The 72,089-nt window shown below is 34.8% G+C and overlaps 1 protein-coding gene across 1 annotated transcript; it reads left to right on the top strand.

Annotated features, from left to right (window-relative positions):
• Positions 1-22,594: 22,594 nt before the first annotated feature.
• On the top strand, positions 22,595-70,966 carry Hr4 (nuclear hormone receptor 4). Its single transcript, XM_077443347.1, has 8 exons — positions 22,595-22,610; positions 31,026-31,130; positions 44,767-45,533; positions 46,841-47,306; positions 48,528-49,165; positions 54,154-54,346; positions 69,792-69,907; positions 70,886-70,966. Exons 1-8 carry the CDS (start codon positions 22,595-22,597, stop codon positions 70,964-70,966), a joined length of 2,382 nt encoding a protein of 793 aa, XP_077299473.1.
• The last annotated feature ends 1,123 nt before the right edge of the window (positions 70,967-72,089 follow it).

The raw sequence follows: 72,089 nt of genomic DNA, 5'->3' as shown, positions 1-72,089 counted from the left end.
CGGGTAAATGCACCGGGAATTTAGATAGGGTACATCGAAGGGGGTGAAGGGAAGAGATATGGGGTCGTTTAGGTACCATTGTCGTGTGTCGTCGCACAAGGTAGTTGATCTTGGAGCAGGCGCCTCTGAGCCGGGGCCCACGTGTGCCCAGATGGGTCGGTTTGGCGGTCATTAACACCAAGCATGAAACTAGGTCGGTGGTGCACCCCCCGATCGATAGGGGAGCGGGACTGCGCCCCCCGCACCCCTTTTCCCACCCCCTCGTCCTCCCCCCCTTCCCGCTCAATCCCCTCAACATCAGCTCCAGGGGCCGGGGCAACGCCTGACGATGACCCGACCTCGATTCAGAACCCCGTATGTACCTACCGCCAACCCGAACCCGGTACATAACAATCCTCCCTCTCTCCAGTACCTCCCCTCACTTCCTGTCTTTCATCCCGCCCCTCAGGATCCCATAATGGACCGGGGAGGAGAGCTGCCGTCCGAAGGTCAGGGGCCTCGGTCCTGACGGTCCGCACCGACCCTTATTACTCCAGGTTCCGGGAACACAACGCATAAATTATTACCTACCCTTGTAAATAGAAGTAAGTGAGTAAACATAATTAAAGTGACGGAATCAGTTTTTTGACTTGCAGCTGTTTAAGTTATGTAAATGGGTTAACCGCGTACGCGTTCGATCTTGATCTTTGATCGAAGGTTTTTCCGAACGGTGGAAAATTCGATGATAATTACGCACCGCGTAAACGGTGATTTTGTGACTTGACTGTTGTTTCGTACTATAATGTGGGACGTTTCGATAATTCGTAATACATAGATTAAATATAGATCATCGTGGTGTTTGATCGCTAGCGACAGGTAAACAATACGAATGTGGGACAATGACCTGCCCGTGTTTGATTTTGACAAAATTTATGTGTTTGTAATTTTTTTTTTGCGCGCTCTGTTGCATTTTTTCCGCTCAAAGGAGTGTCGTATGTTTCAACACTCCTTTAAGCGGAAAACTCCAACTTTAATATATAATAATGTGATCATTTCAAATGAACATGTTCAAAATATATCAGAATTGCACCAGTATTGTAGGGCATACGATAATTGGATTTAATAAACACACATTCCTCATTTGCATTTTATTTTATTCGTCATTGTCATTTTATTCCGACTATGCAATTCAATGAATTGTATTTAATGAATGTGACCCCTCATTTGCTGTATTTAAACAAAATTTTTCACGAAAGTTTGCCTTTTTAGATACGTTTGTTATAATAAATTATATAAATATGATTTATTTTTAAATAAGATTTCATTTGTTTTCATTTAGTTGATTTTTTCATCGGTGAAAATATTTTGTCACTATTATTTCCGGTGCTGATTTCTTCAACAAGGCAATAAGGTAATTTTCATTTATTATATTTTGGTTTGTTTTATTTCATATCCTGTTTTTCGTTCATTTTATATATGAAAATTCAATTTTGCTACAATGAAAAATAATCGCTACATATAAAATATTTACGTATATGGATACTACATATGTATAACATATGTACATATTATGTATGTACGAATTAAACAAATGGAAAACACAAATCAAGATGATTTTATTTTTATTTTAAATCTTTTCCTTTAATTGTCTTCATTTCGAAATCATTCTTCAAGTACATACATGTTTAGTGTATATATTTAATACAAAATATTCAATTGTTTTTTTTTTTATTTAAACTTTTTTTGATAAATTATAATGATACTCAACTGCATATAGCTTTATGCAATGCATCTAAACCACCCGACATTCATAAGGTGGGTTGGTCCCCTCTGGCAAATACTTAGTTATATATTAAATACTAATATTAAATTAATCGAGTGTTATTTTTAGCTTGGCTATAAACATTCGTAATATTTACCCATACAAAATTGAACATGCTTGTATTGTATTGCAAATAAGAATGTGATTTGTATGCAATCCTTTATAGATTCATTTTTAAAGTCAATTCAAGTTGGCAATAACTTGGAATAGCCAAGAATATTTTGTCGACACTTTGTTACAAACTTCTAAATATGCGGTGCATACTAATCAGCACAGCCTATGTAGTTGGGCAATATAGCAATATAATATACATAGCTTATTTTTGATTACTCCGAAGTGTATAATACGATTATTAATCACACTATACAAAATTATATATCAAATTTGAAAGTCCCCCTCCCCTCCTCTGATTTTGGTATTTATCTTCATGTTTTACTACATATATGTATATGAAATAGTTCTTATGAATTATTTCCGAATTCCTATATCTGTTCAATTTTATCTAAACGGGACCGTTTCAAAGAAGAGAATTGCGATTTTATTTTCTAACTATAGTTATAATAGGGGTCGGATGATCATTTAGCCAGAAGAATAGCTCGTTGGTTGCGTTCATGCTAACCACCAAGAAGTTTCAGGGTTCAAGCCTAAGGTTGACCTCGATTGGAAAAAAAAATCAAAAGTATTTCTGCAGTGCTACTAATCAGACTAAGATATTTATGACTTCAAGTTGATCGTTTTCTATCCGAGTTTGCCAATTATTTAATTTCATTGTTGAAAAAGTTTCTTATCAAATTGGCAAAACCATCTTTCCTACTATTAGTCACCAATATATGAATATGATTTAAAATGTATAATCTATAAATGTCTAAACCCGTAGTGGCATCACAGGAAAATATAAATAAGAAATAGGTAGGAACAAATAAATCTTAAATAACATTACACATTCTAATAGTGTTTTTGAAATTATATTCAAATAATGGTGACAAATGAGGATAAGTCGCCAATTTGTTTGGAACCGTTTCAACAATGAAATCAAATAAATTGGTAAATAAAAACTCTGATTGGGAACGATCGACATTGAGTCACATATATCCAAGTCTGGTCAGCAACACCGGGCCAGGGATTGAACATATGACCTCTCAGTCGATAGCATTATTCGACATGACAAATATTGGACTATGTACATATATACATAGGTATGTACATAAATACATAGGCAAAAGCCGGAATTCTCGACAGGGCGGACCCTCTAGGCTCGGAAGCGAGGCTCGGTCAACCCGCTCCTTTCTGTGATTGGCCACTCTTTGCGATGCCAATAGTATTGCCGTGCCCTGAATTAACTCGACTTTTACCTGATGAAATACTCCGACATATACTGCTTGGTTCGAATATAATTTTGGACGGTTGGGCAGCGCACGGAAATATTCCACATATTGCGAATGGAATATACACGCATTCGTTTGTGGTTCAATACAAAATTCATCTAAATATGAATCAAAACGGGCACGCGTTGTGCCAAATTGACGCTCCATCTTTCTTTTCACACGCATCCACAAATATTTTCCACATTTTGCGTACGTATTTCACTATGATTTGGATCCACGAAATTATCCTGGTGAACCACTTTTACCGGAATTCGGAATTCGGAACCACTTTTACCGGAATACTATTGGCATCGCAAAGAGTAGCCAATCACAGGAAGGAGCGGGTCGACCGAGCCTAGAGGGTCCGCCCTGTCGAGAACTCCAACTTTTACCAATACATATGTTGTTGTTGACATCAAGGGAGCAATAATTTTTTTTTTATGAATATAATAGCCATGTCGTACAAAGTTTCATTTCAAGATTGGAACCCCCCCCCCCCGCTAATGTTTAGATCCAAGTTTTTTCGATGTGTACGTATGTATGCATATTCCAGCATCTGTAGCACGACTAGACCACGATGCACTTATCGTGCGCGCATTCCGAAAGCGCAAGTGGTTTTCTCCGAGAGCGGTGGTTCTCAACCGGTGAAAAGTTGCGTCGCGAACGCGGAAACCCGGAGTGCACGCGCTCTTCCTTGTTGCGCGCTCACGCAGGAGGGGGCGGGGGCGAAGGGGGAGATCCACTGCACGCGAACGGGCGGATCGGGGGAGGGGCGCAGGCCGAGGTGGGGCGCGAGGAGGGGGCCCAGCGGGGGGGGCACCGACCGGAGGCCTAGCGGCGGGGAGGGGGCGCCTGTGTTCCAGTTTCCAACACACAATCGCGACGCCAGCCGGCGATCATTCAGTAACCCAATTTCCATGAGCGAGCAGCGAGCGCATCGCGCACACTGCACTCGGCCGCGGTATGTTGACGCTGCACCCGTCGCGGTGACAAACCCAAGCGCGTCCGACCGACCTTGAATGGACGTCTCTAATGTACTGGGCATGGTCTTCGACGTGCACGTGGACAGTTCTCTCGAGTTCTTGACACACTGAGCACGTGAATTTTAAAAGCTCGTGGTGTATTCGTTCGTTCGTTTTCAACCTTCGCGTTCGTCGGCGAGTGCGTTGACATCTCCGCGCGCCCGCCCCGGAAAATTCGTGGGAAAACTCCGTGCGAAAAGCGCGCCAATTATTTTTTTATTTTCACGTTTTGAACTTCGCCTCCCGTTGCCTGGTGTTGTGTTTTGTGTTGACGCGATTTCAATGTAATTGTTTGGTTCGGGGATGCGATACAAATTCGACCGGTGGGGAAAATGCTAGTTTTTCCGGACGAAAAGTTCTATAGTTGATTTTTTTTCTAATGATCCTACATCTTTAATTGTTGGTAAGGGTAGACGGATATTTTATATTTTACATATTTTGTTTTTTATCGGGAAAATGCACTTTTTCTATACGAAATGTTCACTGCATCGAGGATGAAAAATAATAATAACCATTTATTATCTTGTAAATAGACGACTTAATTTGCTTTTATACAATATTATAAAAAATTAAGAATTGATTGAAATGTCGTGTTGGTTACTAGTAATTAATTTAATTTTGTATTGATTGAAATGGTATTTTTTTTTCGTGTGCAACGTGTTTTTTATATTTGTATGTGTTCATTTTGTATTTCTTAAGCTTGAGTGCGTTGTCAAATAATATTTTACAATTAGATTTCTAACTTTGTATGTACATAGAAATTCGTAATATCTTTTGATTATGGCATTCAATCCTGTACATATGATGCGATTTATTTACTATTCATAAAAATTTTAATGCCTAAATCTAAATACACGTCACAAATTTTGATATTTTTACGTATATTTTAGAGTTGAATTCCAACGGGCAAAATGTCAATAATATTATAAAATCATCAATGTTCTCTTCACCTTGATTGATTAGTATATATATATGTATACCGGAAATAAAAAAAAATCCGAAATTCAAAATGCCAGCGACAATGTTTTCAAATATGGTCTTATTCCATAAAATCATTTTTTAAGGGTGTATATCAAAACGATTATTGCTTGTATGTACATATATACAATTGTTGTACACTGTATTGAAAAAAGCCGATGTATCTCAAAATCGTGAAAAATAGCATTTAAGCCATTTTTTATTTCCGGCATTCATATGCTTAATCAATTTTGAATCACGTATTCAATCGATATATGATTTCTTGTACGCGCATGTATCGAGATATGGTAAATAAAATTAAAGTATGAGATCTGTCCACACTGTAGAATTGAATATGTAAAAATTGGCGGGAATTGTCAATACATTGGTCGGTCGGTCGGTCGCATTTGCGTGCTCTTTTGGTTTTGAAGTCAAAAGTTTGTCATGTACATGGATATTAATTGATTGCGTGCAAATTTCAGCGACATTTTAATGGTGTTTTGTGCGTTCGATTGATCATCGATCTGTCGACGATGGCGGCCGGTCGCCACTGAAAGTGTTTTTTTTTTGTTCGAATAATTGAAAACAAGAAGCAAAAGTGGAGGAACCAAAGCACCGCGTGCCGGAAGCGCGCGAAACCAACGGCGCTCCCTACTGCGTCAGATCACAACAGGGATTCTGCGCGCAAAAAGGTTCGTTACCCCACACCAAAATCAAACTAACAAATCAAGTCGCAACGATGTACGTAAGACTTGATAATTTTAACAAATTCACTCTTTTTATACACTTACAAAATAAAACAACAGAAGCTCCTTATGATGAACGGTGTTCTTGTTAATTAATAACAACCTAATTCTATGTATATTTCGTGAAAAAGTTTAATTTTCATCCAAAGCTTTTTTACATAGAAAGTCGCTATTATAAAATGCTTCAAAGTTATATAAAAACAACAAACTTCTAAGCGACAGCCAACTTCGAAAAGGTAACAATTTAAATGGTCAGTTTTTTTTTAAGTAAATGGAAGATTTTACAAAAATGTGTTGATATTAGTGTACTTTGTATATAAACAATAAACAATAAACTGTACGATAAACAATAAACGGTAATGAAATTGTATATTGTTTTAAGTATTTTTTGACAACCGGTCAATGTCAATGTCTTATAGTATAACTCATTGATTTACTATTTACTGACCAATTCAGACGAAATTACTGACCAATTCAATATAGAATCTTGGAAAAGGGAGTGGAACTTCCTACTTAATTTCCTTTATCATTTATCCTTAGCTAGTCACTCACACGTAGTATTTTACCATGATTTGCACTAGTTAAAGTGTACTAAATATATAAAATATATATTATTATTTAATAATTTAAGAATTTGTTTCTTACACATTTTAATCTTTCCAATTAATGCCTCCGCAAGTTTAAAATATTGTACAATATGAATGTATTTTGCACTTTTTTTATTTTGAAACTGATTTTCTTTGATTTCTTGCTTCTTAGTGGCCTTATCTATTTGTAGGTTTTATAAAATCCATAAAATATATAAAAAAATATAAAATATTTTGAGATACTTATTTTCTTGCTCTTGGAAAGATTTAAGTACTGACGCTTTAAATATCCTTTTTTTTATTTTGATGTTTTCAAGATGATGTTTATATTTAAGTTTTTTGATGTGTATATTTAAGAATGTCTATTGACATAATTGAATGATTCGTTCAATATGCTAGAGTTTATTTTAAATGGAGCTGAATGCTAAAATATTGCTAACGCAATGAGAAAACAATCTGTTGATTTTGGATGTTCGCAAACTTCCCCTTCTACATAGAATTGAAGGAGCAGTAGCGGCAGCAAGAAACGTAAATAAATCGATCCGTTTGTTTGTAAACAACGTAGTATTTTAACTTTACGCACAATCCTTGAATACAGGCTGCTTTTGTTTACGCGTGTTCGTGAAAATTACATTATAATGAAAAATTAGAAAATTTAAATTTGTCAAAAATTGTATAATATCTTCCATCTATGTATGTACATACATGCTTATATTTATGTGTATATTTATATTTTACATTTGTATAGGTATATACATATGTACAGCGCATACTAGCTGTGTAGTTACGTGATTACGTAATTACGTGACGAGGACATTATTTTTTACGTGTAATTTCGTTTACGTTGCGTGATATTTTTATTGTCATCGTTAACGTGTACTACTAATTTTACGTAACGTACATACATACATATGCGCACGTGCATTCACTGATTTTTTTCGTTGTAGTATTCTACTACGGTTTTAATGAGTTTGTATGAGTAGTGCAATGACTGTTATATATTAAACTATTCGCTTACTCATTTTCGTAAGGTTCATTGTATGTATATGTATATGTATATGTATGTATGTATGTAAGTTGGACTCTGTTAAACTTTCACTGTCGAAAGTAAAAGGCGTACGGAATTATGCGAAGTTGTGACCTTAGATACGTACATACTTTTTTTTGACTATGATTTTCTAGTGACATCGTTCGCTTGCTTGTACATGAACTTTGGTAAATTTATTGTGAAGTTTTTTTTGCGTCGATAAAAAATGGCGTTCGAGATGTGTTCGTCGTCGCTCCGGGCGTTGCAGGTCTCAAAGAGCAGTTGTTTGTAATTTCAATATTGTAGCTGGATGATGTTGAGAATGTTAATTGACTGTCGTTCATTTGCGTAATTTGATTTTATGATGTGTGTTTCGCGACTGATTTCGAATCTTTCTAACGACAAGCCGTGGAACTTATTTGCGGTTATTATTATTTATTTATTTTTGTTGGATTTCTTTTTTGCCGTTGCGTTAGAGCGTTTACGGTTTGCTCTTGGCTAGTCTAGTTTTCATTGTTCGGCTGTTTACGCAACTTGTCATTGGCGCTTGCGACCTTTGGTCGCCGCTACGCCAGCATCCGATCCGCTGTACGGTTTTAGCGATCGCTAAGTAACTAAGCCAAAGCACTTTCTCTTCCAGTGGCGTTTCCGTATTTTGTCTGACTTCCGCTTCTCATGCCACGAGGAACGTTTTCCTCTTTCTCTCTCTCTGTGAACACAATCGTGCGACTCGATGTCGATTCGCGCTTCCTCGATTCGTTGATTTTTTTTTCTTCCTATTATGAATTTATGGTCAGGGGCGTTCAACCTTCGCCTCCTTATCGTTCGATTACCCGTCGACATAGTAAGTACATACATATACTATTGGACTTTTTCATCGGTGACGACACACAATGCCGAGTCAATGATCACTCATTACAATATTCGCTAGTGATATACATAGCTTACTTTTATGTGGAAACTTACTCGTTTGTGGCAATTTGAAATTTTCTTACTTGGGACTACAGTTCATTTGTGGAAGTGAAGGTTCGAATCTCTAAATTCATATACCTACTCATTCTAAGAGAAAAAGTTCAAACTACTTAAAAAGTAAAAACAAGTGATTAAAACGTACTTAGTTTGTAGAAAGGAAGATTTTTTTAATGAACAGATCAATGCAAAATCATTAGAATAGTACTATACATGGTTAACTGAGTAAATCCTAGCTAATTTCGGGGCGTACCTTATCGTTGGGAAAATTTTAATGATTTAATGGCTAAAATTACAGTTTTTTTAAATTATGTTTCAAGACGCAGAATGAGGATAAATTTCGCATGACATTCCCGGCTTCCTGTTGGCCCAGATTAAATTTTCCTTTCCAATACATTTACTTTTAAGAATTTCCGTCATTTACGTCTAATGCTATTATACAATAATACATACGAGTATTAGTTTATGTCGCGTATTTATTATTTTGCACATTTTTATCCCCTTTTCAGAAGAGTTCTTTGTTGGTAGAAAACTAAGTTGTCATCTGTTCGTTTTTTTGCCGTCGTCGCGTTCAAAAGAAATATTATTTTGTAACTTATACATACTCGTATATGTGACGCTTCTATGTAATATAAGTAGATTACACAAACTTGATAATGTATCGTAAAGGAATATATAATATAGCCTATGATTCATACAAAAATCGAATGCATTAAGTTCATTCATCTCGTGAGGTTAAATTTTGAATTAGGTGTATCGGAAACGTTCGTTCCCTCGAAGCGCTTTTATAATAGAACGTGTCTAAAATAGTAAGTTTAGATTCAGCGTTGTTTGAAATCCACATTTCCATGGAAATTTCAACATAGGAAGTATCACGAATCAGGAAGTACGGTTTTGATAATAATGTTAACTTATATTTCCTTTGAATTTATGGCAGGAAATTTTGATCTAAAAATGTGTATGAACATACATCGAGTTTAATTTGAAAAGTTATTTCATTTTTTTTTTTTTTAAATAGAAGATGTCCCTTGTATGGTGAAATTTAATATGTTTTTGAAACGATTTCCTCGAGAAAATATCCCAAGTCGTACATATATGTATACATAAGTACTCTATCAAGTCCGACACGTTTTTCATACAAACTCCCCTCTCGCTTGACTTTCCGACGCGTCTGCGTATAAATAGTTGTTTACCGAACTGTCAAGGGCCAATGTCCCGTTTTTGGGACGCAAATTTAAGGGACAGTCCGTCGTTGCACAACTCGGCTCGAGTGTGTCAGATGCGTTCCCAAATTAACGCGTTGATGATCGCTTCCTAAATTAACACGTTAGCCGCTCGAGCTCTCGCGACACCGTGCACTCCATTTCTTCCGCGCGAAGAGATGACGATTGACTCTTCGCACGTATACACTTATAGCTATTCGCATACATGCATATAAGGTCGTTCAGAAAGTAAAAGTAACGACCGAGAAATTCTCGGAAAATCATTTGTGTCAACTTGCATCATAGAGCGCGCTTAGAATTTTAAATCGTGCGTCTGTCTGTCTCCACATCGAACGCAAACACATAAATATGCGTATCGTATTTATCACTTGGTTTTTGTTTATTTTTTAATCTATTTTTGACAGTGAAAATAGTATCGGTATTGCTCGAATCACGAACCTAATTTGATATGTATATATGTATGTGGCTTTCTCTATTACATTGTTGCATAATGATATAAATTTATAACGGTGAATTTTGTATGTAGTGCCAAGTTGAAAAAATAGATAACTCGTTTCCGGTTTGTCCGTAGATTTTTATCTGTTTTTTTTTGTCTAAATCGCTCGGCGGTGTTACGTAAATTTAAAATATAATACGTAGTATGTATATAAAAATATAATTGATGAATATGATTTTGTATTTTAAATTAAATGGAAAATGTTATTGTGATTAAAAAAATAAAATGCTTATTAACTCATTAACTTGTGGAAAGCGTCGATTTTTCCGAACGAAACGTGTGAGTATACGGGTTTTTTAGGTTGCTTATTTAAGGCATTGATTCTTAGATGAAAAATGATGCATAAAACTTTCCATGTTTTATATCGTTATGAAGAAAAATTCACCTTCACCTCTGCGAAGCGTGGAAGTTAGCTAAGCGAGCGTTGACTGTACCAAACATAGTCAATATGTTGACATTGATCATCAGTATTCAAAACTATTGACCAATACCGATCGTGTTCGTTTCGCCTTGGATTACATTAATATTGGACATGTGGAATTTATAGATCAATATAATTACATCAAATATAGCAAACGTCGATATGAGATATTTTCCTTTTCTATGCGTCTAATATGTGGGCCCAAAAGCTATGAGTTTTAATCTTTGTAGTATCATATTTATATTACACTAGTGTTTTACCCGGCTTCGCTCGGTATTTGTAATATAAACCGCTTAAACATGGCCAAGCAATAGTAAACATTTTATTAAATTTATTTGCATAGTTTTATTTCATTTAAATTTATTTGAATATTCATTTTTTCGATGACGTCATGGATTTACGAACCAACAATAGTTACATACAAACTCTCTTTCGAAATTATATAGGTATATTAAATTATATTAGTTCATGTAAATATGTACATATGTATAAACTAATATTTTGCAAAACATGAAATATAATGTTATACGTTTAACAATATTTAAAAATACTGTTGGCCTTTAATACGTTTATTCTGCTTTTCCGAGATTCTGAACATATCGAATCAAAAGAAGAGATAGCAATTTGTGAATTAAGTCAAAAGCAAATAGTGTTTTTGGAACTAAAAATTGGACTTTCAAATGTAACGGCTTGATGGAAGGTTTGATTCGGCCATAATTGTAGAATTTAAATGTGTATGTAGGTTTGAAGTTTTATGATCATCATAAAAGCCCGATTCAACACATGTACAAATCTTTTCTATCTACCAATTTGTCATAACAACACATCATTTAATAGTGCAATCGCACGTATATGTATGTATATACCGTCTTTACGATGTTATCCACTTTTAGGGCTAAGGTTAAGAAGCAAATCTGTGGTTGATTTGCTTCTTCACCTTCACTGTCATTCATTATTTATTCATTTTAATATGTTTTTGTAATTTTGTAATTGGAATATAATATTTTAATTTATATTTGTATCTTTTTTGTCTCACTCTACTGCTCTCTTTTATATTTTGTTCTGTATGTGTGCCAATTTAAATAAATAAATAAAAAAGGCGTGACAGTGTACATAGTTATCGCTCGATTTCCAGACAACGACATTTAGTGGAAAACTTGAGTTTTTCTATGTAAGGAGTTGAAGTTTTAGACGTTTTAGGCATTGAATTACAAAAATAGATTTGAAATAAGTAGAGAAGTAATATATTTCTTGGAAACTTGATATATTTCTTATCTTATCGTGTGGGAAAATCTGCGTGTTTTGTTGTCTTTTCTTATTCGATGAGGGAAATTCGATCGAAATGGCATTATATTAAGCCCCATTGTCCAGGTGTCACTTGACACATCCGTCAGAGCGGTCCTTGACCGAGGGTTCCCCAGCGGTCCGGTATCCTTCGGTTGAGCGCACCTGCAGTGAAAGCCGACTGTTACGTAAGTCGAAGCCGGTGACCGCGCGCGGCTCTCTTGCCACTGGCATTGCCACTGCTTTGCCATAACTTAATTGCAACATCGGCAACCGCGCCCGCCAAATCTCACCCGCCCACCCACCCGCCCATCCAACTCCTAAACAAAACGTCCTGAAATGTCCACGTCTCTCACGCTAATATATCGCATTGTTTCGTCGACGGCGACGCTGAAAGATCCGTCGTCGACTTTGCGTCATATGACGCGTTGTTGTTTGGCACCGACCGGTCCGATGGGTGTCGCGGAAAGAGAAAGTTGGAGAGCCGCTGTTTCCGCATGCTGGGTATGTGCTCTCGGTCTTGCAGACCCACTGACACCCACTCGCCGACCCTGCTAAGCGAGGGTCACTCTCATACTTGCGACATCTCAAAACTTGCAGACGTACAGTAATAATATGTTGTGTTTAAAGTCGTAATGCGAATGTTAGAGTAGCACATTACAAGCAGCTTTTTTTTTCACATATTTATTTATTTACATGCATACAAAGCCGCCGAGAGGATTCTCGGGCCCGTAGAAAAAATGGCTCCGGGCCCTATGGCAAACTGAAAGTAAATCTTATAGATATATTTCTAGTGTGCGAAAAATCCATTAGAACTATTAGAAAAACACCTGTATGTTGGTTGTTATTTTTTAAACTAATAGAATAAGAAAGTATAATAAAACAGTTACGATTTTATATAAACACAAATAATATGTGGATCAAAAAATAATAAATATTTGGCATTAAAAAAATACAAGTATTTTTATGTAGAATAATATAAAATATCAATATTGGTCAGTTGTCCCGATATGTCCCGATTCGGGGTCCCTGGAACTTTACCCCGGTTGCCCCCCCCCCCCTCTCGACGGCCCTGCATACATATGTATATATAAACATATATGTATGTATGTATGAATATACGAGGAAGGCCTAACAAGTAAGCCCCAATGCGCCTAATTGGCCAATTAAAAACATCGATAAACTATTTATGGAGTCATTTTACGGAGTATACATATGTATTTTGATAAATTTGCATTTTTTTACAAATCGACGAATTTTAGACGCTGAAAAACTCGAAATTTGCGAGACAGTGATGAAAAAATTTGCAGGATTTTATAGCTAGTACGAGATGCTGCAAACTCGAATTTTGCGCCAAATAGTACGGGGTTGTTGGAACCGTTTCAATGAAATCAGATTATTTAGCAATCTCTGATAGGAAACGATCGACATTTGAGTCACATATCCAAGGTCTGGCCAGCAGCACAGCTAGGTATTGAACCCGTGACCACACAATTGAACGCACTACACGCTAACCATTTATCTATGCTGGTGGTTATGCATATGTATTGTTATTTAAACATATGCATGTGCTTCGATTGACCTGCGAATTATTTGTTGCACTCGATGAGGGGTTGGTTATATTTAAACTTGCTCGTGATGTGGTTGAATGTACATATGTACATATGTATGTATGTATGTACTTATCTCGGCAAGGGAACTGGTTGTGCCGGAAATTGAGGTTGTATTGTATGGATTTTTTTTTTTTTATTCAATTTGAAAACAGAATGTGATGCTTTTATTTATCTTTTTACAAACCTCCTTTTCGTTTTTCCTTATACGTGCTCGAATAGATCAAAATCAATACATTCAGTACCTGGATTTTTATAGCATATAAATATTACTTATCTTCATATGTTTATGAATATGCTATATTTTATATATGAAGGTAGTATAGCAATGCAATGCATAAATTTACTTCACACTGATGTGCCATCAATGTTATATTAGTTAGCTCACTCCTAACACAGCATGCTAATAATTTAATTAAACTTAAAGTATAATAGCAATGCTTTGATTTTATCTGATCGATCGTTGACTTTAGAATTCCAATGTAAAAGAGTTGCAAAAATTGCTGTCATTGAAATAAGATGGAAAGGTTTGCAAAAGTGAAAGCGCTCTTGACAGTCGGACAAAGTGAGGCATTAGTCTCAGGAAAACAATAGTGTTAAGATCGAGAGGAAGATCATACCGGCTTTTGTGTGCAGAATTGTACTCGCATTGTATATTCAAACGGTCACATTTGTACTAACGTCAATATCATTGCGTCATCGCACCAAGAGAGCTTTCTAAACCGTTCAATCGGAACACACGAGAGGTTCTTCTGGCGATTTGCAACGGTGAATCGGTTTCGTTGTTACAATCGCCCGCTTCAATCCTCCTTTCAGCCTCTCTCGAGAGGAGAAGACGAGACTAATCGCCGTCGCGGAAATCAAACGCGGTACGGCGATTCGCCATTTTGCCATTTGTTGTCGAGTTCAATGCCTCCGTTGCCAATCCCGTTAGGAAAGCGCATTATTGCGCAATATCCCATTGCGCAAGTCGACCATAAAAATTACATCTCAATCTCGAGATGCGAGCGCGGCGCAAGATCGCCGGCGAATTAACACTAGTCAGACCGGTGCTTTCGCGCGCAAATTTAAATGCGCTATTTTTTCCCCCTCGTTCGATTCGAAATCGTCGAATTTGACCGATTGCCTCCGACGCAGTTAGATATTGCGCAATGCATTGGCGCAATCTCGTAGTTTTTTTTTTACGCTCGTGTTTAGTAGATCGCCGTTATGTAACGACCACGGGAGCCGTTAAAAACGAGTGCATTTCCTCGTTTATCTATTTTGACCGTGTTTTTTCTACGTTATTATAATTTTGATCGATTAAAAAAACCTGTTTTCGTATTGTCCAATGTTTTTTTTTGTTGCTCTCGATTGACTTTGTAACCCTCAATTCATTAGACGCTGTGATTATTTATTTTGTTGTTAATCCAGCGAGAATTATTGTGCAGTCTTTGATATGTGTCTCCTCTGTGAATTTAAATTGCTGTTTGTTATGTTGATTTGATTGGTTTATCATATTGTATTAATTCGTGTTGTTCAATCGACGTCACAAATAGTGTCAAGTTATTTTGTGTATAGTTTTGGCCTTTAAATTTAACATACAATATGCATATATTTATGTATGTATGTACATATGTACATGTGTACAGCCGTGGACAAATGTATTAGGCCACTTTTAAAAAATAATTTTAACCGAAAATATTTAATGGTATTTGAAAAAGCCAATACCTTCATCGCATTTTACTAGCAATTCCTCTATTGCTTAATCCTTCTCTTTATTTCTAGCTTATTATTCAAAGTTCGGTGTTTAGAGAGGAATGGATTCGTCGCGTCGTTTTTAACGTTTCCGTTTCTGTTATTTATTATTTTTTAAATTAAGTGCATCTTCTTTAATTAAATAATGTTAAAAAACACTGAAAAGGGCTCAGATCATTGTAATACATTTTCAAGGGTCGAGATAGATAAAAGAAATTAAAAGCATATAATGAGATTAGTTCTATAAAAAATCGATCAAAAAAGGGAAGAATATGGAAGAGAGCACTGTTTCAATTTTAACCACCATGTCTTCATAATCCCAAAAAACAGATCTTCTGAGTTAATTTTAAAAGTGAAAAGGGAATGAAATATAAAATTTTCTTCAAGAATCGTAAGAAATTTTTAAATATAAAAATTTATTTTAAATCCTATTATTATAATATATGTAATACCAACTGTTGGACAAGTCGCAAAAATAAATATATACATATAATAATAATTAACCAACGAGCTTTAATGCTTTATCGCCGAAAATAAATCAACGCACTGCCTTCTACTTTTCGACCTCGCATCTCTTTGTCTTCTAAATGTTAATATGCAATTATTTTAACTTGCATCATCTATTGCATACATTCTTTATTGTTTATTTGAGTGATTAATGTTATATGAAATTTTAGAATGCAAATCTGACTTCTTCGTGTTTAAACGCAACATTAGATTGAATGGGTCATAAGATAGACACTTACTTAGTATGATTGCCAATGTAAATATTCATTCGGGTGCAGGAAATTCAGGAGATAAAATCCACTGACCGAGTTTTGAGTGAACGTCGTTCGACTGTTTGATCTAGGCATGTTTCCGCCATGACACTCGTCCAGTTAATTTCAATTGACGATTCTAAAAATACAGTGCGTTTCGCTCGCGTCAGTCGGTGACTGGGTCAAGAAACCATGGCGTATTATTATTATTATTGCATCCGATGTGATTTTTCAATAATGATCGAAGAGAGTGAAAGAGGGTTCAATGGCTTCGCTCGTTCATAATCGACGGTCGTGACGACGACGACGATGATGATGATGATGATGATTACCAGGAAATTTGCCGAACGAGAAGAGCGAGCGCATCTTTTGCAGCAGAGAGTAGTCTATGTGGCCACGTTGCGCAACTATTGCGCAACCGTGATATTCAACTATCGTCCGACTATAATAATGGCGCGCATATAATAACCGGGTTCCCGTAACCGCTCGCCTAGCTCACTTTCTCTTGCATTAGAGCAGTCAACATCAACAACAACAACAACGGCAGTAAAAATCATGCGGTAGTCAGTAGTCATCGTCGGGGTCGCCAACCTGCGGTCTCCGATGTTGCACGATTGACGACTGCATCGCTTTGCGCAATCTCGACTGCAATCTCGCTGATAGGTCACGGGCCCTCTCACCCACTTCCTCGTTGGCGGTGCTCGACTAATTAGGTTGGCCTTAAGTTGACGCTGATTTTATCTTAGATACATAGGTAGCTAGTTGCATACTATGTATGTACATAGATTTAGTCTTCAAACTAAAGCGCTACCTATGCAAGCGGAATTCCGAATGGTGTAATTGTTGTGTCGGCGACCGGATCTGACAAGGACGGTCGTATTCCATTTTAATGCTGACGTTTTAGCAAATCTGAAATACACATAAATAATGTGTATGTTTATTGCTATGATCGCTGTCGTTGACTTCGGGGTAAAATAGTGAATGTAATAAAAACGCGTTTGAAAATATTTTGTTCAAATCCCAATACGGGTGAACTGAGAAGATGAAAGTTTGGTTGGGTCATCGTCAGTGGAAGCTGTGATTATTCTTCACTTTTTTGTTTATATGTATGTAATTTAACATAACATGTACATATTTAAGAACAATGTATTGATGGAAAAATTGATTTTTCCATACTCTGGTTAACATTAAATTTTCCTTACATCGCCAGCTTCTTCTACATTATTTTCGTAACTTTTTGAATATATCTACTGTGCATATTCTATTTCAATATCTTCAATCACCTAACAATGTTAGCTAGTCACTCCATCAACTAGAATTTGCACGCATTTCCAATTGGAATGAATCTAATGCTGTTTTTGGCATTTAGAATTTTGCAAACTGATTCTGGTTTAAAATGTATATACATTTGCAACAAATTTAATATATAAATAGTTTTGGGATAACGCTGCTTCTCTTCTTTCTCGTTTGCTCAATGCTGAGCATCGTGGTCATTTCTATCATCAGGAATCCTGTGGTGATCCGCCTCCACTTCTATCGGTTCTGTTGTGCCAAGTTAAGGGACGATCCCGTCAGTTCTTTGATTTGGTCACAGTCTCTTAAAGCGTTGGACTTTATTAGTCTCAAATCTGTCAACGAATAGGATGTTTGTTATTCTTTAAACCCGGGTGTCTACTCTCTTTCTCAATTCTATGACGTATTTCAATCATTGCTGGTAATTAACGTCGTTTCATCTGCGAATCTTATATTGGGAACCTTTCTGCTATTCCACTTTTCCATCCGATTAGTAAGCTTCTCATTATGTATTCTTCTAATATGTTAAAAATATCAGGAGAGAGTATATGTACATCCCTGTGGGACGCCTTTTTGTACTTGAAATTGAAAACGTTGCTTACTACACAGTTAATCCCACGTGCTATTTGATGTTCGTCTAATCTAATGCATTAATTCTCGTGGGTAGTATTTAAGTTGCGTTATGATTTGAAGTTTGTATAATATTTTCTAGCTAATATCTGCAGCGTTTGGTTCTGCGCAGTAGATTTGATATTTATGACAGTGTGTGCATTTATAATACTAAAAAGTGTCCATAAATGGGACAAACCCCGCCGGCCTGCTGTCGATTATACATATTATATTATGCAACTCCGGCCGAGGCTGTTGATCTTGCGGTCGACTTAGCCAGTGTTGCCAGGCTCTCTCGCAGACGCATTTGCAAATATTGTGCAACGGCTGTAGTATGGCGTGCCGACTGCATCAGGAAGTGCCGACAAGTGCTAGGAATCCGCAAAAATGCCATTGTCTATGGCAGAAAGCGGCTCTGGGTGTAAATGAACTTTACTTATCTAATTACATACTGTATGCTGAATGAATATCTGAGCTGTTTGGAAAAAAATTCAGATGCAGATCCGTCGTAGGCATTTCACCTAAGCTTAGGCGTGACTCTGCTATTATTGGTCGTTTTGGGTACCAGGTGTTGTGGGATTGGTCGGTGTAGGACTCGAGTTTGCTCTCATTGGTTCTAAATGCGGCAGTTTTTATTGAGCGGTGCATATTTTGAACTTTGACCCTGTTTGGAATTTCTCCGTGGATTATCTGTCACGTGTTTATGTACATATGTATGTAGTTGGTTGACCTTTTGACGATTTGAATGCTTGCTAGTGTAATTTCTGGATTTAAAGTTATTTGAATTTGAGAAAAGAGTCAAATCATTTAAATTTGTCTAACAATATGTATGTAGGTTTATTGTTACACACCTTATGATAATATCATACTATCTGTATCAAATAGCCCACTAAAATATTCATTAGTGAAAGTCACTTATAGCTTGAAATATTTAAACAGCTGTAGTGTACTCCTGCAAGTCAGATTAGTTCATCGGGAAGGTGGAAATTTTCTAGTTAATAAATAGTGTTTGGAAAGTGCTGATACGTATGCCATTTTTTTAATTATATTTTCCCATTATGTCATTACGGGTTGTCCCTGAGTGACACCTATTGTATTAAACTTGCTCATATATAAATTTATATTATAGATTATAAATTTGAAGACATATTCAAATAAGTAGTAGGTACCTATATAGGATGGTTTTTGCCAATTTGAAGGGCAACTGTTTCAACAATGAAATCAGGTAAAATGGAAAATTATGATAGGAAACGATATACTTGGAGTCACAAATATCCAAATTTGACCAGCTGCATTACAGAAATACTCCAAATAAATTCTCTTCAATCGAGTTGAACCCAGGACTTGAACCCGGAAACCTCTCGGTGGTTAGCATTAACGCAACCACCGAGCTATATTGCTTATTATTTACATTACTCTTAAAATATGATGGAATTTTGTTACTTTTATTTGACATTTAATGCGAAATTTCCTTCTTCTTGGTGGCCCAATCTGTCCGAAGTAGTGCTTTATAACTCTCAATATGTATTGTATTTCTTATTCTTTGAATCTGGTTGGGCAACAACCTTCCGCCACAGTAGATCCTGTCAGATGCTGAATATGATCTCGTTGCGGATTTGATTCTTCTTCTTGTACTATTCACGCTACAGATTATGAATAATCTGAAAATTTGAAACTAATGAGAATTGTTGCTATCGTATGCGCACTTATGCAATTTGCGTAAACATCTATACTTTCCTTGGGTTTCTTACATGCAACCAAAAACAAGTCAATACCATATGCATACGTATGTATGTATGTATGTACATGTAATAATGGGAGAAAGGATAACTGTTGAATTCTGATGCGGTTTTTTTTTTTTTTATTCGACATTCCCTTGATGAACAGTTCATGTTTGAGTCGTCCTTTGATGAACAGTCCACTTTTTACACATACCAATTGTATTAATCGTTTTATGTTTAAGAGAAAATAAATCCACATCATATTGAAATGATGAAATTAAATCCACATCATATTGAAAATTCTTCTACGTAAAGACAGATACGGAAAAACTTTCCACAAAACAAATATTGGTTATGGATAGTATGGTTCAATCTTCCAAACGTAAGCTTTATTATTTTTAATTAATATGTATTCAGTCTGATTTTTGATTCTGCTGATATTCATATGTATGTATCTAAACGCCTCATTTTCAATTTACCCACGAGTCATAGAACTTACATACATACATTGAACCGTATTTTTATACATTCACTCGACGTAAATTGTACAATACATACATATATGCTTGTACGCCGCTTTATCTTGCGTTAGATAACAACACATTGCAACACATGCAACATTACCGTAATATTTTCACCTGTACAAAAAAAAAACAACGCACCTCTATTAACCCCCACAAGACCTACTGCGAAAACTTTCAATAGAAAAAAAATCAACATCACGTTTATCTATGTATGTATGTACATACATATGTATATATGTAAAAATGCACTTTTTTATACAATCGCATTCAAACGAAAGTGAAGTGCACGCCATCATCACTTGCATTGCCGTTATGCACCGGTGCACACTTATTGCCCAGCAGTGGGTTAGCGGTGGCTGGTAACGGTAAACCCGCTTCTGGACCTATATCGAGTGACGTCACGGCTCGTGCATACGCGCTGGGAAGGTCAGCCGAATATTTATTTATCTCGGCGGTCGGTCATGACAGAGAAAAAGTGAAAACGCGGCCCAGGTGTTGTCGCATAGGTAGGTCTATGTGTACGGTGGTGGGTGGTTGTGTATGTACATGCATACGTGATCAGGGGTCGTCAACTGTTACTGCGAGCTGGTCCGTTCCAGTTCGCTTATTGTCAGTACACTTTACCTTAACCTCGAATTTTCGAATGTTGGAGCTCGTTGCGAATAACCCAAATTTTAATCGAGCGTTTTTGACCCTTGGGAGGGGTTATCGTGTCGTTCTTGTTGTGGTCGTTCTATAGTGTACGTATGTTTTGATTTAAATTTAGGTGTGTGTGATCTAATTCTAAGGTTCGCTCGTTTTGTGAATGGACGGTTGGATTGATGTTACTAACTTTACTAAGTCTGGCACATATATTATTTCCCTTATAGAAGATACATATGTATATATACGTATGGATGTACATAAATATCTGCGGAAATCTCCCTGTTTTCATCGCACAGTACAATGGGGCTATGTGACGTCATACCGAATCCCCTTGAATCCTGCTCGCGCACACATAAGTAAGGCTGTGCGACAAAAACGATAGATTTCCATGGCATGGTGTGCCTGATAACGTACATATACATATACTTATCTTCTGTAGTTGCATATTGTCCGTAGATCGAAAAGTCTCAAAATCTTTCCTCAGTGATTCAAATAGTCTATTTAATGCATCGTCGGCATATTTTGATGATTAATGTCTTCTATGCACATTTATAAGTATTCAAATATATTTTTAAATGTATCCAAAGAGTTTTTTTAAATTCCTTTTAAATGGGTTCCGTAAAGCGAGGAATATATATGTATATGCATGTAAACCGTAAATAACATTATTAACTGTATATATTTTATTTTGATCTCAGTTTTATAGTGTTATCGATTTATTTACATTTCTACATTAAATTTTGATTCCCAAAATCGTATGCATACATACATATGTATGTATGAACCAGTGGCATGCCGTGAAATTCTCCCTGTTTTTGTCGCAAAGCCTTACATACCGAGACCTCTTGTGTCCTGCTAACGCACAAGTAAGTAAGGCTTTGCGAAAAAACAAGGAGGATTTCACGGTACGCCACTGGTATGAACATATGTATATCAAATTTGTACTACTATTTCTTTGAGATAAATCACATTTGTTTGACGTAATTAATTGATTAATTTTATCACAATAATTATAGAATACGTGTTGAGATCATAGCATTGACTTTTCCGAAGAATACGGTATCATATTTGTTATAAAAGATTAATCATCAAAAGAACTTTTTTTAATAGGGTTTAAATTACAATATATTTAAAAATATTGTTTTAAAACATTATTCATATATTTTTAAAAGTAGAGCTTGAACTTTGAACGTTATAGAATGGAAAATTTAATCACAAGAGATATACCAATAAATCTCAAAACGTGTAGGTATGTTTTAATAAGACTGCATTTTATATGTACTATATACATGTAGAAATGTATGTATGATCTGAACATTTTATTATTTTTTTTAAAGATACACTAATACATTGTTGCTTCCCAAACTGCACAATTCTTCTTCAGTTTGGCGTACATACATACATATTATAAATTCGACATTGAAATATGATGTACACACATATTATTATGTATAATGTATATGTGTTACAGCGAGGTAATGCGAAAATGTCGAGAGACTTTAACGAGCGTCAAGAGCGAAACCCCTCGCCGCTCGTCGAGAATCGAAAGCCAACGCTACGGTACAGTAATGGCAGGTCGTTGGCCTGCGAACCGCCGAAATTTCGACAGTGAAAGTTGGACGAACTGTTCTTGCCGACTCTCCGGCTGGTGCAGACGTCACCGCGGTCGTCGTCGTCGTCGTCTTCGTCGTCGTCGTTCTCAAAGTCATCGAGAGGAGGGCGGCGCCTCCACATCCAAGGGGGCGCGCCGCCACACCCCCTCGGGGCACTCAGCCCTCGCCCCACCGTCCGGGAAGCAGCATGACGTCAGCAGTGGGTAAAAGAATTCGACCTGGACAAGGGTCGTCATCGTCCTCGTCGTCGTCGACGTATTCCTCAATGTCGCCCTCTTCGTACGAAAAAGTGTTAACTCGTTCGCCAACATGTACCACCGCTGTCGGTAAAGTGTTAAGTTTATGTAGTTCTGCGCGTGAAAATGTTAAGTCCTCGTTTACATTACATACGTTTTTTTTTTTTTTTTACCTTTTTTGTGATTTTAAGATGAAAGTGTACATATGTTCAAGTTAGACGGTTTTGTACCTACTGTTGAAAACGATTTTTGACTATTTTTAAATTCGTAATGACGTATATCAAATGTGACATTTTTCATTACCTAAATAGTTTTTTTTTATTTTTTATATACTACTTTGTAGTGACTTAAATGTATTTTATTTTCCAATCACATTTTATTCTCAATTTGTAAATTAAAGTTTATTTATTTATATATAATTTTAGCTATTAGCTAATTTAAAAAATACATCTTTATAACTTAACTCTAAAATTTTATATTTAACTTATATTTATTTTATTTTATTTTTTATTTAATTTACACCAAGAAGGCCTAACAGGTAAACCCAATGCGCCTTCCTGGCCAAAGACAATTATATATGTACTGTCCCTCAGAGAGGTGTCTCCTCGCACCTCGCAAGAATGCATCCATGGTCTTAGAAGACCTGATGCACTCAGGGAGGGCATTATACATGAGCACACCCCTGTGAAAAACACCCCCAGCTGTATTTTTTTTCTTACTCAACTTACAACTAATTTCTCCTTATTTCTAGTATATTATCTAGTAGTTATCAAAGAAACAAAGTGAAATAGCATAAAATTTTATTATTGTATTCGTAAAATTATGAAAGTTCTATAAAATCGATAAATCTCAACTTTTTTTTCTCATAAATATAAAAACAATATCACAGTATTTCTTTATATGTTAATAAAAAGCAGGGAAATACAGTCTGAAATTGTAAAAATAATTAACATCGTTTTTGATCATTTTAAATCTCTAGGTCAGTAAGATTTTTTAAACCTGTACCAACTATATTTTATTTAGAAAAAAGATCTTTCTTACATATAACAGAATCTCAACTTTTAATTTTATTTACATTTTCTAGTGAATATCTGATATCTTTTGAATCTAACTTGTGCGCGTTTAGCCATGATTAAATAAAAACTAGTAAAAAAGCAAGCATGCGCTTCTCTTTGTATATTTACATATATGTATGTATAATAGATATAGCAATTTCGCACAGTATGAAATGTCCCACTGTCGATTTCTAATTGGCAAATACGTATGTACGTACACTAGCGGTAAAAATTTCGCAATATTCTAGTTTTCATTTGTTGTCTACCTTGACCTTAAGACGCGAAAGTGCTTAAAATGCAATTTTTGACATACTAAATTTCAATCGCAATTGTTAAAACGATCGAACAAAGTTCTAGCTGTAGTAAATTATTGAATTATATGTATGTATGTATATAGTGTGTGTGTGTGTGTGTATGTATATGTGTGACGCACGTTTTAAAATACACGATGCCTATATTTGGGAAACGCTTCTTTGTGCAAGTTCAAGATACAATTGCACGCAAACGGGTTAACTTTCTCTCTCGCGTCGAATTATCGCATACGATTTTTTCCGCTCAAGTATCGTAAAAATGAATTAAATAAAGTGAAAAAAATTACAATTCGGCTGTTACGTCTATAATAACTTCGTTTCGCACGATTTTCGTTCGTCGTGCGAAATCAATTAAATCGAATTAAATTGTAACTCGTTTGCGTAACGAAAATTACTCGGATATTGTCACGTTTTAAATATGGAATAGGTATTTTAATACGGTCATTAAAATTTTCGTTAAATATTCATAAATCAAATTTATAAGCTGAACGCGCATGTTTTGTATTTGTTATATTTGTCGAGTGGTCTTTTCGTAATATTATTATATAATATAATACCCGTGCGTGATTGGTTATTTTTTTTAATTTTGATTTGAAATTGATTGTACTTTTTTTGGTGATTTTTGTAGAATTTGATACGTTGCATAATTTTTACTATTGTACAGTTTTTTGGGCATTCCACAAAAATTTGACAAATTTTCTTCTTTTATCAAAGCTAAACTCAAATGAACAATAGTATAGAATAAGATGGAAGCTGCATGCTTTATATGATTGACAATCCTTTTATTGTATGAAAATATATGTCAAATTAGTATTGAATGCCAAAATGATTGTTTATATGGTCATGTTGATCAAATTTGAGAGTAAAAAGTCGTATAATATATTATATTTTCGATTATCTATATTCGGACATACGTACTTATGTAAATATTAATTTTAGAACAACCCAAATATTGTCAGCGTTTCCTATACGAAATTATCGCAAAAGCGATAACGTCGTGTTAAAGTCGCACTTTCCGTTAACTGTTTAACGCCCGATAGTTGATAAATCATATACGAAACTTTTCTATTTGACCCATATTATTTTTGTTCTAAAGATCGTTGAATATTTATCGATCATACAATTTGCAGTTCTATTGCAATAATTTATTTACGTATTACTTGCTGGTGCGTTCTATGTCATATACATATAAAGCGACCCCTCGATTGGATGCACCTGTTTAAAGCATGTGGGAAATGTCCCGTCGCGCCCATTATGCATTTGGTAAAAGCGACTAACGGATGTGTGTAATCATTTTGACACAGTTAACACATTGCCGTACGGTTCGGAAAAGCGCACTTTGACGCCCTTATCGAAACCGGCTAATTGCTCATAACCGTTATTTTGACGAACCTTCGTGTTTACCTACTTTTTTCGTGTACAGATAACCCGGTGTGTTCTTTCCTTTTGTGTTTGCGTGTGTGGGCACGCTTACGATATATAATATATGTACCCATGTAGGTAAAATCAGGAAATGAATGAACGTAATTTATACAGTGACATTTGTCCTTTTTGACAGGGTCAAGTTGAAGATTTAGCTCTAAAATTTCAACGCTCATGAAATATTCATTAAGAATTAGCCTTTTTTATATTTGACACGTGTTCGAAACCGCTAGTCGAGTTTTATTTTTTTATTCCACTGTTTTTTTTTATATACACAATGTTTTAGGTGTGATTTTCTTGCTAGTTTTTGTAATTCCTATTGGTTGAGAGCAAGCTTTGAAGTAAAATATAATATACTATAAAAAGTGTATTAAATATAATACACTTTTTTGAAAGATAGTTACAATACACAAGAAATCGAATCTTTCATTTTGATTAAATTTTAATTTGGAAGTGAATCATTAATAGAAATGGCGAAAAAATATGTGAATTTGCAATGAAAAACAGAATCCTTAGGACTCGTACGTAATAGTGAATTATTATATATGTACATACATACATAGGTACAGTTTTTATTTGTTTCACTGAAACTTCTAACACTCGTTTTACTTCTCAATATAAAAATTGTATACACTGTCGTCTAGTTGGCTATATGCAAAAGCACGTTGCGGGAGTCATCAAAAATTTATTTGTATACATTTCTACAATTCAAAAGAATACTTTGTCATAGAAATTATGATTTTGTATTTTTATTTTATTTCAATCAATCATGCACACTCGTCTTAAAAGATTTCTCCAAAGCGAGGATTGTGGTATACATATGAAAAATTATTAATTACATATTTACATTGAACATGATCTATGGTCAAACATTGTAAAGAAGTATTGAACTAGTATAAAAGGCAAATACAAACATCGATTTAACATTAAAAATCGATCCACGGAAATCTATGGACAAATTTGCAGCAATTATACAAATACAAATCAGTGAAATTCAGGTGCTGAAAAACTCAATTTTGCTAGAAAATAGGTAAAGGTTGCCAATTCGTTGGAACCGTTTCAATTCAAATCAGATAAATTGGCAAATTCGGATAGGAAACGATCGACCTGGAGTCACATATCCAAGGTCTGGCCAGCAGCAACCGGTGGGATTGAACCCGTGACCATATTTTCAAAAGCATTGTATGCTAACCAACCACTAGTCTATACTATTAATAAAATACGGCACTCGGTATGTACCTATAGCTACATAGATGCGTAAAAAAGGGGTTAGCGCCTTGGGTGCTGGTCTTGATAACCGTTTCGGAATCCCTCGATTCTTGCATAATTGTAATAATTCTAAGAATATTATTATTCAACGATTTTCTTTGTGCGTCTAATATCAAATTGTGTTGACGAAATTTAGCACAGTGGCGTTATTATTTATTTTGTATGGGAAATCTGTTGAGGTCATCGGCGGGCGACATTGAAAGTTTAAAAATCCGTCATCGACCAACCACATAACGCAACATTCACATCGACGACAGCAAATTCATCTGTATATATAAATGTAATGCATGTATCAGAGTATTGGTTTTTATCAATAGAGCATTATCTATGTAGGTCGTGGTGAAGTGTTCCACGTACATACATATGTTAGTGTTATAAAAGTCGGTTCAACAAACTCGCTCTCTATTCGATAATATTTCGAACGCGAATAAAGTTCAAGAGTATGTATGTATTTATATGTACATATGTATGTATATATCGAATAATGCATTCGACTATTCACCGAATCGTAGAAAAATTTGACCTCACTTTAAACTACATATAAGTAGTCGATAAACGGCCGATACGACCTTAACATTTCGAGAGGCAGATGTTTCCCGTCAAGGAGGTCTTCTTTTCTAGAGTAGATTTTCGAAATAGTTAAATTTTCTATTAAATGTGTTTAGTACGGTATCGTTAGGTGGTATATGTCGTTTCATAAAGAGGCAATTAGCGTAGCTTTCTAATACGTGTAGTGTTTGCTGATAATGCATGCAAATTATTTATTATTGTTATGAGCGTTGCTAAAATGTATGCGCATACCGTTTTGTATTGTGTCTACAAAATTAGAAATGAAAAATAAAAAATAAAAATGTCGTGCAAGAGTAAAATCGCACTTTCTTTAACCCTTTCTGTTTCGATGTCATATTCAATGTCAAGGATTTTACTTACGAATGTGATTTTTTTTATTTGTTTTCGGTTTAATCTAAAATACAATTTAAACCCTGCTCTATGATATTTCGGGGTCTGCATTACGGCGCAAACCCACTTTACCGAGTTGATGAAGACTCGAAAAATGAAGTCGTACCAAAGCATTAAGATTAGGGGTGGGGGTGCACGGTTTACGGGACAAGTACACGTGTTTGAGCCGACGAAACCGTCTACCCCCATTACTAATCTTAATTCTTTGGTACGAGTTCATTTTTCGAGTCTTCATCAACTCGGAGTTTATGCCGTAAGGGCCACCGGATATTTCTTATTGTTGATGAATTTGTATCAAAATCGATAAACTGATATTAGAAATCTTACACTTAGCGTCATATTATTCATATGATGATTCATATTTATTTCCTGGGAATTAGCTTCATATACGCTCAATCAGTAGAATCAATTTTTACTACTACGAATAATTACTACGTCACCTTTTTATGTTACTACATATAAAAATACTGGAAATTTTGTTTAATTATTTAGTTCCATGTATGTAAATGTTAAATTTAAAAATAAATTAGTACATATCTATACAGTATATAATATATATGTAATATCGAAAGAGACTTCGTATGTATGTATGTAACTATCGTTGGTTCGTAGAATCCGAAGAATTTAAATAAAATAAAACGATTCAAATAAATTTAATAAAATGTTTACTACATACTAGAATGGCCATGTTTAAGCCGGGTAAAACCACTAGTATTATATATGTAGGTTCTATGTAAAAGATTTTTAGTCTAGTTGGGATAATTTTTTAATGATTTTTTTATATTTTTTTAATATTACTACAAAAGTGATCTCAATGCATATATGTACATATGTATGTATAATACATAGGTATATGAAGCTATTTGTATAATTAAAGATATGTTCTTCCTTTTTATTAATTAAAGTTATCGTTGCAAATGTATAACTGTTTAACAATCATTATTAACACGCTATCGTCCTATGAACCCAAGGGGCGCTAGTTACACCATCAATATTGACCCAGTTAATTCGTAACACACACACACACACGGAAAAGCAAAAGTTCTGGGAAATACAGTCGAGTAATATATTCAACAGCATACTATTTAATTATTACAAGAAATTACTAGAAATAAAATTCTACAGTTCTACATAGACCTATGATATTGTGTACTGTAAGATAACTGGCATTCTCATTGCCACGAGGATGCTGGCGAAGATAGAAGTCGCCCGTGGCTCGGTCACGACATCCACCATCCACATCCGAACCGGTTCTCAACATTAGCATTGTTTCCTTCTCTACCGACTACAGCTTCACTTTCACCTTCTTTGTTTGAACCGAAACGCAACAATACCTCCGTAACGGTCCTGAGGTATCTGCATACATAGTTGGCCTCTGGCGAATGTGCATCTCGTGTCGGTGAGTGCTATCCGAACCTCTTCAATCGCACTCATAGTTCAAGGGTCGTCGATTTCGCCGACGCTCGTAAAAATGGCTCTCTCAATAGGGATTTTGATTAATGGATGTTCAATTTTTTCGGTGCTGTTGGGTAACAACGAGTTGCGCAAACGAACAATCGAACGTGTGCTTATCGTGTATGAACTTTGCGTTCTGGAAAATCGGAAATGGCATGTGTGCGGGTTGTCGACCCCTGTCGCAGGTTATCCACCGCTGTAATTGAAAATCGATAATGAAACTATACTAGAATACACCGATAGGCCTATTAACGGCTTGTCTTATTTACCGACCGGTACCGATTTGTTATTTATAGTTTGTGCTTTTTTTAGATACTCATACATACGTATATGTATGTAGTATCTAAAAATAAGCAAATGTACGTGCATATATTAAAAGTTTTCTATGATAATATATATTAATAAATAATTAAAAAAAATTTATACTGTTAATATTTACATTCATAAATCTAAATAAGTATGTACATACATTTGTATAAATGTACATATATTGTCATTTTTTCTTATTTCTTCGGTCATTTCTACGGTGGCATTGCTTCATTCTATCTACATATGTACTTTCATTCTTTTGTGTACCATTTGAAAATCTTCTTAGTTTATCTTCCATCAAATCTTATTACAACTTATTCAGTATATCCACCATGCTCTTCATATTCTGGTTAAGCCAAACTGCTCTTTCACTCTTATACTCGTCTACTCTTCATACAAAGTTTGAGTGAACCGTATCTTATGCAGCATTCTACATAGAATTTTTTTTTGTAGAATTCATTTGATGTATAAATACAATATCTTATTTATTCTCGTCTTCTTTAGTTACATTTTATTTGATCTTATTGATAAAGTCCAATTTGAATAAATTCTGCACTATATATTTGAAAATATCATAATTATGCCTTTCTTGTCGTATATTTTTAGTAAATGAAACGTCTAAAGCAACTGCAATAAAGTTAATCATACTTAATACCTGAATTAAAGATTTCATTACCTGAAATAAAAATATTTTGAAGACGCAATTTTATAATGGGTGCAATAAAAAGGCTTATTTTGGTTTTATCGTTAAATTTAAAAATGGACGTAAAAACATATCCTAAATAAACCTCTTTAATCTCAGATATCAGTATTTTAATTATGATTTTTTAGTATTTGGATAGATGATTTTTGTGATTCGAAATTTTCCCGTGTTTTTTCAACACCTGTATGTACATCTGTATGTATAATAGTTCTAGAATTGTATTATATTAAAATATATACATATAGAAAGACGGAAATTAGTTTGAGCTTTTATATAGTATGCCGGTATATATGTACATAGTTGAAGGTAAATGCGCACTATTGCAAAAACAAAAACAAACGTGATCGCAGATCGCATCCCATATTAGAAACATGTGCCATATTGAACCCACGTTAAGCAAGAAACGTGAGGGAACTTGTGTAAGCTCATGGTAGGGAAGCTTTAAAATGTGAAATAAATTTCTTATTATCGAATTATATAAAGATTTTTTACATCGTCATATTTTACCCACTGCGTATGTGCGTAGTTATCGAATCGTCGAAATGTGTGCTAACCTTGATATCGTGCACATTATTTCCTATTGAGTGTTTCAATCGAATAATAGCCATGTGTGTGTGTGTGTTCGACAAAAATTAATAAACATAACGTGAAAGTGGACCAAATAAATATTTGCTCAATTGTTCCTACACACCGGTGAAATATCAATTGTGTAGATGTAAAATAGAAATGATACTTTTCGGAACATCTCTCGACGCGCGGAATGAGTAGTTACTAGTATTAAATAAAAAAAGAGGCACATGTGTAAATATTGAGCTACTACTGTACGTGTCTTTGAACCGCAATTGTGTTTGTTTTTTTTTATATCTATTTGTATTAATTTTTATTCGTTTTGTTGCAGGAATTATGACACTAACCCGCGGCCCTTGTGACCTGGACAACATGAGCTTGTTCCAAGACCTCAAGCTAAAAAGAAGAAAGGTTGATTCCAGGTGCAGTAGCGACGGTGAGTTTAATTATGCGTAGTTGTTTTTATTTTTTCAGGATTTAAATTATGCAATTAAGAATTCGCGGTGACCATGAGTGACGTTTCGCATTGTTTACTTGCACGTTTTTATTTTTTTCTCGGTCCGTTTGTAAAAATGTCGGTTTCACCTACGCAATCTCGTGTGTTTACCGTTCGTTCTATCGGGATTGTGCTATCAGTGGCTTTAGAGCTGTTGCGTAATCATTGATGATGAATTTGTTGTTGTTTCTGGGAGTGTTTCCTTTCGTTTTTAATTAATCTGTATGTTGTGGTAGTGGTAGTTGTGTCTTAAGTTGGGATGAATCGTTGCATAGTTTTATAGTAAAAAAATGAATTCGTTGCATTAAATCACAATCATCTTATCTTATTCTTATCAGTAAATCTTTTTTTTTCTGTTGTACAAAGTGAGATAATTGCTTTGATTAACTGAAATATTTTGATTTAAATTACAAAATGGCGAAGTTTTAATGGATCTTTTTCTTATTACAATATTTTCTAACGTGTATACATTCGAAATCGCACTGATTTATTTTAGACTCATAACTTAACTTCATCATAAATTAACTTAATTAACATCATCATAATATATGTATACTTCCATTTTTTTCTTCTCTAAGCTACGGCTATTTATCTGACTACACACATTTTTCTTATTTCATCAGCTCGACGTATGTACATACATATGTATTATACCTTCCTTGACCTGCCTATGTAGTTTTCTACATTCTCTTGGGTGCCATTACTAGTCTATATCCAATCCAATCTTCAATAAATATAATGCACTAGGTTCTAAAAATAATAATCGACACATTTAATAGTTAGTTATATATCTATAGTAATGAAAAATTGGAATATGCTCTTTTTTTCTCTCGTGGTAAAATTGTACCTGAAGATATATTGTAAGGTATTAATTGTTTTCTGCAAAATGCCGAATTTAAACAACGAAATTATCTAAGACAGTAAACACGGATGTAGTTTTTGCCTCACGAAACCAAGCTTCAAAAATAATCCTTCTATAAATGTTTATACGAGTATATAATTCAATTCGAAGGCAAACTTATAATATTTGGTAAGCAGAAATTTTCTGTTATTTACTTTTATAGGAAGTTATGGGTTTATACTTCCATACATTCTACAGTGTCTATTAGTGAAAATTATTTTGTCAGTAATACAGTTTTGTAATCCCTGCCATACTAGACTACTAAAAATACCCGGCAGACGGCCAGCTCGTCAATGGTCTCTCGGCTTCTCAGCAGCCGAATACTTCCGCGACACTGTATGTGACTCACTCCGACATTGCAGGGGGCCTTAACCATTAGATTCTGATCTAAATTATATCAAAAGCCATTCATCGTACGATCTCCTTTAAAACCATTCTAATCCGACGTTCTTGAGATGTTCCACGATGCATAGTCTTAAACCGAAGTGCAGTCTTGCGCAACGTATGAATTTACGACTAGACACGCCGCGCCATACATCACATTTTGTGCAACGTTCTCTCGTTGCGGTTTTAGAGTATCAAATCCATCTCCATCCGTCGCACGGTTGTTGCGAAAGAAATGCATAACAATCCGCGAATGCAATTCGTACATTTTATAAAACCACTCGGCACATTATGTATAGGTATGTATGTATGTATATACGGGCGATGATAAGAGAACATGACGCGAAAGTATCGGTATGTATTAAAAGTTTGTGTCCGAACGCGGCACAGTGAAAGTGAAAGTAAAAGTTTGCGAATTTACAAAATTAAAACGCGTCGAACTTATGCATATAAAATTTGTACGTAATACGATATGTTTTTTAAGTGTAAAAATTGTACAAATCTTTACGCATCGTCCAAACTTAGATCGCGCTCGCTTTCGCTCGAGACACTTGCGTTGAGTGCTATTTATTTATATCAGCAGTCGGCAACCTTTTCCAAAATATTCGAATAAAACATGCACAATGCGTTCGGTCGTATTATTCTCCGCAGTGTGAGATAAGAACAAATCTAAGATTTCACTATCTTTGACACCCCCGTTTATTAGTAAATGTGTAGGTGTACCACAAGATTATACGAACCACTAAGCGAAATCTATTAAATCTATGTACATATGTATGTTAGTATATAAAATAGTTTAATATATACATACATATACATAGTATGTACGTACATAAGTATTTCCTCTTTGATTAGCAATCACTCACACTACTAGATCCACATTCATAAATAACTTTTACTATACTTGTTTAAGTATGATATATGTATGTATTGTATGCAATTTCGTAGAATGCGCGATAGGAAATGAAATGTCGGTCGCTCGTTTTATTTTATCTGTATATTATGTAAAAAATGATTCATGCATATGTTATGTTTTTTATATATATTATATATATATACATATACATATATAAAAAAAATTGAACAATCAATATTGAATTGTTAATTAAAAATGAGTCCATTCAATATGAATAGTATGTTGGTAACTACATACAATATAACTTTGTGAATCATATAAAGTGAAATTTAGCAATAGTAGCAATTATGTGTAATTTGTGTTTACGATTTATAACATTTTTTGAGTTCACTTCCATTTGACGAAAGTCGTGCTTAATCCTTTTTCGGAAATGTGTCCGTGCACACATACATATACACTATTGCTTTTTATTATTGACTGAGATTTTTCGAAAAAACAACAAAAGTTCATGGCGAGGATGTTGAAAGTATGTAAGTTCTCACCGATAAGTACAAATATGGAACCCTTGGAAATGTGATACATTTAGTAAAGTAACGAACGCCTTTTATTAGCTTCACTCTGTTAATCCAGTGACGTTCCTGCCCGTCAAAAAATTGTGATCTGATTTTGAACCACTTCCACTATTCAAGTCGCTTTGATATCTTACCGACATATGGAGGTTATTTAAAATTGAAGTAAGTTAATTAATCTGATATGAAGCTAGAGGAGTTTAATCACTAACGAACTCATTAAAAATTACATCGAAATCTTGTGTCAAATCGAAGCTAATCAGAAGGACAGCTACCTATCCAATCACGTATGTCTGCCGCCCCTTGACATCTCACAGGCTAAACAGTGAAACAGTTTTTCACTCTCTCAGTTATTCAGAAAGTGATTCAACATTCCCGATGCCAAATTATAGGATTGGTATAAAAAACTATAATAATTGACTAGATATATATTTTTGAAAAATACTAGAAGCCCCGAGACTGATAATGAGTTGAATGTTTTTTCCAAGTCCTTAAGACTTGGTGACATTTGTACACTCTCCTATACAATTCGATTTAATGATTCCACGCTGAATTTTTATTTTCGAAATTATGTTGTTTTGCTTACACACATATGTATAAGAGAACGTCAAACCTTGGACACAACAATTACAGAAAATACTGAGCAAGTTTTAATATATCGAACGAAGCTTCCAGAAAATATATGTATTCTTCTTTTGATTATTGTGTGTTTCATATCCATCTGAAGTTTGATCCATCTGATCCATCTGAACTAATGATAACGTGTTGGAACACGTTATCATTAGTTTATAATATCTAATATATAATTTCGAAAGAGACTTTTTATGTACGTATGTGTATATGTATGTACGTTTTGGTTCGTAGAATCCGTGACGTTAAATTAAAAAAAACCAAATGAATATTCAAATAAATTTAATTAAATGTTTACTATTAGATTAGCCCTGTTTAAGCGGTTTATATTACAAATACCGAGCGAAGCCGGGTAAAGCCAGTAGTTATCTATACTTTAAGCTTGTCAACTATACTTAACATTGCCTACTATGTGTGTAATGTATAGACTTGATATAGGTCTATATATGTTTTAATTGAATTTTTTTGCGTATGAGATTGAATCATTCGTTGACCCAAACGGGTCTGACAAGAAAGGACGACTCTGGCATGCAAGATCATGTATTATGTATTTATTTATGATGGTTCTGTGTAATTTTATACCGGCTTTGTTTTCGTCCACAGTGCATCAACAGGTGGTCCATTTAGCCAGACGCGAAACTCTAATTTTCCGCGCTATTTCGGCACCCACATACACTTACGTAGCGATATGTGGAAAAAGCTCGCGTCTACGCCACTGGTTCCCCACTGCTAACGCGCGCTGCACATTACCTTGCCGTTGTTTACGTTTCCAGTGGCGTTTCGCAATCTTTTTTGCCTATACTAATAATTTGTTTGCCAATGCCGACGACTACATCCTTGACATTTTCTCTAACTGCGTTTCTCCTGGCGTGCGCGTGCGCACATACGTTTTCGCTCACGTCTGCTGTGTGAACCGTTTTGAGCACGAGAATATAATGTGTGTCTGTGCTACACACTTGTGTTATTTTTTTTTCGCGTCTCTCGCGTATACGTATAGCGCCAAAACGAATCGGTGGTGCGTCGCCATTTATCGCGAATGATAAATGCAGTTCAGTGGTTGACGAACTGTCGCGACGAAATGTGGTCCGCGATTCGCTCACCGATAGCTCGATATTCGCGAATTGCGCAATTACGGCGCGGCAATCACCACACTTAGTCGAGATCTTGACCTAGTGCAATGATACCCAGGAGAACCTACCTCGTTTCGAATATGAAATCAGTGACGAATATGAGATCATCTCGTTTGGTTACGATAATACGGACGGCTATTTTTTTCCCGTCCAAATCGACTCAAAGAAAGCTCTGGCTGTGCAACTTAAATTAAACCATCACTTAGTGTATCGTTGCTTAAAAATGGATTATTTTGATTTGGTGATTTCCAAAGTATGATGTAATCTAGTTCCACAATCGTATAAATGTCTGTGAAAGGATTGGTACTTTTTTCTCATATTGAATTATCAAATGGAATATTTCGTCATCTCAGTGTGACTCGTTGTTGTTGTTGTTTTTGTTGTACTCAAATCTGGCCCAAATCTATCTAGTAAATAATATTATAAAAATAACATTCTTAAAGTGGATTTCGAAATCGTTTTAATATACATACAATAATATCTTGGATTAATATAAAGTGCATTCAAATATTAGTGTAGTTTAGTGAAGGAAATAAAAAAAGAAGTGTGCACAGTAATTTGTTCGTAAATATTTTGCTCTCGTGTAACCTTGTATTCAAAAGTGTCTTGTTTTCGTGCAACATAAACATTGAAAATAGAAAATATTTCATTCAATTTGTCAGTAATGATTTTTACGGAAGAGAAGGTTTGTATATTGGGATTTTTCAATGATTTTTGCTAATGCGACTTAGATACAGTTTTTTTTTTTCCAAATATTAGATGTTTTGTAACCGTCCATTCTATGATAACAACAGATAATATAAACGTGCTATCGCAAATTATCGCGTTTTCCAATTTCACCTTTTTACTTCTATTTAGCGTGGAAAATCGTATGATACTTAATATTTTCCGTTCATATATGTACATACATATGTATAGAATTAAATTAAATATTAAAAGCAAATGTGTTGTTTAAGTTTTAAATTATTAAAGGGCATAATGACATACATAATTGATAAAAAAATACTTATATAAGCGAAAACGAATTTCTTAGAATTTTATTACTGTAAATATTTCTGTTTCCATGAACTTTGGGGACCTTTAAAGCACGCAATATTTTGGCGAATTGATAGAATTTTCCGCAAACACACACAATCATTCAAATTAATATGCTAAATAGAACTAATTCAAATTATAAATACGTATTTGTATATTAAATCGATCACAAAAAAATCTTTATCATAATTAAACTTTATAATAGCTATCAAATTTAATTTGATTCATATCCCTGATATGAATACAGGATTACTTAATAGAACTTAAACACGTACATAAACATTAACAGTTTTTATACATTAATTAATAACTTTAATCTTTTTTGTACAATTTTTACTTCCGTATTGTACACTTTACATTCACGAAATGTGGATGTCGAAAATTAACCCACTTTTTATTAAATTACACAAAATATAAAATTGTTTAAGGAATAGTAAATATGTACGTGCATACTGTACACATGAGACAAAAATATAAAAGAATAACGTTATCAAATTTCGGTATTGGATAAAGGTAACATATAGATAAGGTTTAGATACATATACATTGTATGTATGTACATATACTCGGGCACATACATATGTATATGTATTTGGCTTCTGAAAAGCACACATGGGTGGTGCTTACTTTTACTTAGTTCGGCATAAAGAACCGATTGTACTCTTAAGGTAGCATTAGAATCCAAAATGACACCGAACAAATTCAATTAATCTGCCCACGTCCATGTAAATTTAATTATATTAGGACAGTGACGGCGTAGTAATAAAATTTGACTAGAAACAATTCAGTATCGTTTTATATTAGGGTTGTAGACTCGTGCAGTCGTGATTTTTTTGCGGGAGTCGAAATCGTTTAGAAATCTTTTTTTGTATGTATGTGAGTATTGAATTACATACTTACGATCATGAAGAGAGTGATTAATCAATACCAAATATATTGGTGAATTGTTGCAACCAGAGTGATTCACGCATACTCAATACATATATTATATGTATATCTGAGAAGCAGTGTTTATATCTTTGTCTTTTTCCTATTACTAATATAAGAAAATGGACCTGAATTTCTTATATAAGTTGTGGAAATTCGTTCGAATGAGCCTGATAGGTAGAAGTTGAAAATGGCTTCAATTTTAAAGTATATTGTATTAAAGTATGCATTAAAACTCACTATTGCCCGTATATATGTACGTTTTTTTATAACCTTCAAACTTCATATAAAAAAAGTATTTTTACAAAGCTTTTCTATGTTTTACTTTGTTAAACGCTCGGGCAATATGCCTACATTCTTCCGATCAGTTTGAAACTTTGCCATTTTGCGCTGTTTGGTCACCGATATAAATTTAAATCGCTTCTGTTAATTCGATGGTGAAAAATAATCGTAATAAACACGTTTAAGAATGCAAAAAATTTGGATACGATGACATTTAGTGGCCTGTAGCTTTATGTGTTTGACTTTCCGCCCTCCACTCGGTTTGTCGGACTTTAATTGTTTAAAAGCCTATAACTATATATAACTTTTTCGCACTATATCTTATAAATTTTTTTCAAACTTTCAGTTCCAAACTTTCATTCATAGATATCATATCAAGCATATCTTTATTCAAAATATCTATAAATAAATGAAAAATATATACATATTTTATTCTATGGTTTAAAGCTTGACTTTTTCCTAGGAATTCATCGATAATATTCCAAAATAATTATATCTATTCAGAAAAGCTTTCAAATCCCTAGATATTGAAATTGAATCTTTCATTCATATCTAAAATGTATTGAAATATAAATATATAAATTGTATACAAAAATTAATCAGCAATCATTACAGTTTGAGAAAAGCTGAAATGATCTGATAATTTATGGGATAATATTTTTGGCATGGTTGTAAAATAAATTACACGACAAATGTCAAAACGGCATTTAATGTCAAATTAACATCTCTAAAGACAGAATCGGCGTTTTCCCGGCAAACCAAACGTCAAGCGGGTTGCCAGTAGGGATCCCAAATATTCGTCCACTTCAACTATTCGAATATCGAATAGTAAATCAAGAGCTATTCAAATATTCGAATATATTCGAAAATTAAAAAAAGGTAATTACATATGTACCAAGCATAAATTTGAATGAATCGTCTTATTATAGTAAATTTGAATGAATCGTCTTATTATAGTTTTTAATTATGATTTCTTGTAAAAATTTATATTTCGCCGGTGACTTCTTAAATATTCGTATTATTTTTCTGATGTTTTCTAAAATTTCGTAGAGACTATTATCGATCGAAAAGTGATTTTCTTCAAACATTTCCGTATTTAATGAATTCAAATCCGTTTCTTCACATGTAGACATTTCATCTTCTTCATTATCTTCATTTTTATCACAATTATCACCATTATATATTTCATTTTCTTCATAATCGTCGGCTTCTTCGTCATCACTCTTTTCGTGTTGATTTTGTGTATTTAGTTTATAAAAAAATATATACACGATTAATATTCGAATAGTTGATGAAATATTCGAATAACTAATGGCTGAAAAATCAGACGAATAATTCGAATACTCGAATATTCGATTGGGATCCCTAGTTGCCAGTAGCAAAAATAAAATATCTGATTTGGAGTAATTTGAAATATATTGTTGAAACAAAAGAAATTTGTGTATATAAAATATTCATACAATTTGAATGTTATATTATTTGTGATTTATAACACATTTCAAAAGTGTATTATCTTGCCTTGATATATTACAAATAATCATATCATTCCAAATACAGTTAAATATTTAATTTTTACAATAAACTATAACATTCCATACAAGTTGAAGTTATAAATTTTGCTTTTACTATACAATGATTATATTTTTTTAACGACTCCAAAGCCCCGTTTTATATACAATGTATGTATGTACGTATGTTCATATGAACACACAGTCGAGTTGTGCAACTTGTTTGCACGAAGCGAAATTGACGCAGTGTCAAATGCACGTTGTGCTTCCAACTCTCCTCCACCGACCGAGCTGGTGAGGAGAGTCAGCCTCCTATGTGAGGGTCAACCCAATAGTGTCGTATAGTATAATAGTATGGCGGTGTTGGCGCATGCGCACCCGACCAATGGAGATGGCGAGGCGGCCAATTGCGAAACTGGCGGCGGCGAAACTAGGCGAAAGAGTCGACGACCTCACCTAGCAGCCACCCACGTGACGGTGCAGAATCCACGTGCTGACGAATCGAGTTAACCCTATCGGTGCCCGTCGCCTAGCGCTGGCTAATGGCGACCCGGCTTGGAAGAATAGGATCCGAGAGTTGAAATTTAACGCGTAGTCTACGTACTAACTTCGGTAGGGATAGTCGATCATACGTACATACATACATACATAGATAGATTATTACATACGGGTGGTTTTACCCGGCTTCGCTCAGTATTTGTAATATAAACAGCTTAAACATGGCTAATATATGTAATAGTAGACATTCATTTGTTTTTTTATTCAATTTATTTGAATCGAAAAAGAGTTATATTCTACCATATCGATATCGTCGTTATACATATGTAGAAACGTTGATTTGTTTTCGATGCTCCCAACCAAACCGTACATATGTAGTTAAAAAGTCTCTTTCGAAATTATATATAAGATATATGTATGTACGTAGTACTTACTGTAGGGATCCCAAATCCGAATATTCGAATACTTTTTATACGAACTTATTTTTTTTTTATTTTCAATCTACAGCACATTTAGTTCTATTTGATGTTCTGGATAATGATTTTCTTAATATTTTAATAATATCTTGAACTTTTTAAAAGTTCAAATAAATTTTGATTTGATTTTTAAATGCTTTTTATTATTACGAAATTATGTTCACAATACATCCTGTATCTATTTTAATAGCTACTGATCTACTGATCATTTTCTATTTTACAATTTTAATTTAATTTGGTTAGTAATCACAGTATTATATTATTCTAATGTTAATCTAAAGCATAATAGGAAAAAGAGCTCAAAAACCTAAAAAGTACAAATAAATAATTTAAAGCTACTATTCGATATTCGAATATATTCGAATATTTGGGATCCCTAGTACGTATGTAGATATACATAGGTATGAGAGATGGGATTGTTGCATATGTATGTATGTATGTACGTATATATCCATTTCAAATTTAAACTATGAGCTATGGTGAAAGTTTGCTTAAATATGTACAAGATATATTTAAATATTTTGGGACTCCACTGTGTTCTATTCAATGCTAATACATACATACATATGTATTTACAAGACATTGTTAGATTAAAAAAAATCTTTTTCCGATACACATTCACATTTCTATTTATATGTTTATAAAATATATGAACCACAATTAATTCGTTAGTTATTATAATAAATGGTCAGTATATATGTAAATATAGTATATGGTCAGTAATTAATTATAGAAAGGTCCGTAACTAATTATAGTATGTGGTTAGTAGCTTGTTATAGAATATGTATATTATGCGGTCAGTAGCTAATTATGGTAAATGGTCACAATCTAATTGTTGTATGTGGTCAGTAACTAATTGTAATATATGGTCAGTAACTAATATAAATTGTCAATATTTTGATTTAATGGTCAGTTCATTTTGAGAAATGGGTCGTAATTTTCGAATTTCCTAAATTAGTAATTTTATATTTCTATTCCTTTTTTTTATAAGATACATTGTTATTGTCTGTGGTTTTCTATTGTTGTTATTTTAATTAATATTTTTTCGAACAATACTTGCATGGGTAATCCTCTTGTGGGGGAAAAATCATAGAAACGATAAATTAACTGACTAAAGTGAAATATGTACATATATCATCACCATCATTTACAGCCATTGCCTATCCACTGCAGGATGAAGGCCTCTTCATTACACTTCAATTCTCGCAACTCTCATCCATCTCTCCCCACATTTTTAAAAAAATTAATTTACCCATCTTCCTTGCGGTCTTCCTTTCATCCTTTTACATTCTCTTGGGTACCATTCCAGCACTTCTTTCGTCCAACTTTCGTCCATTCTTCTAGCCACATGACCCGTCCATTATCATTTTAATCTCTTCACTCTCTCCATCATATCAACTTCTCACCTTCATATTCTGTTTCATATATGTACATATATTAGTTATGCCGAGCATGCAGCGTTCCTTACTTTATTGAGTGCATTGGACTTTGTGTAACATTTTTGCGATCAATCTCGTATATACTTAGTTATTAACTATTTAATTTTAAAGTTACTGACCAATTTTATTTAATAATTAACCAAATATTTAAATGCCACATAGTGGACAAATAAATATACAAATGTACAAACACTCGTTTTTATATGTAAATTTACATTACATGCATTCAAATAGCATACATATTTTGCATATAAAATAGTAAATACATATATGCATATACATATATATGTATGTATGTATATTACACGTTGATATATGTACATAGATGGATGTACAAGGAAACAGGGAAAGCTGTTGGATGTTGGCTAGTTTATAATATAAATACAAACATAGATATACAAGTTGCATAAGATAATGAATTGAATAAGTCTCCATTGAGCAGTGAATGGTGAAAGGTTGATGATGTTAATGGGTGATACTATCTCAATATAATATGTTATATATAATAGTTGAATTATTACTTAATTTGAACTAATTGATCCGAGTCGAGATTTTAACTATCGGTAGTCATTTTTTTAGACTTATCTTTACTTTTGCATATGTGAATAATAATATGCTATTCTTCCACGCCCGTATGTGTAGTCGTAATCGTGTTGTTTTATTTTTTTAATGTGCCCGGTTGAAACTTTCCAAAGTGGAATTTTTCCGACGTGTTCACCAAGTATGCAGTTTGCTAACATATTCAAGTTTTCGTCATTTTCAAGGTTTTCAAAAAAAAAAAATACAATAATTTTAACTCGCATGCAAATTTATCACTTTTCTCGTCTCGAATGAATGTCTTCCGCGTCTATTTTCGAAAGTGAAATGTGAAAGTCGACAATGTGTGATCATAAACGGGTACGCTGACAATTTTCATCCGGTGACAATATTCACAAAGATGGATTTTGAGTTTGAAATTATCCATCAAATAGTTGTGGATGAGGTCTATTAATTTTTTTCTCATACATATATTATCCATGTCTTCTTACTAATTATTATATTTGAAAATTTATGCGCGTTCATCAAATTTCGTGTGAGTTCAATTGTTTCGTACTTTTCATTTATTCACACATTCGCACATATTATCTAGGGATTTCAACATCGTTTATAACACACTATAGTCAAAGTATTACAGATACATCGACCGAACCGAGGACATGAGAACGTGATGCATGAATATTGCTTTCCATTTGTATGTTGCTTTATATATTGCTACTTTAGCTTTTATCAATTTGTCCTCAATTCAAAGGTTAATAGTATAGGATTAACTGGATAACTTCTTTTCATTTTCTGAATGTTCGTACTATACTAAAGATCACGAGAATTTCTAAATGTAGTGGATCATGATACATGGAATGATGGAATTAATTTGGTCAACTTCTTCTTCTCTTCAAATGCCGTTCTTTTCTTGAAAGTTACCGACCATTAAAATTATTTCAAAGACGTATTTTCCAAACAAAGTTTTCTGGTTCATTAGTCAGATATATACACTTTTTTTTATTCAACTTCGCTAACTTAAAATTTGTATATGTTCTTATAGCTAGATTTTCTACCGTATGTACGTAATTATTAGAGTGATCACACATTGTAGAAGACGTTTGATTTTTTTAATATTTCAATAAGTATTATACATAGATGTATTAAAATATTCTAAGTGAATCTTTATTTATTGCATGGATGAATAAAGATTTTCCCTACCTGGCTAATGTTTGGGAATAGACACTCTTAAATTTATCGACGTGTCTATAAATGAATACCCCAAAAATGATCACTAATTAACCTTCAAAACACGTTCTCGTCGGAAAAACGAGTCACGGAAGCATAAAATTTTACGATCGACGAATTTTCTCAACTTTTCATAAAATTATGAATAATTTCTGTCAATTTATTCCCAACTAAAAATGCTTTAAACTCTAGATTATAAGCCCGAAGCTTACAACTCATGGCCAAACACATTCTCGTGCGATTTGCCCTGATCAGCACAAGTACGTGTATTTATGTACATTTCAATATCACAATATCTGATGTGAATAAATAGTCGATAAAAACACCAACAGATCATTTTCTGAATTAATTATTCAATTAATAAAATTAATAAAAAATTTCGATCGCTATTGTGAATTATCATTTCATTATCATCTTCTATGTACATATGTACATATGTATGTACATTTGCTATGCGAACATCATTGGAATTTTGTTTATTATAGTCTTCTGCGAGATTTTTTTAGAAAACTTCATACATTTTGTTCATAACTTTTGTCAATACTAAATCAACTAATTTTTATCTTCTATCTATGTATGTATATAAAAATCAATGTCTGTCTGTCTATCACGTATGCGTTCCTATACCCTTCAATCGATTGCGATGAAACTTACATGAGTTATTCTGCGTATGCCCGCGATGGTTTCTGTAAAAAAAATCGCCCAAAAACGGGAACGGGAACGCTAAAACAGGAATGAGTGGCATTGCAACGCAATCATTTCAAATGTGCTCGCGTCACCACCTGCGTTGTTGGGTAAAATAAACAAACAATTGAATAATTTTTAATGTGTTCTTCCGAAGAATTATCATTACTGTAATTTAATTTGATTGTTAAGTATTAATTTGAAACTGAAACATTTACTTATCGAAACACATCGAGAAACGGGAATGGGAATTGCAGGCGTTATTGTGGCATTGCAACGAGCACCGGGCTCAGCTAGTAGTTAATACAAAGCGTCATTCATGCTCTATTCAACGATATATGTAAGTATTATGCAGATATCTAGCGATTTTGAATGCGATTTGTCGCTGCGTAATATGTATGTATGTATGTAGTTAAGCCAGTATATTTTTTCTGTATTCTAGAGTTGTTATTTCAAGCTATTATTAATTTGTGTGTATATTGATTTGTTTCAGGCGAATCAGTGGCGGACACGAGCACGTCCTCCCCGGACCTGGTGCCACTGTCGCCCAAGATGTCGTGCGAGGGCCGCGGGTCCCCCGACGGTCGTGCGGGTGGGGGCGAAGGCGCGGGGGCGCCGCCCCCAGGGCCCAGCCCTGGTCCGGGCACCATGCACGCCTCCACATCCATGGACACCGACATGGATGTCCACCCCGTCGGTGGCGTCTCACCCGCCACGAGTCCTCCGACCACTCCGACATCCATACAGACGCCCACCTCCATCTCGCTGTCGTCCTCGATGACGGTCTCCTGCGGCCCAGGCGTCATTCGCTCCGTGGCCTCGTGCTCGGTCATCAAGAGCGAGGGCTCTCCGAGACAGCTGGCCAGCATCCTCGTCAAGAGGGAGCCCGCCCCGCCCCCGCAACACTCGCCTCAACATCACCAACAGCAGCACCAGCAGCACCAGCATCAGCAACAGCAGCAGCAACAGCAGCAGCAGCAGCAGCAGCAGCAGCAGCAACAGCAACAACAACAGCAACAGCAACAACAGCAGCATCAGCACCAGCATCAACACCATCTCTGGGTGCAGCCCAACAGGATCAACGGCGTCAAGCCGGAACTGATCGGAGGCAACTTCCCCCCGGCAGGGCTCTTGCACGAGGCTGCAAGGGGGCCCCGCAACACGCCCACCGTCATCATGGGCGAATCTGGTGGGGTGCGGACCATGTTCTGGTCTCCGGCTCCACCTCCACCTGTTCCACCCATCTCGGAGGCTGCCGCGGTCGTCGTCGGTGGACCTTCCAGAAGTCCTAGACCGGCCATGCCACAGGTAATTCACTTTCCAAAGCATGACTCATTCTATGATAACTTATGTAAGTACTCATCTACTGAACCATTTCATTGGCATGAGTATTTATTGTTTTTTTATACCTACCTATGTAACAAAGACAATCATTTAATACCTTTGAATTAAGTTGTACACGGGTCTCGGAATTGTTTTTGATTCCTAGAATGTGTAAAACAATGTTGATGTGTAAAAGTTTATATACATATGTATATGATAATGAAACGACTTCCTAAGAAATGTTATCCGCATGAATAAGCATCGGCAACAATATGCTGTCATTAAATTGTGTAAGTGCTTTTATATTGTAAAAAAAATTACTCCCATGCATTGGTTTCATTATACCTATACAAAGCCACATATGTATATTTGTATGTTTACTAAACTTGTAAGCTTGCTGTTTTAAAATAGACAAACAGCATTTTGATTCTAATTTATCTCAAAACGTAGGTGATTCAAATACATATTTGAACTAGTAGTTGAAATAGTTCGTTTTTCATTCATTACTCATTTACTTATTTTGTGTTTAAAATATCTAGTTAAATATTTAAAGGATAAATTTTCAAGTCAACATCCTCTATAGATTTCTCACTGAAAGTGAGCTTTTTATCGCATATTTGTAAATGTATTGTTTTGTTACAAGCTTGATTTGCGGCGAATCCTGTTAAATATTTAATTTGAGCGATAATCCCGAACGAAGAGCAAGCACCTTTCATTTAAAAAGAACTTTTCTACTGAAAAGTGGGTCGCATTCACCAAATGCGGAAGCTCCGCAGATGAGCCAAATCCAGCTTCTTATTCCAATCGAAATCTGACTCCCAAAGTAGATATCTGTCATCTGCCGTCGTCATACGTCGGCAACTTTCCACACGTCATTCTCAAATATCGGTCAATTATTATTATCTATATAACAATCCGATATACCTACGTATGAGAGATTCTCAAAACGATTACATTCACGGCTAATTGCGTTGTCGGTGAACTTTCACAAGTGATTTTCTATTGCGAGTGTGATGCAAGTCTTGCCGTTGCATCATGAGCGAAATGAGAGGTGCGATAGAAACTAGATATATGTATGTATGTATGCATCTACATGTACCTAACGGATATATGTAATATATATTATATCAATTTCGAATGCACCGTTTGTCGCATGGATTGAATTTGGGACACTGCGATGCATTTAAAATTACAATGCCAACTTTTTTGTCCTAATCTCAACGAAGGTTCAATATCACCACCAGGCGTCGGACGAGTCTGCAGCTCACCTACTCCTGGGTCTCGGCAGCGCACCTCACGGTCCATTGAATATGGAGCGTCTCTGGGCTGGAGATCTCACCCAGTTACCACCTGCCCAGCAGCTGCACGCTCTCAACTTGAGCTCGGCCACTGTTGGGGTTGGCGGACAGCAGATACCCTCCTTACCACCCCCTCTGAAGGCTCTCGTCTTCGCCGCCCCCGAACCACCCCCTCCCCCCGACGAGGACGATCAGCCCATGATCTGCATGATTTGCGAGGACAAAGCCACCGGTCTTCACTACGGAATCATCACCTGTGAGGGCTGCAAGGGCTTCTTCAAACGCACTGTGCAGAATCGAAGAGTGTACACTTGCGTGGCCGACGGCAACTGTGAGATCACCAAAGCCCAACGGAACAGATGCCAGTATTGTCGATTCAAGAAGTGCATAGAACAAGGGATGGTCCTTCAAGGTGAGCTTCTATTTACCATATACTCGTCTTACAATAAAATTATTAAGGTTTAAGTTGTTTTCATTCTTATCTTGAGACGGATACATACTATTTGCTTTTCATCCGTTGAAAATCATTCAAGTGCAAAACTTCAAGTGTGAATATTATTTGCTCAACTTCTTTGCTTTGTATCTCAACACACTTGACTTTCACTTGCTTGATTTTTTTTGTCGTCGTAAACTTGCGGTTATTCGAATGAAAAGAAACGAGGAAATTTAGCATTTCACGCATTGCGAACTTGTTAATGAAAATGTTTCATTGTAGATAATAGTAATTTAGTGAAATTACTTACAAAAACATCTTATTTATTTAATAATAAGGCCAGTAGTTAATTTAATGTAATTTTTTTCGTTAAAAAATTTACATAAAGTGTTGAAATATTGTTTATTATGCATAAAAAGACTGATAACGTCATTCGTAGAAAATGAAAAAGTAGGCAAACTTTAACAATATCACATGACCTAAATTTTTGCATACAAAAAAGGTATGAGTATTATAAGGAAAACTTTCGAGTTTATGTGGAAAAAACGTTGAGTGAAAACATTGATAACTTCTTGCAGTTCAAGTTGCGTTATTCATCTTCCTTGTAGGCAGTTAGTTATTCGTCTCAAAAATGAGACTATTAAGGTTCAATGACATTATAGAGGTATATTTTATGTTTTATATATTTAATCTATATTTTAATTATAATGAAAGTATTGTAGCGTGGACGTGTGTACAGAGACGCAGAAGTTGTGCTAGAGGTATTTTATTGTTCTTGATCCGTCAGCCTGCCAGCTCCGAATGACGCGCGGACCAAAACCGCCGAATGTGTATACCCGAATATGTACTCTCCGCACAGATAGATCATTGGTCGATGGGTCGCGAGACCTTATTGGTTATTGTATACGCTGAGACTCTTTTGGCACGAACGCGAGATCAGGCGATTAATTATGGTAAACTAGCGATCCACGAGCACTACATAATTACCTAGTCTCTAAATTGCAGTATTATATAAAGCGTCACAAGTGATTTAAATAGGTTACTTAAGAAATAATGCAATGTTAATGGTATTATGGCCTGTATGGTATTGTCCATCAATATGCAGAGCAGGTCGTATCCACGTGACTTCGCACGTCTCCTATTTTGCGGTCTAGTACAGCTTCTGGGATATTTAATTCATTTTTTTCATTGAAATTTCAGCCGTTCGAGAGGATAGAATGCCAGGTGGAAGAAACAGCGGCGCCGTGTACAACCTATACAAGGTGAAGTACAAGAAGCACAAAAAATCAGGCCAAAAAGCAGGAACGGGGGTTAACGTGGGAGTGTCAGTGTCCCCAGGAGCCGGCAATCAGAGATCAGAACCTCTCGCCAACGGAACCATTTTAAAAACCGCCCTGACGAACCCCAGTGAGATCGTCCACCTGAGACAACGGCTGGACAGCGCCGTGAGTTCCAGCTCGAGTCGGGAACGAGAATGGGAACGGGAAAGGATCCTCCCAGCTGAGAGGGCCGCTCAGATGATCCAGGCCCTCATAGACTGCGACGCCATGGAGGACATTGCTACCGTGCAACATCTCCCCGATCTGCTCGAGGACAAGTCCGAGATCGGAGACAAACTGTGCAAGATCGGCGATTCGATAGTGCACAAGATGGTCGCGTGGACTAAGAAGCTGCCGTTCATACTCGAAATACCTATGAAGATCCACTCGAAACTGTTGATGGACAAGTGGCACGAGATATCTGTGCTGACGACGGCCGCCTACCAAGCTATGCATGGTAGGAACTCGGCCACGCATCACATGCAGCATCAAGATCAAGAGGCTGAATTATCGCAGGAGGTGAGTTTTTGATAATTAGTTAAGTTTACCTCTAGATTTTCATTCATATCATTCGACGAGCTTTGATATGAACCTTTATTATACGATTATTGTTTAAATATCTTAATCAACGTCAATTGAAATGAGGCATATTTTTATCATTTCATTGTTAATGTAGTCTTTATTAAAACGAACGTAATTAAAGAAGCAGGTTAGGTTAGGTCCGGTTTACTTGTTTTAGAATCGCCTCGGATATTTCAGTCGTGATTGTATCCAAGGACTGATTAGGGTTTTATTGCGAATCTAGTAAGGAGTTGTAAGTACATATATATGTATGTATCAGTGCCGTGCCGTGACTTTTAAAACGGGAACTAGGTATGGACAAAAAAATATATTTTTTTAAATTTTTGTGCTAACAGATATGTATATCATAGACATAAGTAGCCTACCTTTTTAAGTAACATTTTGTTTATCTTAAAGACTTAATCTTCTGAATGATTTGTTGAACAATCGATCGATAACATTCCAAGGCCTCGTTTTCTGTTTCCGTGCGCTTTTGTTCTGAGGGAATCGTTTCGCGAGCCAAGTCCCTTGCCATATTTGTACTAAAAATTTTTACTCAAAAGTCTATATAAATGTGTTATTTTAACAAAAAGAAATATTTCAAAATTATGGTTGATAGACAATAAATCAGAATATTCATAGTGAAAATTCCATAAAGGCTTGAAGAGACGAGTAAATTATAAAATGTTTTGTCTTCAACGGAACGCCTATACATAGCAATTCGCCAGTACTGCAAAGGGAATAGATTTGAGACAGCTAGAATTGAGACAGTAGATATTCATACATATGTATGTATGAATATCTGCCATAGTCTAATGCATATGAACTATTATATCAATAAACGTTAAATTTTACCTTTACATGTCATGCGTTCAAAGTAATCTATTTGATATTCTAAAAATGAGAAATACTCTCAAAGGTATATTTAACTGATGCTCTTTATTTCGAGATTAATCCGGATGAATTTTGACATATAAACCGACGATATATAATACATATCGAATTATTAATGCGTGATTTAATAGGTTTGCTTGTATAACACCGGATGTGTGTATTTTTTTAATTGTTAAGGTCAAATAATGAACATACGTATAATGGAATTATCAAAAATGTTCCTATACCTGTCTTTGATACCCTTACAATCTCATCACGAACCTATTGATGTGTGTTAGACGTAAAATTATGTTTGATACATTCGATACATATACATACATATTTGAGAAAATCGGAAAAACTTTTCCCAATCATACGATCAAAGCTATGTACATACATAATATGAAATGCCCGTAAATACGTTGCTCGGTCGTGTAAAACCCATTTTTTCCTGGTACGGATTTTCTTTTTCGTGTGAATTTACTAAATTTTATACTAAAGGATGATATATATTGTTATACTATATACTAAAAAAAATCGAATAGATTGATTGTATAGAGGAAAAACGGTGTTTTCCACCAAATTTGCAAAGTGCAGTTATATGTAGAAATCGAACGTTTCGTTTGTCACGTTGTCAAATCTTGTCAACCTTGTCATTCAACGACTTGCCTTTTTCTACTACTTCTATTGGGCTACTTAATACGCTATACCAGCGGCTCCCAACCTTTTTTGACTCACGTACCACTTGGTAGTACATTACGCTAAATTATACCACCATATAAAATGATTGTATATCATGAAATTTGTTATTGCAAGTCTAATTATATAGTATGTATTGCAAGTCATTTGTTATTGCAAGTCTAATTATATTGCATGGTAAGGAACGTAAAGACGCAATGGATCTGCTTTGTTAAGATATTTTGTGGAAAAGAGTTATTTGCGGAGTCACAATTATAATACGCTCAGAGTTTAATATATTTATCTACTATTTCGTCATACTTCTATTATTGATAAAGGTTTTTAATATGGTTTTAATAGAAACACAGAATTACAAATTACATATATTTTCATTTCTTAAGTAAATCTCATTCCAAAGTAAATTTAATGTTTTTTAAAAATTCAGTTCAATTTTAAAAGGAACATTTTTTAAAATTCAGTTCAAATGATGCGAGATATTCCCAAAGTCTGGAGCTGCATTCTGCATTTGTCTTTTATAAAATGGTATCAATTGCCGGATTTTCGGTCATCAACTGTACATATTACCGTCGACTATGATTAATTAAGATAATGTTTATTAACTATATAAAAAAAAAATCTATTTATGATTATAAATCCGCCATTACTGATTTCTACTAACCTCTTCTTAGCTAGCAAACGATTTTTTTCACGTATCATCAACCATCAACCGCGTACCACCAAGTGGTACGCGTACCACGGGTTGAGGACCGCTGCGCTAGACAGTCGTTCTTTGAATAGACTGGTCCAAGACTGTCAAGATCGTGTTTATAAGATGAGATATAAAATGAAGAGTTATTGTTTTGATTCACACACCCTATCTCGCTCTCACCTATTTTGAAGCAAGTTTGATCTACATACAATGTATTTATATATAGTACATATATATATATGTTTGTATTTCGTATTCAATTTCCATCAATTCGTGCACTTCTCACCCAGACCTTGACTGGTATCAGTAAAATATGCATGCATGGTAATTCGTGCAACAAATTACAGCACATAGCAGAAATTTGGCACGTGCGTGCAACCATTAAATGCACAACAATTAAATCCCGTTTTTATTTATATTGTTGTTTATTTATGTATTTTCGGCCATTTGCTGCGCCATAACCCTCTCAGCTGTCATGTTGACGACCCGCTTATTACAATCCCAAGGTAAAGCACGCGCGTAACACTCAAAATCAAAAAGGCGTATGTCGCACTTGTTTTTATGTATGTATGTATGTATGTATGTATGTGATCTTTAATTTTCGACCTCTCCCGTGATCTTCGCGTTACGTCACGATGGCGAATGCACGTCCGCGCGCGGGGTGGGGTCTGTATGTACCCCTACTGGGGCCTTTGACCCACAGTCACCCCAATCGATAGCTATATGGGTCACCCTCGGCCCCCAACCCCTCTGGAGGTAGGGGAGGCGCGTAAGTAGGCACTGTGCTGTACCCTCCCCACTCACCGCCTTTCCTCGCCCTACCACTTCCGGTTTTAAATGAGTGAAACCTTCCGTGTCCGGTTGGGGAAGGCGCAACGAATGCAAAATGCATACACAGCGCAACGTACCTTTCCCCCCTTGAATCTTTTTTATTACCTGGGAGAGTATTTGATAATGGTCGTAATCGGTTCTGTTTTCGACCTATATAATAATATTTTTATTTGTTTTGTGCGCTTGTTTATGTGTGTGTGTGTGTTTGTGTATGGAAGGGTTCGTCGACTCAGCCTATTTTCGCCTTAGACGTGAGGTCAACAACACAGTGATATTATTACATAAATATAATATTTTCCGAATAAGGCGCTGTATATTTTTGTTGAGTTTTCTATGTTTAGATTGGTGGTATATATTTAAATGTGTATTCATTTAATACGATTGCCAATTAGGGAGATTTGTTCTGATGCTATCAAAGCGATTTAAGGGTTGGTGTGTTTGCTTAGTCAGTTGAATGTATGTATGTAGGTCAGTTGAATGATCTCAAAATTATAGGAAGAATCAAATCGTGCAGGGGATTTCAACCTTTTCATTTATTTATGAGTATGTCAATGTTAACTATTTTATGACTAATTTTTCAATCTTAACTCCATTTTTCTTTAAATTGTATTTTTTTGCATTGAGGCAACTGCAACTTCAGTACCTACATATATAATCCAGCTTTAAAATTAAAGTCAACAAATTAAATAACCAGCATTTTAATCAATTTCGGTAAGGATATAAATCAGTTTTCGGCCAGTATTTTATTACAAAATGGTCAGTTTTGTATTACTAAATGTCAGCATAAACAAGAAATGGATATTATAAAAATCTGACATACATTTGCTAGAACAAATAGCAATGCCTTTTGGATGTAATTGTCTATCAAGATCGTACCAATATTGTGTTGATACCAATCAAAAAATAATTTAGGCCATTCGTCAAAATAAAACTTACCATTTTAAATTAATAGTAACCATTTAATATAAATACTGACCTTTAATTATTTATACTGACCACTCGTATGTATACTAAACGATAGATACCGGATGTTTAATATAAATACTGGCCATTTCATATAAATACTGACCTTTCATATTAAAATACTGACAAAAATAGAGTAAAATACAAGCAAAAATAAAATAAATATATTGTAAAAGCTACTTAACTGAATACTGACTTAAACGGTTTTAATCGGCTTAAGAGAATACTGACTTAAAACGGTTTTAAATCTTCGATCTAATTCAAAATAAGTTTTTATGACAGTTTCACTTTTAAGTGTGTATCTTCTTCTTGTAGGCATTATCTTGTATTCACACTATCCAACACAGTAGTGCACGGAAAAGACTACTTATATTCATACTATATAGCATAGCACGTTCAGACACGTTTTGGCCGAGTGCAAGGTAAAATCGGCTTGCATATATGTACATACATACATTACAGAGCGCGAAGATATGGCGCAATGTTGCTTGCATCGAGTCAATAATGTCAGCACTACAGATATACTCGGAAAAATTCGTTTCAATCGAGGTCAGCTCGTGGGATCGAACTCGGCGCCTCTCGGTGTTAGACAGAAGTGTAACGACCGAGCTATGCTGCTGGCTAAAATTGAATTGTCGTCATAGAAACTTTGTTTTGTTTACGAAGTTCCCAACCAAAGATACTTACATATATACATACATAGAAAGTCTCTTTCGAAATTATATATTAGATTCAAATCGTTGCTGGCGTTTCTCGTATTGTTATATTACATAGTTCAGTCAATACAGCTGAGATATATATAATATATTCTTTGTAAGAAAAGGCCCTGGGTTGTCAACTTAAAGTGTGGTCGTTAGAAGTGTCCAATTACTAAAATTATTGTAATTTTCAGGTGAATGCGAATCTCCGAACGCTTCAGACGTGTCTGACGACCCTCATGGGCAGACCGATCACCATGGAGCAGCTACGGTTAGACGTCGGGCTCGTCGTCGAAAGGATGACCCAAATCACCATCATGTTTCGCAGAATAAAACTGAGGATGGAGGAGTATGTGTGTCTAAAAGTATACATACTACTCAACAACGGTAAGTCGATCATTAGATTTAATTTGTTTTTTGGTATTTTGTTTGTCATGTTTTCTTGTTACTATTGTGGACGTGTGCAAGGCTTTATAGTGCCCCTTTGCGTACGTAAATTCGATGCATAAATATCTCTAGGAATTAGAGATGTTTTTACGAAGCGATGTAGCGTTGCGTTAACGCCGGTCATGGCCGGCTATTGCGAGTCGTAACCGACCAAGGTCTTTACAAAAACCTACATTAGAACATAGTCTAATAATGTAATGGCGTCGTTTCTTAATGCAGTTGAAAATTAGCATCGAACATATACATACATACATACATTTCGATTTTTATTACATTTCATTTTTGTGTGCTGAATTGTGCAATTTTCATTTTAAAAGTTTTATACATAGTACATATACATTTACTTTTATATAATAAGTTGTAATTCAAAAATGGACCACTAATCCTCAACTGATTTAAAATCAGGTTGACACAATACGAGTGCACTCAGACCGAGTTTGCTAATTTGGTCAGTCGGATTTTATTCGTAACGTGGCAGCGTCCAAATAACGTCCGAGTGACCAAATTAGCGGATGCGCTCTGAGTGTACTCGCGTCGTGTCAACCTGATATAAGTAAGATCATCCAAATTACTTAAATTAAAAAAAATCGTAATTTAAAATATGCATCTATCTATAATATTATCATATTTAGAGAAGGGGTGGCATTTTGAACTTTTCCTAATTGCTTTGGCATATACTATGTATGTATATATAGTCTATGGACGTCACTGGTTTACATATTATTTTTTTATATACTTATACATATATACCAGAAAGGCCTAGCAGGTAAACTCCAATGCACCTTCCTGGCCAATAATAAACATCGATAAACAATTAATAGAGCATCATAGGGACATCTATAGATAAATTAGGGAAACATTTTTGCAGCATTTTATTAATCAGCAAATTCGAGATGCTGAAAACTCGAATTTTGCGTAAAATAGGACAAGATTGTCAATTTGTTGGAACCGTTTCAATGATAACAGATAAAACTTTGATAGGAAACGATCAAACTAGAGTCACATATCCAAGGTCTAACTAGCAGCACCTGGCTAGGTATTGAACCCGTAACTATTCAGTTAAAAGCATTACCACTGATTGCTGCTGGTTTTACATTTTGCGCGAAATACAACTTGCATCGATGCACTTTTGCGACAATAACACGGATGTAACGTTTGAACTTTAAATTTTGATATAAGGACCCAGTTGTTCGTGCTGGAATGGATATTTTTTGTGCAATGTAAAAGCAGACAAACAAGATTTGATAATATTATATTAGGCAACAGTGGCGAGAATATACTGTTGTTTACTATTACAAAGTTGTATGAGATTGTTTGTGCATTCATGAAGTTTTGGCTGTTAAAAATACTATTGTACATTCCATTATATATCTAAAAAAAAAATGGCAGAATTAAAATACCAGGCGAATAATCGAGAGATGAATAAAAACAGCTTGAATGGTAGCCGAAAGTAAACAAAAAGGACTAATGGACGTCAGACTGATGAGTTAATGAAATACAATAGACAAAAGCTTGCGAAAATGGGAATGAAAGAGCATTGAAGAGAATTCCATCTAGCAAGTGGGTAGTGAAAGGCTAGCGCTATAGGATTTCGGTGGCTTTGAAAGGTTTCACCGGCCAAAGTTGGTACTAGAATTTGTTCAGCTGTTGGGTAGGAAGCTGGTGTATCGGTCTTGGACTGTTCTCAGCTCAACCGGTTCATTGTTCGTCGTCAATTTCACCTTTAGTCGCTAATGCCACGGTCCGTGGGCAACGACTACGTTTGCGCAACGCAAGTCCGCTCTATGACATCACCGTAGAAAGTGCTTCTAACGGATACGTAACAGAGAAATCAACTCCACTTCCCGCCTAACTGTACACGTATACGTATATCGATACGTACATGCTTTATTTTTATTTTTTGTTCACGTACTATAGTATATATGTATATGTACCTATGTAGCATTATTTCGCTTCGTCGCCGATGATAGTGAATCCATGCGGGAGAGTGATGTGATGCAAATGCACACACGAGACGTCATCAAAATGTCGAGATAACATACATATAATGGAAGGATGTTCTTTGAGTATTTAATTTTACTGAAAGTCTTTTTTATTTTCACTACAATCTTGATTGGTATGTTTGTTATGATGGTTCAGGGTAAAACGGCACATTCTTATCGGTCATCTTTGTCATTAATGATATTATATTACAATCGTATTTTGTTTAGTATGAATCAGTTATGGAAAATCCATTTGAGGGGACATAAAATCACTTTTGCAACAATTCAATAAGCAATCAATAAATCTTAGTTATTGAAAAAAAAAAATCAAACGTTTTAAGCGCCATCATTTGTTCCATGGTTGAGTTCCATAATAACGTTTTATATACCACTTTCTTTATAGTACATAAATAGACGATTTCTATAGCGTCTTCCCTCTCAACTCTCAAATGTTACCCTGATCATGGTGGCTGAAGACGTAATCAGCTTTTCGGTTGTAACCATTCCTTTATCAATATTCATCCAGTTAAAGAATGTCTTAAGACCCACTAAATATACTGAAATATCTACATATGCTTTACGATACTGACAGTGCAACTAATATTTACGAGGTTATGACTTGCTACTTCAAGTTTCTACCGCTAGGTGGCGGCTTTTTATTATTTTTTAAGGGTGCAAGTTAAGGCTTACAACATACAACGCAAATCATCATCATTTACACTATATTTACATATCATCATCATCATCTACAGCCATTCACCATCCACTACTGGATGAAAGCCTCATGCTTCCACCGGTCTCTGTTTTGCGCGACTCACATCCATCCTACCCCACATATTTTCTTAATTTCGTCTACCCATCTTCTCTGCTGTCTTCCTTTTACCCTTTTACATTCTCTCGGTGCTATTCTAGTACTTATTTTATCATTCCCATTTCAATATTTTCACTCTAACGACTACCCTCGACATACTTCATACCCACGTAATCCAATTACTGTCTTTCCTCGTTATGCCAAACATACAGCACTCCATACTGTTTTGAGTGCATTGGACTTTATTTAGGGTCTTGAACGTACGTACATACATATATAGTGACTTCAATTCCACGGTACTAAGCCGTTTAATCAATATTGATCGTAATAACTTTTAAGGTTGGCGGTTGCTATGGTTATTAAGTGCGTAAATGAGCTAATGCTGAACATGTCTGAGGATTTATTTATGTATAAATACTTATTGGGTACTTATAACCGAGTCCAAAATAAATTAAAATTTATATTTGACGCATGCAAAATATACCGCATTGAACGCATAAAACATTTCAATGATTAGAACTTTTTTTTTTAATCTTAAATCGCAATTCAAATGTGTAATGGGGAGCATCTTCTTAGCGCGTTTGGTGTAGAGATGCATTGAGCGTTTAGAAATTAGGACGAGTTCAACTAAGGTCAGGTTTAAAATACGAAACAAGTAAACGAGACATGCATTTCGACGTTAAAAATGTCGCCCTTGCACATTCCACTTGGAAAAATAAGCAAACGTTCAAAACAAAATGGCGACGCGACGAGCCTACCGAAAAATGCATGGATACGTTCACCGAAAATAGTGCGTTTCGCATCAAATCGACGCGGTATTGTTGTCGGCGGGTTCGCATAAGGTCAAAATTAATAATATTCGACCTATATATATTGTGAAGATTGTAATTGAAAATATCTACGTACGTTTATATGAGCACTTAAGCATGTACGTACGAGGTCGTCGAGCAATAGTGGCATTGTTTCAAAATGGCGGCGCGTTTCGTCTTCTCGTTCGGCGTCTCGATCGTTGTCCGGCTCCGATTTCGATTCGATTTGGCCGTAGTTAGGCAGGTTGCATATTGCAAAATAGAGACCGATTCGATTGTGGCCGCATCCGAGCGCATATTTCAGAAGCGGATGCACCGCAGTTAGAAATTAGGGCGAGTTCAACTAAGGTCAGGTTTAAAATAAAACCGCGCGTTTAACTCTCGAACGGCTACCGAGGATTACGTACGAATGTTACGATGCGAAGTGTGGCGGAGAAACCTGACGGTGTTCGCTTTTAAATAATGCAATTAAAACTCTCCTGATTAGTTTGTTGATTTGTTGTATTCGTTTGAGAATAGTACTTAATTTCATATTCAAGGAAAATGCAGGCTATAGTGCAATGCACTTTTACTGTGGAGTTATTTTTAAAATATTTCATAGCGTATGTATTGGCTATTTTGCGTTCACCTCCATACGGCGATAGCTCTTATCTATGACACAATGAGAGTATAGATATGTATTTCGCTTACATAATAAAGCCTTCCGATGCTGTACAAAAGAGGCGAACTATTATTAAGAAATGAATTTGAATTAATCATGAATATTAGCCAGCAGCATTGATCATCGGTTTAGCGTGTAATGCTTGCAAGTGAGTGGTTACGAGTCAATATCTGGCCCGGTGATGCTGAACAGACCTTGGATATATGACAGGTCGATTGTTTCTTATTAGAGTTTGCCAATTTATCTGATTTCATTGTAACGGTTCCAACAAATTGGCAACTTTGTACTGTTTCTCGCAAAATTTGAGTTTTCAGCATCTTGAAGTCGCTGATTCATAAATTAATGCAAAAATGTTTATCAAATTTATTCACAAATGTGTAAATATTAAAATATTCGGTGCGCTCCGTTCTACCGAATTTTCTCAAAATTTCTCGATACTCGTTTTCTCAACTTTTCGTCTGCTTGAACAGGAGTTTATATATTGTATACAAAAATGTTTTTTCTGTATACATGTATGTAATATCTTTAATACACGAGACATATTGTGATCATTCATAGATTTTTAAGTTATTAGCACATCTTTCAAATATTTAAAAACGTTAAAAAATCAATCCCTACTATATTTTTTTAATGCTTAATGTTTATCTCGTAAAATAAGTATGTTATTATGTAAAACATTTCCGTATATGTGTTTTGTATATATACAAAATCGACAACGAAATACACCGAAAAAGTTAGGCAAACGAGCCTCGAGAAATTTTAAGTTGATGGAATGAAGCAGACTAAATATTATTCTATTGGATTCTCAACATTTGACGGATTGGTATTATCGGCTTCTTCCAAACAAATTTTGTCTCACTTTACAGGTATTTTACGTACTATGCAGTTATGTAGTACCGCAGAGAGAATCTTCTTCTGCATTTTGTATTCTGGTATTTTGACCTACCTTTTCTCAAATATTATAGTTACATAATTAATGAAATTTTTATTTAAAATATCAATTTATAGTATTAAATAAGATTGGGAAGTTGACCTATGTATATATATATATATATATATATATATATATATATATATATATATATATATATATATATATGTATATATGCATAAATAAGGTTGTGTAAGTATTGAAACCATAGAACAAAATCAAGGGATCGACCCTGAACCGTTCAGTTCGTAGTCCAATTTTCCGCCGCATCGCTATGTATGCTAAACTGTGGCTCATACTTTATTTAGGCAAATCTAAAACGAAAATGTGAGAGTTTACACAACATTGAGAGCGACAATGTATGTACCTACTGATAAGAAACAAAACGTTGAATCGATTATAGCGCCGTTTCGCAATGATCGACGGCGATAGCGGTGAAAAGCTCTCGTTGTAAAATACATGTACGTACATTGAAATTAAATAGAGTGCACATCCTGTGTACGCATACAGCTCTCGTCCGATCATCATCGTCTATTTAATCTAGGTACCTACACCGATGCAAAATATAGCAACGCGACTGTATCCGATTGTGCACGGAAAACGCATCGCTCGTGAAATGGGGTCGGGTTCAACTTGGGTCGAACCGAAACTGCACAGATGCAAAGACGAACTTGCCCCGATGAAGTATGTACATACATGCATATGTACATATGTGCGTAACTTACGCCGATTGTGTGTGAGACGAGTTGTGAAATTTGACAATGAATCGTGCACGTGCCGATTGTGCAATGCGACTTCTCGAACGGGCAACATTGTTTTCCGTCTAGAATGTTTGACGATTTGATAATGATCCGAGATGTTTGTGTTCGTGGTTGGAGCGTTTGAGAAGCCGTGGAGGTACAGTGGCGTGTCGTGGATGGGGGATTGCTTCGTAATGTGCACGCACGCCTCTGTATTTCATTGTCATTTTATGGACGAAAAACTGGGTTAAAAACATAGTACATAAATAGTGGAAGTGGGAAAGCGCACCGGGGAAGCCTTTGAACTACACCTTAACCCTCTTATGAGCTGCACGCAGTTTTGGACCTAAGGGATGTCATTAATGTACATATGTATATGTATGTTACAATTTTTTTTTTTTTTTTTTTTTTTTATTTTATTTCATACCAGGAAGGCATTACAGGTAAACCCCAATGCGCCTTCCTGGCCAAATTACAAACAATACAGCATTTTTTATTATATACATAAGTCGCTAAATTACGAGACACTGACTTAAACTCGACAATTAACGAGACATCTATGAATTGTACATACATTTTTATTGTAATATTTACATTAATCATACTCAAATAGTGGTGACATAGTGGGTAGGAAGGATTTTTAGCCAATTTTTAATCGGGAATCGTTTCAACAATGAAATCAGAGAAAATTGGCAAACTCTGATAGGAAACGATCAACCAGGAGTCACAAATCCTGGTCTGACCAGCAGCATTACAGATATACTCAGAAAAATTCTTTTCAATCGAGGTCAGCTCAAGGGATCGAACTCGGCGCCTCTCAGTGTTAAGCAGAAGCTTAACGACCGAGCCACGCTGCTGGCTTAAATTAAAGTGTATCTTACAGTTGTAATATATTTTGACAAGTTGGAATATATTCCATCTAACCTGGTACTCGCTAGCGTTATAGTTGAAGTGTATTTTCAGTTTTAATATGTATGTTGTGGCTAATTGGAATATATTCCGTCTAACCCACGTAAGTTGATTCATATGGCGAATTGCATTTCAAATTGTCAAAATATATAACAACTGAAAATACAGTTCAATTATAAGTTGGCACCAGGTTAGATGGAGAAGTTAGGTTTAGGTGAAAACGTCACTCGAATAGTAAATTGAGTTGGAAAGTCACATTTTTTTTGTTTTTAACACATTCGTAGAGCTATCTTAATAAAATACTCATTACCTTTATACGTAATACTTTTGCAAATATAAACGCATTATTGCATTCTAAAGCATTCGTAAAAACATCATAACTGTTATATTACAACTGACGCACATTATTGAAAGTGTATTTGCGCTTGTAGTGATATAATTTACTAGTTGAATTATATTCGAACATGAATGACCCACAACATCAGTTGAAATTTGTGTATTACCACTGAAAATACACTTCGACTGTAACAAATATAATATAATAAAGTCGATATATTGGAAGTCATTTGTATGTATGTTTGTACATAAAATGCTTATTTCGTCACACTGTACATACAGGCGTTACGCCGACATCGCGCATGCGAATTCGTCAATTGATCGTTCGTATTTTAGACTACAGACGTCACAATGACAATGCGCAGTTTTTTTAATCGGTGCTTTTTTCTTACGAGTGCACGAATGCGTCCACCTTGTTATTATTATGTCTTTTTATAAAGAGTTTGTCGGTTTATTTATTCAAATTTTTGTGCAGGCAAAAAAGCCAACTCGATTGATGTATTCCAAGGGAAGCTTTGAAAATGTTGAATTTATTCATTTAAATTCTAATTCATTAAGTTATTCATGTCAAAGTACGTCTATTTCATTTGGATGTTTACCCGAGTATTACTTTCGCTAGTACATAGGTAGTATGCTAGTAATACTTTGGATACTTTCGCTTGTTGCTAATATGAAAGTTTTTTCATTGTAAAAGTCATATATTATATCTACTTAGCTATAATTTTTATAAATATGTACATACATATTTGCACGTATAACGTGAAAAATTTTATACAGTAAAAGAAAATCGTCGTGAAAATCTTTTGGGAAGATTTTTTCCATACGATGATACAAATTTTCGAAATTTTCATTTATTCAGAAAAGAGTATAGACTTTAAAAAATAAGATAAAATTCGGAAAAATTATATTTTCAAATTCTTTGTGTAGAAAAATTTACAATTTTGACGATTGTTTTTTGCTTTCCTTGATACTAAATAATTTATTAGTTTTTACAGGGCTCTTTTATATTTCATTTCAATCTTTATACCAATTTGTAAGCAAGTACATATGTATATATGTAGGTATGTATTGCGCATAATTTTTAATTTTAAAAAATTTAATTTAATTTATTCGGTCAGTAACTTTGGCTTGATTTGGTCAGTGAATTATGGAAAAAAATATCGATTATTTAAATGAGCACACACAACACATGCATCATCATCATCATCATTTACGGCCATTTGAAGTACTCTCCAACACGCTTCCATTCATCGAATCTCGAATCTCATCCATCTCATCCCACATATCTTTCTGATTTCATCCACCTTTCTTCCTCGTGGCCTTTCTTGCAGGTACCATTCGAGCATTTCTTTCATCCATCTATCGTCTGTTCTTCTAGCTATGTGGAACTACCAATTTCAATCTCTTTACTCTCACCATTATGTCAACCGCTTAGTTATATTTCTCACCCACGTGTTCCGTTTTCTACCTCTCCTCTTTATGCTAAGCATACAGCGTTCTATACTTCTTTGAGTGCACTGGACCTTATGCAGCATTCTGGTGTTCAATGCAAAAGTTTCACATCCATACGTCATCATTGGCAAGACACCATGATCGAAATTTTTCTGTAAATTGCTCGGTTCTGCGTAAAGAAAAATATTTTTATACAGATTGTACAATATATTTAGCCAATAAAATGTAAATTTTTTACGCTTCGATTGGCCATTTCATTGTGAATGAATATATTTACACGTATAATAATACAATAAAGCATGCATTTATTCATTCAATATTTACATACGAAACGAATTCGATTACAAATTATGCAATTAAGACTGTATCAGTATAAATCGACGAAAACAAGCTTATTATTTTCGTACATATATACATAGTTCATAAAATGTATAGGTAAAATTATTCAATGACTTTTTTTAATAGGAAACGGCTGTTATTATGTAAATGAAAATTTGCTGCTTTACATAAGCTGAAAAAAATAATATACATTTAAATCATATTGCATACGTATGTACATACATATAATATGCATTATGCCGGTTGCATAATGTTATTCTCCAGTTTATTTTATCAACACTTTCATAATACCTATACATTATATGCGCATATTTGATAAAAAAAAATACTCTCACTTTTTAAAATAAATAAATAAAAAACGATCCGTGTTGTAAAAATTCAAAAGCAATATCTTCGATATGCTTTTAAAATTTTCATATTCATTGAGTGTATGAAATAAAAATAATGTCGAATGTCAAGAACATAACAAATGATCGATCGATTTTTTTTATTTATTTGCGTATTATTATTATTAAAACCTTTTTATAAATATCATTTTACTTCCATGCAGTGTTATATAATAACGCATAAATCAAAATCACGTTCACTTTCCAAACACGTTGCTTCATCATCGTCGCAATGTTCCGCATAAGTGTCGTTATAATATTATAATTTCTCATGCATAATTTTTTGTACGGTGAATTTATTAGTAGATAATGTTACTAAAAATCCGACGTTTCTAATGCGTTCATTTTTCACCTCCAAGGACATCCTATTTCAGCTGAAGTTGTGTAATGAGACACGAGGCAATGCACTCTAGGAAATTCTAACTGTCTGTCTGTAAGATATTGTAGATTAAATTCATTATTATTTGAGCATTGAGTCAACCGTCGAGTATTTGTTTTTTAAACACATACAACATTTAATCAGTCAGGGACTGAAAATATATCATACTGATCATTTATGTATTTACTGACCAAATAAATGCAGACCTATATGAAATTTCTTATACCTACAACAAAGGAAGAAACTATCCGTACTAAAATTTTACTGTAATGTAATGAATATGTACATATTTACTGTAATTTAAATATGTACATATTCATATATGAAGAGGGAAGGGGTTTTTTGCATTGACACGTATGAAGATTTCAAAAAAATGAATATTATAATTATCAGAAATTCATAAACTCATTGGCAAAAACACATATGTATATACATGCTCATTTGTACGTGGATGGCTGGGCGAGTGTGCGGGGATGAAATGAATGGTGTAAGGGAGTGATGTGAACTGTGCATGATAAAACTGCTAGCGACAATAGCCTCGGGTGTGGCTCGTGTGTCAATAAATTTCCAAAACCACCCATTGAAATATCAACGGGCATAATACTAATCACCTATAAAAAAATGTAAACATATCTGTGATTTTTTTTATTCATGAGTTTGATTTATTTATATACTACATATACATATATTCACATTCGAATAGTTTTTCGGGAATGAAGTATCGTGATTTCGTTATTTACGAGCGATATTAATATATTACGGATTTTTTTTCCATTAATCAGCAACATACATATGTAGATCAGTGGTTAGCATGTTATACTTTCGATTGTGTGATCACGGGTTCTATCCCTGGCTTTGTTGCTGGCCAGGCCTTGGATATTTGACTCCAAGGTCGATGGCTTCCTTTCATATTTTGCAAATTTATCTGATTTCATTGAAAATTGGCAATTCTTGATTTGAGTTGAAAAAAAACAGCATCTCATAATTTGTTGATATTTAAAAATGCTGCAGAAATTTGTCCATAGATGTCTCTATGATGATTGTAATGTTTGTAATTGGTCTTGAATAATACTTATGTAATATGTTGACCATAGATGTCGTATTAATAAAAATGGGTGTATGCCTGTATAAATAAATAAATGGAATAATCCTTTGAAACTCGATTTAAAAATGACGGATATAGTTATATAAAAGTGTTGATTTCTGGCACAGTCAAAAATCATTATCCCGCAGCTGCAATTTCGCAATATGTAGGGTGCAATTTTTCAGCGATTTTTCACGCGAGTCGCCTTGAAAATTTCAACGCCTTTTTCTTTCGTAGCGGTCGTTGTGAAATTTTCGCAATTTCTCAGGTTGTTTCGTCTGCGCGGAGATGAAGTAACTACGTGGCGCAATCTACAAGTTGTTGCGCTAAGTTTTGCTGGGTTCAATGCTACCTAGCCGCAGTGCAGCAGGACGGACGGACTGACGGACACTTTTGATTTTTTTATATTAAAAAATGTTCATCGTTTATCTCCAGGTTCGATTTTAGCGTTGCCGCATTCGCCACAATGCCGCAATTACTTTCTCCGTTGCGAAACGTTACATAGCCGAGTCACAATGACGGCCAACTGACTATGACGGCACTAGAATAATTGCTATAGTGATAAAATTTCACTTTTTTTCCATCCGAGTCCCATTGTTGCAGTTCTATTTATTCTCATTTTTTTATATTTATATAACGAGCGGAATTCATTCGGCGAGGTTATGCGGAAGTTCCGCTTATCGCGCTCGTTATAGAACAATCGGCGAAATTTTCCGATACTTTTCCCTCGACTCTACACGACTATCAAAGTTAATAATTAATCACTTTTATTGTGAGGCTATACGTGCAGTTTTCACATTAAAAATATGTATACCACAAACTTAAAATTAACAGTTTGGTAGATAATTGAATTCAAAAACTTAAAAAAAAGAGGACACCTATAAGGGGAGGTGCCATTTCCGGTCAACTTAAAAATTTGAAAAAAATTTACGTCGTATCGATAAGAATTTCAGTAACCGATACTAAGTTTTAGTTCGATAGGACTAACTGTGTTCAAAAAATCACCAAAATACACTGACACACACACACATTTTTCTAGATCATGAAAACGTGATCAGTGATTGATTGTGAGTTTGAATCAGTCAAAATCTCGAGTTCGAATTTTCGCATGATCACAAAATTTCATTTATTGTTGCTACATACATAAATAAAGTAAAAATTTGAAAAATATTTGAACGTAAACGAACTTAATGCGCTGAAATTATGAATTATATATGAAACGTACAACCCTCTTTCCGATTTTATCGATAGAGATACGCAGCTTTATATTTAGGTCAATCGACCGATGATGTGAGTTCTGGCCAGGATATAAATATGAATCCAGTTCCATATGCCATTAAAAACGTATTGTGTATACTATTTGCCTACGTAGATTCGTAATTGGAATGTAATGTGTATTGTTTCAATATACAAAATAAATAAATGTAATAAAAATAAATAAATATTGGAGTGTGATCGTGTGGGTAACCCTGGCCGAGGCGCGTTGTACTGGCCGAGGTCAACGGCTGCGAGCGGTCGTCGAACCCCGCCTGCTGACCCACTGAGCGCACTCATACTCGCCAACAAACTACTCATACTCCTCCACTCAAACTCATACTCATATACTCGGACTCACACTCGCTCACATCTCACTCACTCGCTCACTCGCTCACTATTTCACTGCTACTCGTACTCGTGTTAGAATGCGCGCGCACCTGCCGACTCAAGAAGTTTGCTTATCTTTTCAGCAACAGATGGCACTATTGTACAGTAGGGTCTTTTTAAAAATAGATGTCTCATTTTTTGCAATTTTTTCAATTATTTAAATTATTATGTGAAATTGATGTAAAAAAAGTGTTTTTTCGTTCAATTTTTTTTATTTTTTTAAACAAAAGAAAAATAATAAATTTAAAAACAAAACATTATTTTATTCGTTTTGAACGTATTAAATAAAATTTTCATTGCTTTTGATGTTTTTAAATAACTATTATGTATAGCAACATTTTTGGAACTATACACGTATGTAATTTATCCTAAACATATAGAGAATAATAGGAAAACAATACTTATTCTGTATATGTATTATATTCGACAATTTTAAATTTTATAATAAAAAATAGTTACAATCCTACAATATTATATAAGATCTATAATATATTATTTCCAAATGTTTATTTACTGAGTGTCCGGCGAGCCGAGGAATTTTCAATGAAAAAAGAAGTCTTAAAAGATTTATTGAAATATTTTTCGTATTTAGAAAATATTTGAAGCTGTTGGATATTTGATAATATTTGAAGCGATCGAATTTTTTTCAATTTTGCTTTAAATGCTTTGATCAAACCAAACATCACAATTATCAATTCAATTAGTTTAAAAAATAATAATAATTTTTATTCCAGACGATAGGAAGAATAGTGTAATCCCTATCGTCCATATAAATAAATTTATGGATAGTGCAAAAATTAAATGAATATAATAATAATAATAAGAATTGCTGGCATATACATACATATGATAAAAAAAACCCACATTAATTAAAAATAAAAACGTTATTATTGAGACCAAATTTGGTACTTTCGATAGTTCTTCTGTTCGCTACTAATTAATATATTGTTTTGTCGTCAAATGGTGCTGATTTATTATTACCTTAGTTTAAATAATCAATAATTAACCATACAATATAATTTTGCAATTATTTTGGGATGTTTGATTTTATATACATAAGTACATATAAAAAAAAAACCAACAAAAATGAAACGTCGAAACTTGTCAATATAAAAACCTAATATTTAAAATACCTTGTAAAAATGATGAATATTAAAAGTGGGCTCAACTTTCAACCTCCATATGTATGTATGTTGCTTCGATGACTATACGGCAGAAAGCGATCTCGCACACGTCACTGAAATCTCGATCACGGAATATCTGGCACCCGAAAATTCCATCCATCGAGAGTGGAAATTCCACCCACGTGAACTATCATACTAACGAGAACTCGATTGCCAGATAATTCGTATTTGCCATTTTCGTGGCAACGATTGTTGTGTACTCGATCGCAATATGTGAAATAATCCGTTTACCATGTATGTTGTTATAAGAAGAATAATATGACATTCAAATTTAAAAAATTTCAGTTGCATGTAATATATTATTTTAGTTTACGATCACTTATTGTCGAACGTTTATCAGAATTGGATTAAACCAAAGTGTGATAGAAAATGTTATAGACGTTGGTTGAAACATGTCGCGCTACGACCAAATAACACAAGCGTTACTTCGTGCACGTTGGCAAGACTGATAATGCCGATTGTGACGTTTCGCGTCATTTCTGTTTGTTGTGCAAATCTCGACTGCGATTATTAGACATTTTGACCGAATTCCTTGGGAGAATAAGTCTATTATTCAGTACACGTTTAAAGAATCGAAATTTTCATTGAAATTGTGCGACTTCATTAAACAATACACGCTATCGATTGATTTACATATTCCTACAAACGTATCAACAATGTATGTAGAATATTGATTAACTTTCATTCATTTTAAAATTTAAGTAGTATTATTAAACAGCACTACTTAACTTGCTTTCCCATTTGATATGGACCCGTATACGCTCATGAACTTGGTAATGTAATTTATTTCTAAATTTTTCCAATATATTGATTCCAATTGAAAAGAAAAACATTTTATTATATTTTTGGTGACGATGGGGAATAATCAGAAGAACGACATCAACTATTACGAGACCGAGGCCCAGAGGAATAAACGTTTGTCAAGAAACTCTCGCATGGCCGAGATGAGGGCCAAGGAAACTCCTACCGAACGTCGTTTGAGATTGCAAATAAACGCATCTCGCGTAGCCGCGGCTAGAGCTCGCGAAACTTCAATCGAAAGACAAGAAAGATTACGTGCCAATGCTGCTCGCGTCGCCGCCGCCAGGGCTAGGGAGACTTTAGAGCAGCGTCGAGCTAGATTGAAAGCTAACGCTGATAGAATAGCAGCGGCTCGCTCTAAAGAGACTCCACTTCAGCGAATGGTCAGAATGCAAGATAACGTTGTTCGTAATGCCACTCACAGGGCAAATGAGTCATATTTCGATCAGTGCGTGAGGCTGCGGGCGAACGCTTCACGTGTCGCTGCGGCCAGAGCCCTGGAAAGCCCAACCGAAAGACGCAACAAGAGGAGGCCTAGAAAAGATCAGGCTTTGAAGTCTGTAAACTTTGGACAGCCTGCGAGCTATATGCCGATGGATAATGTATATGGTCAGTGTCATTCCGGCGGAATGAACGATCCGAGGATGGACGGAATGGAAAGGTCGTCATGAACGAAGTGTCTCTGAAGGGGCTTTGTTCGTGATCGTACCCTCCAGAGATTATATTGATTTTGCTTGAATCGATTCGGTCGTTCATTGGTAAGACTTACTATTGACAAATTTCTATCATTACGTAAGAAATCTTGTACGAAATTCACTTTTAGTTCCAGATTGATTACGATGTAAAGTTCCATGAGAATAATTTCATTTATTTGATCGCTCTTTTTACCGTATCTGAAGTATACATAACTAAATCATTTTTTTATTTCTATTTTCAGAAGAAGAGCTAGAAGGCATTCAAGAACGATACGTACAAGCGTTGACGAGTTTTCTACAACACTCCTCTCCACATCACCCAGCTCGTTTACATGATCTCTTTGCCCGCATACCAGAGGTATTTAAAATCATATCGTATATTTCACATTAAATATTCGAAAATTTGGTACTTGTTTAGTAGTGAGGCTCACACTTCACGCTTAAAATCAATTCTGCGACATCACGTGTCAACGCATTGTCAGCAGATTTTTTATTTTATCTTTAATTTATACCAGGAAGGCCTAACAGGTAACCCCAATACGCCTTCCTGGCCAGAAAAAATGTACATTTGATACAAATATTTTCAGTATTATAAAAAGTATGTACATAAATACATATAAATTAATATTCACAGAGACATTTATGGTCAAATTTGTAAATTTGCAGCATTTTATACAATTCAGTGCAATTCGAGATTGCTGAAAACTCGAGAAAATCCGTAGGGTTGCCAATTTTTTGGAACCGTTTCAATAAAAATCGGATAAATTGACTAACTCTGATAGGAAACGATCAACCTGGAGTCAAAAATCCAAGGTTTGGCCAGCAGAAACCAGCGGGATTTGAACCCGTGATCACTCTGTGATCACCACTAGTCTATTCTTCTGGTTGCAGATGGCTTAGTAACGTATAATTTTAAAGTTTATTCCTACCTTATAGAGGAAACGAAGATATGTCTTAAAACATCCATCAACTACTAGTCTCCTCTTATTTCCCCATTTGACAGAGCCCCACATTTGTTCTATCTATTGGGTTTTTTTCGAGATTCATGGATTCCATACGTATTGAGACTGTATAAACTTCAGGAATACTGATTTTGACCCTCGGGACATCTGTTGACATATATTCGAAATGTGTTATTACAGCGAAGCGTATTATGTAATTGATTTTTGAGCGTGAAGCGTGAGCCCCGCTACTAAACAAGTACTGAAAATTTATCACTTTCTTTATAAATGTAAATACGATTCAGTTGCTATGGAATTTAACCCATTTTAATGCACTTTGTACTGCCTGATTCGTGAGTATAAACGTTTCTAATGTGTTTTGTTTGAATTTTCAGATTCGGGCGGCAGCTGCTCTGCTATTAGAAAGTAAAATGTTTTATGTGCCCTTTGTGTTAAATTCGGCTGAAGTCAGGTAGTGGCTGGCATACCGCGGTCGTCAGCTGCCCTAGCAACCAGAGTCCGTCTGAACCTGGTGTCTGAATGACCGTGGTTTCACTCCGAAGCATATTTCCTTTCAAATAGGCAATGAAGATAATGTGTTCATTATTACGGCTGATAAATCGAGACTATATAATCGTACTATTTTCACATCAGTATTCGTTGTTGTATTGTATATTATTATTATATAATATTGTAAATTGTAAAAACAAAAATAAGTATACATATGTATTATACTATATATATGTATATAGTATATGAAAAAAGCAAACCAAAATTTTAGCCTTATAGTGAAATGTATGAAACTTGCACATCTCAAGCTTTCTTTGCAACGTGTTTGTTTTGTATGATCAATCAATGTGTACAGATATAAAGTTTTCATTTTATATACTGAAGAGCCGCTGCAAAAGTGTTGCAATTGAGATTTTCATTCAATGTGTTGTATTATTATACTGGCTATATCCGCGTATAATTGGTGATATGGGTATCCTGTCGAATGTACGTTTTTTCAGGAGTGAACCACCGTCGAGTCGACGAGGTTCGGACATTCAATAATATAATAATAATTATGATAATACGGCGTGTGTATTATTGTCGATGATAATTAAAAATAAATTAAAATATAAAACGTTACGTGGTGTTGTGTCGATATTGTGTAAATTATATCTTCATCTCTAACTCGGACAGCTATGAGACTGCGTAAGTAATCTTTACGAGTGTGACATTTTGGTGAAAGTTGATCGCAACAAGTGTAAATAGTCTAGATATATATACAAATAAATATATATATATATATATATATATATATATATATATATATTATATATATAAAATTGTTATTTAAACATGTGATATTTTTAACTTAATTGAACATAAAAACATTTATATGGTTACGTATATGTATAATAAATGTTTAAAATGGAAAATATGTAATAATTTACTTTTGTTGTACAGTTCGATGGATAGATTTCTGTTTTCTTATTATTATTTTCTCTTTACGACTTCAATATTACCGTGAGATATTAGAGTGGATGACGCATACGGTGGCTTTTGTCAAATCGCAGTGGGATGACCATTTCAAAACTCATATCTTTACTTTAT

The sequence above is a fragment of the Arctopsyche grandis genome, chromosome 12 (genome assembly GCF_051622035.1).
Source record: "Arctopsyche grandis isolate Sample6627 chromosome 12, ASM5162203v2, whole genome shotgun sequence".
NCBI lineage: Eukaryota > Metazoa > Arthropoda > Insecta > Trichoptera > Hydropsychidae > Arctopsyche > Arctopsyche grandis.
Note: the sequence above shows the minus strand (reverse complement) of the source record. Positions and strands in the feature narration are given on the sequence as shown.

Excerpts from the sequence above, each read along its gene's own strand:
- Hr4 (XM_077443347.1), top strand. Across the intron at positions 31,131-44,766 it reads TTCCAGGTGCAGTAGCGACG|GCGAATCAGTGGCGGACACG; the intron begins GTGAGTTTAATT and ends GATTTGTTTCAG. Across the intron at positions 49,166-54,153 it reads AGGCTGAATTATCGCAGGAG|GTGAATGCGAATCTCCGAAC; the intron begins GTGAGTTTTTGA and ends TGTAATTTTCAG.